We start from the raw sequence: 72,089 nt of genomic DNA, 5'->3' as shown, positions 1-72,089 counted from the left end.
TGTATTATTTTCTAGAGATCGTATGCATAGCATACTAGTTGTTAAAATTGTGAACATATTGAAATAAAATTAATCTTGAACCCAGGTTATTTATTTCTTAATTGGATCGTATGCATAGCATACTCAAATAGAACAGCTATGTGTGATCATATTAAAATTTCACAATATTATTTTTAAAAGTATTCATTGTTAAAATATGCATAGCATTCTCGTTGTTAAAATTGTGTGATCATATTAAAATTAAATATGGAAGGGATTTATATTTTAGTCATTCGGACATTTTTTATTCATTCGTAATATGTAAAATACACTCAAAGGACACTTACAGTGAATACGGAGCAATCTTCAGATACGTTTTTCTCTGCTGAACTCAGGAGACAAACTGAGCGTTTCGTGGGCTTTTGGAACCCGGACGGGCGGAAGTGAAGGTTGGTTCTGTAGTGTAATGACTTTACTGGTACATGTTGAAACATGAGATGATGCCGACGGCCAACAGAAAAGAAGTTTGCCGCTGCGACTGGTGAACACGTGATTATCTTGTGAGTATGTAAATACTTTAAATACGGGTTATAGGGGAAAATAAATATATAGATACATCATGCAGTCCTTTGAGAAACAGGAGACTTGTGATGTTAACACTGTAGCATCATCATATGATGATGAGAAAGAAATATACAAATCATGGTCAGATGGAGAATTCCACATTGACGCAGTAGAATCACCTGTATTATCAAGACGAGCGAGATTTTGGAGTTTACACAGTTGTAGTAATAGTCAAAAACTGGATCGTGAATGTATAAAGAAGCCTATTGAAAAATGAGATTTTAATGGTACATTAATATGCGATGCTTGAAGAGAAGGATGTTATGATTATGCTCATAATTGTATGAATGTACCCTCAAGGTCATTGGAAACGCGTGCCTGGAGTATTGTAGCAAACCCTCTTGTTGAAGAAGATATATTTTACCTGTATGCAAAAACACATATTATCGTAACATTAACAAGAAAAAATTTTGTGTAACATATGTCGAATTACTAAACGATATAGACTCTCTTGGAATTACTGGATGTTTTAATAAGAAAAGACAGACGTAAATCTGACATTGCGGATTGAAAGAAATGTATTCGAATAGTGGTAGAGTTTCATGTGTGTTATGTACTGCTGAGAATATTGATGTGAATTGTGTATTATAAACTATGAAAGTATACTTCTGTAATAATAATCTAATTAAATGCGCGCAATACTAATTAAATATTCTTCATGATTGTGCTCATCTTCATAATACTGGAATAGTTTTAACGAAGTACTTATCTCTTGATAAAACTTTTAGTGAACCCTTTGAAGTGTTTGAACAAGAACATAGAGAAATCTCATTTCTATGCTTTATGTTCAAAACTTGTGATATTTCAAAAATACAGAATTTCTTGAACAAGTTATACCTTTTTTCATTCAGCACACAAATGAAATTTCACCATGCGTAAATCAGTACATTATTGATATTCAACGTTTTAAAATGTGTGATAATGATTTTATTGACAATAGCATACAGCCCTAGTGCGCCAAGAGAAAAATGCACATACAATACTGATTACATCAAAATACTATACATAGAATAATATATAGTAAACTAGTGATACAAATGAAGTACAAGTATTAGAAATTTGGATTAAAAGGATTAATGTTTTTGGTACTTAGGCCGATCTTCGACTATTTAAGATAGAAAACTTCTTCCATAATAGGAGCAGAGGGGAATGATTGAAAAATACAAGTTGCGTTTCCCCGTTGAATTGCTAAACTGAGTCGTTGTATTAAAAATTATTTGCTCCGTGTATCCGCTGTTCTCACAACCAGCTGTGAACCAATTTGTTTCACTAGATTCTTTGCCTCTTTGCTGAAAACACCCATTGTTTCAACAGCAACGGGTTCATTTTTGATTATTCGTGTGTTTTGTCTAATCGCATGCGAAGGTACAGTAAATTTCCATTGGTTGTTGAAATCACCAATAGAATATAATTTATTATCGGTAGATTGCCAAAGACAAATTGATTGGTTAACATTAAATTTACACGGTTTGAAGTGGGATAGCAAAACGATATACTGTATAATTCATACGGAACCTTCTATATCAATTATGTGTAAAGAATTCAACCTTTTATTGTAAAGGTTTAGAGAAATCGCTTTTGATTAAGATATTTGCATTAGATAATGCCATTGACTTAGAAAAACACAATGTCCTTCATTCAATGAATTATGTGGAAACACATTTAATGAATATTGTTCTTTTCACACAAATATTGTAAAGAAATCAGAATGTGCATATCGTAATGCATAAAAGTTCAATTATTGGTGGAAATATGAGAGATCTACAGCATTAAATAATGCATTATCGAGATTGTAATGATTTTCTTAATAATTGTAAATAAAATGAGGAATGTAATTTTTAATAAAGTTGAACATAAAACTTTTTACATATAATAAAAACTGTAAATTTATAAAAGAAAATTCAAGAAAGGATAATGTGTTTTCTTTCTAAACTTTGTTTACATGTTTATAAATAATATCATCATTCTTTTTCATATTTTTCTTGTCAAACATTTTAAAACAATATTGAAATGAATCAGTACGAATAATATGATGCAAAAGGAATAAAACAAATTATCCGCACAACACAGAATCATCGTGCTTATATGGTTGATTGTTTGTATGATATGTTTTTGAATTTTTTGAAAAAAAAAAGTTTTTGTTTCCTAGGGAATGTCCATAAACCGACTATCAAACGTCCATTCTTTTCCTCATCAATGTATTATCTGTCAGGAAACTAAATGTACACCTATTTTTCGAGACTGGCATTCCTGTGCTCCACCCGTGGAGAGTATGAAAATTAAATCAATCAAATGTTTACTGAGGGGCAAAAAGAATCTGAATAAGACATTCCAGAGGGGCACAAGCTGTGAATACGAATAGTGCATAGTGTAAATAAAGGACGACACCGAAAGAGAAAGCCAGAAACAGCTGTTAAACTTATAAAAAATAGTAAAAATTGTCGAAGTGGGAACATAAAACACAAATACAACAAATATGCCGACAACTAAACATTCAGCATCTCATGATCTTAGTGTAGTGGTTAAGGTGCTGGTTTAAAAATGCAAAGGTCGCCAGTTCGAATCCCTGTCAAGGACATTTTTAATTTTTTTTAATAATACATATAGCTCATGAGAGGGCAAAAGAGGTCGTATTTATTTTTTCGTTGCAATTATTATTGGTAATGTTTAGTACTGATAATACTTTTTGTCTTTGCGTATTGCTTTTATTCTTTTCTTCATTTCGAAAGAGAAGAATATCCGAACAAATGCCACCAAAATTTCTCTTATTTTGAATGTAAACGCCATTTGCAATTAGTGAAGAATAAAAATTGAACGTTCCAAAGTAGCTGCAAAAAGTAAAAAGAAAAACATGGAAGTGGATCATACTCATGGTTACTAAAAATACAATTTCTACATGGTTACTAAAAATACAATTTCTACAGAAACAAGTTCTGACTCGCCTTCTGCAAAATCAAAAGGAGTACGATTAGTTTCAGCTAAACAAGAAGCAAATCAAACTAATGCCAAAGGAAACGTGATTCATAAAAACCATAACTCTTCCTGATAATAGCCAAAATTCAGCAATCTATATCTCTCAGCTAAAAATACAAAAGATAACAAAATTAAAGCCAAACTAACCTCATAAGAAATAGTTTGTGCTACTGCTCGGAGACCTCCTAACAAAGAATATGAAGAATTAGAAGATCAACCAGCAATTATTACAGTATACACGCCCATACTCGTACAACATAAAAAGAATAATAAACCCAAAGAAAAAGTCAGTATAATACTTAAATAAGGAATTCTTAATCATACTAACAAGGATAAAAACAAACTAAAAACAGGAGCTAGATAATAAGGATAATAATTAGATATAGTAGGGAAAACTTGCTCCTTAGTAAACAGCTTAATTGCATCTGCAAAAGGTTGAGGTAAACCACAAATACCCACCTTATTAGGTCCCCGACGAATTTGAATATATCCTAAAACCTTTCGTTCTAATAAATTTAGAAATGCTACCCCAATTAAAACACAAATAATCAAAATCAAATAAGAAACCACACCTATAATATAATCATAATACATTATTACCTGGACTCAATTCATCCATTATTAGATCCTAAATCTAATGCACTTATCTGCCAAAGTAATCCTCATTTACTTTTATTCCCGAAAAATAAATATTACTAGTACTTGGTCCTTTCGTACTAAAATACTATTGTCAATAAAGGATAGAAACCGATCTGGCTCACGCCGATCTGAACTCAGATCATGTAAGATTTCAAAGGTCGAACAGACCTATACACTAAGCTTCTGCACCTAGATAAAATCTTAATCCAACATCGAGGTCGCAATCTCTCTTGTCGATATGAACTCTCAAAAAAAATTACGCTGTTATCCCTGAGGTAACTTAGTCTAACAATCATTAATAAAGGATCATAAAAATACTTAAAAGTAATTATATAAAAAAAGAGTTTATTTTATCTTCTCGTCGCCCCAACGCAACAATTAAATAGCAAATTTATTCATTGTCAACTACAAAAATTACTATCTAAATATAAAGATCTACAGGGTCTTATCGTCCTTTTAAATTATTTAAGCCTTTTCACTCAAAAGTAAAATTCAATATTACGAACAAAGACAGTCTTCCACTCGTCCAACCTTTCATACAAGCCCACAATTAAAGGACTAATGATTATGCTACCTTCGCACGGTCAAGATACCGCGGCAGTTTAAAACCTCACTGGGCAGGTCAGACCTTTTATTTTAACAAAAGGACATGTTTTTGATAAACAGGCGGAGGAAATCCTTGCCGAATTACTTTAATCATCCTCTCTAATATACTAATAACACCATTATAAATCGCCTTAACTAATTCAAAGCAAAAGTACAGTAATAAATTAAATGTAACAAAATATGATAAATAACTCAAATAAGTTATAACAAAATTACAAATGATGGCTACTTCTAAGCCCACATCTTTCATTTAATATAAAACCACATTATAAATAATACAAGTAAAGAGCAAATCCCCCTTACTATTACTCACGGCAAAACTACAAAAATTAAGTCTACAACAAGTCTAGCCGCGGCTGAATTAAATTCAATTCCTGCACAACCAGATATAATGGAAACCGAAAGGCATCTCACCACTAAAATAAAATTTACAAATAGTATGCTACCTATAATACCGTAATATTTTAGCTCTTTCCATTTCGGGAAATAATTATATAATAATATTATTTAGTGTTCCCTGATACAAAAGGTACAACATTTCATATCTTCTTCCCCCCAAATAAAATTTCACTTATTTAAACATTCCCTTACGGTACTAATTAACTATAATATCAACAAATTAACTCTATACCCTATACAATAACATCAATTAAAGTTGATTCACTTAATCCCAATATAAAAATTAAATATATAAATAAGTATATCCTTCAATCAAAATAATCTGAATTGCACAGAAACCTCCTCGATGTAAACGAATAGCTCAACTAACAAGCTATATTTTTCTATCAATTCAATCTAGGCACACCTTCCGGTACACCCACTATGTTACGACTTATCTCACCTAAACAAATGAGAGCGACGGGCGATGTGTACATATCCTAGAGCCCTACTCATAATAGCAATATAACTAATATTACATTCAAATCCACTTTCATTTAAATGATTTCATAATAAAATTCGTATAAACATTCTATTGTAATCCATCTCCTCTTACCAATAAGCTGCACCTTGACCTGAAGTCTTCCTCAATAAAGATAATGAAGGTTTATGACCTCTCCTTAATACCTTCAACTACGGCGGTATACAAACTGCCAACAATAGTAAGTAAAATATATCGTGGATTGTCGATTACGGGACAGATTCCTCTGAACAGTCTAAAATACCGTCAAATCCTTTGAGTTTCAAGAATATAACTACTATTACCCAGGTATTACATTTTACATTAAAAATAATAGGGTATCTAATCCTAGTTTAACAAATAATTTCATAGCTTCAAACATAGAATTCATTATTATTAAATAATAATTTCACCTAAAAATAAAAAGACAAAATCCTATAGCTCAAATTTATAACTACACCTTAACCGTCAATACTCTTCCCTTCGGCCCCCTCGTCTCACCGCGGCAGCTGGCACGAATTTCGCCGGGTCTTACTAAACCTTAACTGCTTCAAACACTAATTAATAAACAAAATCAAGTACTGCGACCAATTATACCTCATCATTTACCTTTAAGATAAATAATACTTACTTCTTATTCAAAAGATTACATGTACAACTAGATAGACAAGAGAAGAAAAGCCAGGATAATACTTTATTATTAACTTATAACGCTAAAACAAATAATTATTAGTTATGTATTTAATCCAATTGATAAAAATTAGTATTAATTAAAACCTGTCTCCCCCTTGTCTAGGATACAATTTTGTTTTTTTCCCCCTCAAACAAAATTGTATCCTATACAAGTATATTTATTTTCTCCTCACACATATGCTGTAAAAACTAGCATATTCTGGATACGTTAAGCTTATTAATATACCTTTAGCCGGTATCTCAGGTTAATTAAGAGGATTTAATAGATTTTCAAGTCTTAATTATTATTAATATGTAATATTTCTAAATTTAATTATTATAACACAATACTCATCTATTTAAATTCTCGAATACTTCTATAAATAATTATTAAATAATAAGATGCCTGATTAAAGGATTATCGTGATAGGATAAATCAAGTATTTCAATATACTCTTATTACACCTAAAAGAATTAAACTTTCACCCTCGATATCAAAAATCAACGTGCATCGTACACTAAAGTGTAGAAAGATAAGCTAAGATAAGCTAGTGGGCTCATACCCCGCATATGAAGATTACTCTTCTTTTTCTAATGCTCACTAACCCTAAAACTCTTTTATTCTCTACAACACTTGTGTTAGGAACTCTTATTTCCTTAACTTCTTCATCATGATTTGGTACTTGAATTGGTCTCGAAATTAATCTCCTATCATTCATCCCCCTAATTTCAAAGACCAACAATCAACGTCACACCGAATCTGCTTTAAAATACTTTTTAGTACAAGCCATTGCAAGATCCTTACTTTTAATAGCAATTATCCTACTTTACATAGGACTGCAAACTACATATTATTTAATCACTATTTCCTTGCTTTTTAAAATAGGAGCAGCCCCTCTTCACTTCTGAATGCCCGAAGTAATAGAGGCTATACTCTGAATAGACTGCATTATTTTAATAACATGACAAAAATTAGCGCCCCTCGGCCTATTGTCCTACAGCTTAAATCCTACAAATCTAATCTATCTAACCTTAATCTTATCTCTAGTAGTAGGCTCAATCGGAGGCTTAAATCAAACATCACTACGCAAAATCATAGCATTTTCATCTATTAACCACACTGGCTGAATACTCATGGCCCTTCTGCTAAGTGACATAGCATGATCTCTCTACTTCTTATTTTACGCCTTACTTTTAATAATAGCAGTCACCCTTTTTGCAATAAACAAAATATTTCATATTAATCAAACTTTCTCTAATAAAATCATTGTAACAACAAAATTAGCTACCTTTACTAGCCTTTTATCTTTGGGGGGTCTTCCGCCATTTTTAGGATTCTTACCTAAGTGAATCATCATTATAAAAACTGCCGAACAAATATCATTTATTATTCTCATCCTAATAGTAATAACAGCACTAATTACTCTTTTCTACTATATACGAATTGCTTATGCTGCTTTCATCATTAATCACTATAATCAAACATGAACATCTTTAATGAAAAAAAGCCTAGAAACATCAATTAGATCGATATTCATTATTATTTCATTAAGAGGCATAATTATTTTACCTTTAACTGTCAACATCCTTTAAACAAAGACTTTAAGTTAAAAAAACTAATGGCCTTCAAAGCTATAAATAAAAGGCAACCTTTTAGGTCTTAGTATATATTAACTACTACTCCGGAATTGCAGTCCGACATCATAAATATTGACTATAAAACCTAATAGGAGGTTTATTAACCATAAATAGATTTACAATCTACCGCCTAATACTTCGGCCATCCTATTTAATTTTACTTGCAACGATGATTATTTTCTACAAACCATAAAGATATTGGTACAATATACTTGATCTTTGGGGCTTGAGCAGGAATAGTAGGAACATCATTAAGTCTTCTCATTCGAGCAGAACTTGGCCGACCAGGTAGCTTAATTGGTGATGACCAAATTTATAACGTAATTGTTACTGCTCATGCTTTCATTATGATTTTCTTCATAGTTATGCCAATTATAATTGGGGGCTTTGGTAATTGACTAGTTCCTTTAATACTAGGAGCACCTGATATAGCATTCCCTCGCCTAAACAACATAAGATTCTGATTATTACCACCTTCATTAACCCTACTATTAACAGGAAGAATTGTAGAGAGTGGTGCGGGAACCGGATGAACTGTATATCCCCCTCTTTCCAGTGCCATTGCTCACGCCGGAGCCTCCGTTGACCTTTCTATTTTCTCCCTCCATTTAGCTGGTGTATCCTCAATTCTCGGGGCCGTAAATTTTATTACAACCGTAATTAACATACGAACTCCTGGAATAACTTTAGAACAAATGCCATTATTCGTTTGATCTGTAGTAATCACTGCCGTACTACTTCTTCTATCTCTTCCTGTATTAGCAGGAGCTATTACAATACTCCTAACTGACCGAAATCTTAATACTTCCTTTTTTGATCCTTCAGGAGGGGGAGATCCAATTTTATATCAACACCTATTTTGATTCTTTGGTCATCCTGAAATTTACATTTTAATTCTTCCGGGATTTGGTATAATTTCACATATTGTAACCCAAGAAAGTGGTAAAAAGGAAACATTTGGCGTTTTAGGAATAATTTATGCAATACTGGCAATTGGATTCCTAGGATTTATTGTTTGGGCTCATCATATATTCACTGTTGGTATAGACGTTGATACTCGTGCTTATTTTACTGCTGCCACAATAATCATTGCTGTTCCTACAGGAATTAAGGTATTCAGATGAATTGCCACACTTCATGGAGCACAAATAACTTACTCACCTTCAATCCTATGAACTTTAGGTTTTATTTTCCTATTTACTGTTGGAGGCCTCACGGGAGTTGTATTAGCAAATTCATCCTTAGACATTGTTCTCCATGACACTTATTATGTAGTAGCACATTTTCATTATGTACTATCTATGGGTGCTGTATTTGCTATCATGGCAGGACTTATCCATTGGTTCCCTCTATTCAGAGGAACAACAATAAATCCTACATGACTAAAAATTCAATTCCTAGTAATATTTATAGGAGTAAACATCACATTCTTTCCTCAACATTTCTTAGGTTTAAGTGGGATACCTCGCCGATATTCAGATTATCCAGATGCCTACACTACATGAAATATAGTATCAAGTATTGGCTCATTCCTTTCCTTCGTCGCCGTACTAGTACTTGTAATTATTATGTGAGAAGCCTTTGCGAGAGCTCGACCAGTAGTCTTCTCGGACCAACAAACAACATCTTTAGAATGATTCCAGAACTTGCAGCCAGCAGAGCATAGTTATGCAGAACTTCCCTTATTAACAAACTTCTAAGGTGGCAGATAAGTGCATTGGGCCTAAGCCCCAAACATAAGAATAAACATCTTCTTTAGAAATGGCCATTTGAAATCAACTAGGACTTCAAGATGCAGCGTCCCCTGTAATAGAACAAATAGTATTTTTTCATGATCATACAATACTTATTGTAACTATAATTACAGTCCTCGTAGGCTATTTACTAGCCTCTCTCCTACCAAATACATATATTAACCGTAATTTACTAGAAGGCCAAACCCTAGAAACTATTTGAACAATTTTGCCTGCTATTACACTAATCTTTATCGCCCTCCCATCTTTACGACTCTTATACTTACTAGACGAAATTCACCAGCCAGCAATTACTCTTAAAACAATTGGACACCAATGATACTGAAGTTATGAATATTCCGACTTGTCCTTAACAGAATTTGATTCTTACATAGTACCCATCAATGAAATAAGTCCTAATTCATTTCGTCTTCTAGATGTGGACAATCGCATCGTATTACCTATTAATATTGACATTCGTATTTTAATTACCGCTGCTGATGTTCTTCACTCATGAGCTATGCCTGCCTTTGGTATTAAAGCAGATGCCACTCCAGGACGTTTAAATCAAGTAGCAGCTAATATTACACGCACAGGCTTATTTTTCGGTCAATGTTCAGAAATTTGTGGTGCAAATCATAGTTTCATACCAATTGTTGTTGAGGCCTGCCCTCATTCAGTATTTATTAACTGAATAACAAAAATAATACAAGAACTTTCATTAGGTGGCTGAAAGTAAGCAATGGTCTCTTAAACCAAAAGATAGTAAAGTAACAATTACTCCTAATGGAAAAATTAGTTAAATTATAACGTAAGCATGTCAAGCTTAAATTACTACTTAATAGTATTTTTCTATTCCACAAATATCTCCCCTAAAATGACTCATCTTATTTATTATATTTTCCTTGTGCTACCTCTTATTTGCATCTATTATATATTTTAATTCAAATACACCTCATCCTTCTTTAGATAGCACTAACATTAAAAAAACAACCATAAACTGAAAGTGATAACAAATCTTTTTTCAACATTTGACCCCTCTACTTCAATTATAAACATGTCATTTAATTGACTTAGAACAGTAATAGGACTTCTAATTATTCCAATCCCATTTTGATTCTTACCAGGACGGCCAAACATTTTATGAAACAAAATTACCCTAACCCTTCATAAGGAATTCAAGACTATTCTTGGTCCTACTAGTCATCAAGGAAGAACCTTCCTATTCATTTCTTTATTCTCCTTCATTCTATTTAATAATTTTATAGGCCTATTCCCTTATGTATTTACCAGCTCTAGACATCTAACTTTTACATTAACTCTCGCCCTGCCCCTTTGAATAAGTTTCATAATCTACGGCTGAATTAACCACACTCAACATATATTTGCACATCTCGTTCCTTCTGGAACTCCGGCCCCTCTCATATCCTTCATAGTATGCATTGAAATAATTAGTAACATCATTCGACCCGGAACACTAGCTGTTCGATTAATAGCAAATATAATTGCAGGACATCTCCTCTTAACCTTACTAGGTAATACAGGCCCTTCTTTATCTCTTTCCATACTTTCATTACTAATAATTGGACAAATTACTCTCCTAATACTAGAATCTGCTGTCGCAGTAATTCAATCATATGTATTCGCCGTCCTAGTCACACTATATTCAAGAGAAGTTACTTATGTCAGCACCACAAAATCACCCTTACCACCTTGTTGATCAAAGCCCCTGACCACTTACTGGAGCTCTAGGGGCCTTAATTACAACCACAGGTCTCACTAAGTGATTTCATCAATATGACCCTTCCCTATTCTTTCTAGGGATACTAATTACACTATTAACCATAATTCAATGATGGCGGGATGTGACTCGAGAAGGAACATATCAAGGATTGCACACTATACAAGTCACATTAGGACTTCGGTGAGGCATAATCCTATTTATTATTTCTGAGGTATTCTTTTTCGTTTCATTTTTTTGGGCCTTCTTTCATAGTAGATTAGCACCAACAGTAGAAATTGGATCTTTCTGACCCCCAACAGGCATCGTTCCATTCAACCCAATGCATATTCCCTTACTCAACACTGCAATCCTACTCGCCTCAGGAGTCACTGTAACATGAGCTCATCACAGATTAATAGAAGGTAATCACACTCAAGCCACTCAAGGTCTACTACTTACAATCCTCCTTGGCTTATATTTTACTGCACTACAAGCATACGAGTATTATGAAGCCCCATTCACTATTGCAGACGCTGTTTACGGCTCAACATTCTTTATAGCAACAGGCTTCCACGGTCTTCACGTTATCATTGGTTCTACATTCCTAGCCACTTGTTTATTACGCCATCTCTTATCACATTTTTCTCCTACACACCATTTTGGATTTGAGGCTGCCGCCTGATACTGACATTTTGTAGATGTAGTGTGACTATTCCTTTATATTTCTATTTATTGATGAGGAGGTTAGCCTATTTAATATATATAGTATATTTGACTTCCAATCAAAAAGATCATTTAAATGAAATAGGCAATTAATACAGTTCTAACAACTGGTCTATTAACTATCATTATTTCCCTAATCGTTATAGCCATTTCAACTCTTCTTTCCAAAAAAGTTATTAATGACCGAGAAAAAAATTCTCCCTTTGAATGTGGATTTGACCCTAAATCATCGGCCCGAATTCTTTTCTCATTACGATTCTTCCTTATTGCTGTAATCTTCCTCATCTTTGATGTAGAAATTGCCCTTCTACTCCCAATAACAATTACTATTAACAATACTAATACATTATCCTGATCTCTCGTTAGATTAACATTCCTAGTAATTCTCTTAGTGGGCCTTTATCATGAATGAAATCAAGGATCTCTAACATGAGCCGACTAATAAGATGGGATAATAGTTAAATATAATATTTGGTTTGCATCCAAAAGGTGTTGTGTCAACTTATCTCATAAGTAGGAAGCAAACAATTGCACTCAGTTTCGACCTGAACCTTTGGTCTCTTGACCCCTGCTTGTTAGTTGAAGCCAAAAAGAGGCATTTCACTGTTAATGATACTACTGGGTATTCCATCACCCCAACTAAGGAGATGTGAATAATCAAGAAGAAGCTGCTAACTTTATCTTTAGCGGATTGTACCGTTAACATCTCTTAATATAAAATAATTATAACCCCCTTAGTATAAATATTACATTACCTTTTCAGGGTAAAAAAGAGAGTGCTCTTCTCAGGGAGTATATTTAGGGAACATAATTCTTCTTAGTATCTTCAATACTATGCTTTCAGTATAAGCTACCCAAATACACAAATATAAAGAAGCAAAGGAAAATTGTAAAGATTAAAAAAATTAATAAATGCATTTTAAATAAATTATCTTGTGAATGTTGAATTAATATTGAACCGTCCTTAAAACTACTATACATCCCTTGAGCACCAAGACATTCTCTCCACCCTTGATCAATGTTATTATAATATGCACCCCCTATATATAAAGGTAATTTAATAATAGAATTTGTTGATAAATAAGGTAAAAATCATATGCTTCCTATTATTGTAGAACTAAAATAAAATTTCATACACACTAAAGACTGTCCAATAGAATAGCTTGATAATAAAATACCAACCCACAAACCTACTACACTCACAAGTAGAGCGCCTATTTTTAGATGTAAAGGTAGAACAACACAATTAACACCAGGAAAAATTAGTCAACTTAATGTCGCACCTCCTAAAATTGCCATTACTACCAATCCTAATATTCCCTTACATATAACTCAACCTTCATTATCACTAATAGAATGAATATTAGCACCTCCAAAGCCCTTTCCCGTTAAATAAAATCTTAAACGTACTGAATAACATACAGTTAGGCCTGTAGAAAAAAACAATAAGAAAAAGCTGACTACATTAATTAAAGACAAAGAAGAAATTTCCAAAATTAAGTCCTTAGAATAAAATCCAGCTAAAAATGGCATCCCGCATAAAGCTAAATTAGCTACATTTAAACAAGATAAAGTGAGTGTTATCTGACTTACAAGTGCTCCTATTCTACGAATATCTTGTGTATCACCCACACCATGAATAATTGCTCCCGCACATAAAAAAAGTAATGCCTTAAATAAGGCATGTGTCAATAAGTGAAAAAAAGCTAATACAGGAAATCCCATAGACAAAATTATTATTATAAGACCAAGCTGGCTTAAAGTAGATAAAGCAATAATCTTCTTTAAGTCATATTCGTAATTAGCACCGATGCCGGCTATAAATATTGTCAATCCTGATAATAAAAGCAATACATCTCCTATATAAACACTCAATAAAACATCTCTAAAACGAATTAACAAATAAACTCCAGCAGTTACAAGTGTAGAAGAGTGAACTAATGCTGATACTGGTGTAGGAGCAGCTATTGCTGCTGGTAGTCACGCAGAAAAAGGAATTTGTGCACTTTTCGTTATTGCTGCCAAAATAATCAAACTAGAAATAATTACTATCTCATTTTTATTTAAAACTCTATGCAAATAAAAGACATAATTTCAACTTCCATAATTTAATATTCAAGCAATAGCTAATAAAATTGCTACGTCTCCAATACGATTAGAAAGGGCAGTCAACATACCTGCATTATAAGACCGCACATTTTCATAGTAAATTACTAAACAGTATGATACTAATCCTAGTCCGTCCCAACCAAGTAGGATTCTAATTAAATTAGGGGAAACAATTAATAAAACTATTGAAAGAACAAATATTAATACGAGCATAATAAACAGATTAAGATATCGCTCGGATCCTATATATTGTTCACTGTAATAAATTACTATTCTAGAAATATAAAGTACAAATCTTATAAACATAAATGATATTCAGTCAAATAGAAGAGTTATAATAATTTTATTTCTATTAAAAGAAATAACTTCTCACTCAATAAATACACTATATCTATTGATTAAAAAACTCAAGCCTATTATGAATAAAAGAATACTTATTCTGTTTAAAAAGACAAATCTAGTCATACAAATTGAGAAAGGTCAAACCATGGCCTAAGGGCAACTAAACCTTCTTTAGTCCCACACCTCCTCCCGATCACGTTTCTACGATAGCAAGTAAGAGGCTTGTGTTTAGGTTAGGCTGGTCAATACGTTTTGCAAAGGGGCCCGGTTTAGCTCTGACGCACCACAGGTGCGAGAAGGGAGCAAAACACTTTTCCTCTCTCCCTCTGTGTGTCTATTTATCTATCTATCTGTATATATATAACGCTATTTGTGAATGCCATAACCACCCTAATTTTCAGCGGATTGAGACGAAACTTGTCACAAACATTAATTTCTGAAATATTTTGATGAGTTCGTTAACCAGAATAATCAGATGAAAATGTTCAGAATGGCGGCCCTTCAAACTCTTAAAAAGTTACAAGGGAACCAAATTTCGCCCATAAATAGGTATTCAGAAAGTTTGAATAACTTTTCCTCTTTTACTGAAATTTTTGTGTGAAGGGACTTATTGAAATATTGGACCCGATTAATCGCCTAAAGAAGGTTCACGCCGTTTCGCTACGGTCAGGCATTTTTATTTATTTATTTACTTATTTATTTTGCAGGAGGGTGTTATTTTCCTATCGGAACAAGATGTTTTAGTGATGATATGGAATTACACATTGAAAGTGAAGTAACTTGTGAAACGTGTTATTTGAAAGAATAATATAATAAATGTGCTTTCCCCTAACATAGAGAACTGCAAATCATGTATTTCGAGTTCGGGAGCCTAAATGGCGAGGAGTGTTATTTGATTTGCTTTTTAGTAACGCATTGCATTGCAAATAAAGGTAGGCAACATTAGTGGTAAAACAACAATAATAATAATAATAATAATAATAATAATAATAATAATAATAATAATAATAATTATAATAATAATAATAATAATAACAATAATAATAATAATAATAATAATAATAATAATAATAGGTGTTGTTTGTGGCAAGGCAGTATCTTCCTCAATTCTTCTTCAAACGTAATGATTGTAACGCCATATCTCCCTTACAAACAAAATATTAGCAATTTATATCGAGAGAACAGGAAATTGTAGAGTGATGGGAGCAACGTTGGACAGTATGCACTCATAGTACTCAGAAAAATAAGCGATTTCAATGCAAAATGAACGAAGAGTCACTGTCATGGGTAGTCATGAGGCCACGGCAGAGCCCTCTTTAGGCAAAATGTCGATAACTTAAGGCGCATCGAAAAATTTAGGGGGGCGGGCGCCATCCAGCCTTACTTATTTCCACATAATAATATAAAATTATATTGTCGAAATACACACACGAGTTAGCTACTAATATTTCATATTATTATTATTTTTTTATCGACAGCGTCTTTTCATTACGTGAGCATGTTTGACATGAAACCAAAGAGAAGATCCATCATTCGTAGAAAGAATAAGAATAGTCAGTTACTATAACTGTGAACGACGGCGAAAAATACGAAAAGAGTGATTACCTGTAACCGAAAGAAACAATACTTTCTCTCAAATGGATAAAAAATCAAGCCGAGATATATTCGAACTCGCAAGGACGGCGCGAAAAGCCAGTGTTTTGTCCATTTTTTTAAATTGACTCACCGAACGTGCTTCAGTAACTTACTTATTGCTTCACTCGTTTAACTTGCTTTTTCTAGTAACTTATAACGACAGGGACACGAACACAGAAACATCGAGATCAATTAAAAATCATAGATGCTCTCCTGCCGGGAATGGAACCCGGTACACCATACACCAAACGCGCACGTGCTAGCCACTAGACCAGTGGGGAGGGCACAGCTCACCCTCTTTGTCGTTACGGATTACGATCACTGTATTGCCAGCTATCACTTCGGTGGGTTGTATACTATGATCACATGTTTCATCTTTGCTGCAAGAGTTAACCCTTTGGGGATCCTATGGTACAATTTGTACCGTACGCGTTTTTCATGGTACATTGCGTTATTTCTCTTCTATTTGAGCTTTTTCGTCCGTTTTTTTTTCCCAAGTTCAGAGGCATTGTGGAAGACATTACGTTTGGTTTCAGACCGTCCTGCGTCCAAACGTAGGAGGTGATGACGACATAAGTCAAAAATTTCTTTCTCATTTTCTAAGCCTATGTTCAATATTTTTTGGCGGGCTTATTTTTCTACGTAGAAGATTGGAATTTTGCAAAGACATTCAGTCCACCGAGTCGTATTTACCAGATTTTTTGTTCCGATGTCAGTGCTAGACCAAGGGGCAACCAGAGGGCAAAGGGGTAAAAAAAAAGGGATTTATTACCCCAAAAATCCCGTTTTTCGTCATTTTCCCGTTTTACATACATGATAGGATCACGTGTGTCATACCCTCTGAAAGGCAGTTCCATTCTGAAGAGAACGACGGTCGAATTATTATTCTAGGGTAATTAGGCCCGTCTCAGTGAATTTTTATCCACATATACTTCTGTATAGAGTAAAGGTGGGGCATGGTAGGGAAATTTTTTTTGGCGGGCCTATTTTTTCACGTAGAAGATTGAAATTTTGCACAAACATTCAGTCCACCGATTAGTATTTATCAGAAGTATTTTTCCGATTTCTGCGTAAAAACAGGGGGAGTCCAGAATGGCAAAAGTTGAAGAAAGGGAAATTTTGCCCCCAAAAATCCCTTTTTTCAGGAACTTTCCGCCTTAGATACATGATGGAGACATGTGAATGGTACCGCCTGAAAGACAGTTCTATTCTGAAGAGAATGATTGGCGGATTATAGTCCTAGGGTAATTAGGGATGTCTCAGGAATTTTTTTCCCTGAGATCATAGTGTTTTAGGTAATTTGGGGCATTGTGGGAATTTTTGATAAAAATTCTCCCGCCCTTACTGTTCAAGATAGAAACCTGAAATTTGGCACACACATTGAGTATACCAAGTATTTAATACTATTTACCAGATTTTTGTTCAGATGACTACGATCACACAGCTGTCTCCTAATGACTACGGCTGTCTCCTAATAATAATAATAAAACTCTTGTCTTCTCGCTGTCTCGAATGTAAAATGTTAATTATCGTGTTATTTTATTTGTTTTAGAACCGAGATGAGAAATTACTCTTCTCGTGAGCAACATTAAACCAAACCGAAATATTCTTTCCAAATGTCACGTTTCTGCTTGTAATGGTATGACCTGAGCGATAATTAGCTCCTAGCTTTAATCTTCTACAAGATAATAATTATTAATATTAGTTTCTTATTATTCCTGAAGATTTGATAGTTCAAGTATTGAAACATCCGAGTATTCAAATATCTGAATATAATAAAACGTATATTATCGCTGATCAATAAAACGTATATTATCGCTGAAAAATCCTAAAGCAAAAAAATAATAATAATAATTGCAACGCGCATTCGCACAAGCACCTTGACCACTGAACCGCGATCGTTACGTGGTAAACAATTCGTCTTTAGTCTGGTTGCGTTAGGTTTCTTTGGCTCCGCTTGCAAACTTGTATGTTAAATTTCTTTGATTCAAAATGTCTTTCGTATTTCTTTTATGAAGTCGGCAAAGCTTACATTAATAACTTGAGTTGTTCTTAAACCGCTGGTTCACAAGTTTGTTTTTCTCTCCACATATGAAACTACAAATATGAAAGATTGAATTCTCATACTCTCCTTTTCTTTCAAAGCAGTCGCCATTACCTGGTCAAAGACTTATTTCCGCCACGATTCATATTAACCAAAATAAATTCATTTTTCGGAAGGGGAACTTTCATTTTGCGGATTTCGGAAAATTATGGAATTCAGTTCAACTCCGGAATTCAAAACAATTTCGGAACTCGGAAAGAATCCGGAATTTAGAAAATTCCGGAATTGAGAAAAACTCCGGATATCGAAAAAATCCGGATTTTTACGAATTCCGGAACGTTAACGAAATCAGAAATGTCTAAATTCCGGATTTTTTCGAATTCCGGAATTATTCCAAAATCGGAATTTTCCGAATTCCGGAATTTGTCCAGTTTTAATTTCGGGAGTCCGGAAAGTAATAATTCCGGAATTGGCTATCCCTAGTTTATACACAACCTTTCAGAACACTAAGCTAGTAGCTATCTACAAACAAACAAGTAATGCAAAGCATTTTGTATCCTGCAATACGTCATGTATCAGACTCCGACAACAGTTTCAGTATCTATCCAGAAATTGCATGTATCTAGCTACTGGAAGCTGAGGTATGAAGAATTGTATTGTTTGTTATCTTTTTGTGTCCTATATAACCCTACAAACCACTGAATATCTAAACGGCTTTCGTTAAATCCAAGTTGTAGTACTCACAGTTACATCAATTTCTGTCTATATGAACGTGTTACTAAAACTAACACAGAAACATCGAGATCAGCGTTAGTAAGTCTTCCTCTGCTCTCCCGAAAAGTTGTGATACGATCTACTACAGAATAAAGAACCAATTATCAATTTAACCAAGTTGTTGTATTACTACACATCTGCTTCCGCCTCTGTCAACTCTGGTCGATCTCGTTGGCGCGACATATTTGCTTTTTTATACCCCTTTCTTTGTTTACTGAACTAAGCAGTAACTATTCTGAAATATACTACTGCGCATGCCTCGTAGATAAATATTTCTGATGCCAATAGTTTCAGTTTTGTTCAAGGAATGTTCTTTTTCTTATTCGCAGCATGACCCTTTTATCACATTATATGAAGAGCATGTAGGTCTAAATACCTCATGTATTACATATAATGTAGGATTAACTCTTCCAGCAAAGATGAAACAGGTGATAATAGTATACAACCCACAGAAGTGATAGCTGGCAATACAGTGGTCGTAATCCCTAACGACAGAGAGAGTGAGCTGTGCCCTCCCCGCTGGTCTAGTGGTTAGCAGGTGCGTGTTTGGGGTATGGTGTACCGGGTTCGATTCCCGGCAGGAGAGCATCTATGATTTTTAACTGATCTAGATGTTTCTGTGTTCGTGTCCCTGTCGTTATAAGTTATTAGAAAAAGCAAGTTAAACGAGTGAAGCAAGTAAAATTAGCAATAAGTAAGTTACTGAAACACGTTCGGTGAGTCAGTTAAAAAAAATGGACAAAGCACTGGCTTTTCGCGCCGTCCATGCGTGTTCGAATCTATCTCAGCTAGATTTTTTATCCATTTGAAAAATCTTGTATTGTTGTTTCTGTTTGTTTCTTTTCTTCTTTGTACAGTTTCTTTACGCTACAGGTAATCACTCTTTTCGTATTTTTCGCCGTCGCTCACAGTTAAAGTAACTGACTATTCTTATTCTTTCTACGAATGATGGATCTTTTTTTGGCTTCATGTCAAACATGCACATGTAATGAAAAGACGCTGTCGATAATAATAATAATAATAATAATATGAAGTATTAATAGCTAACTCGTTTGTGTATTTCGAAAAAATAATTTTATAATATTATGTGGAAATAAGTAAGGCTGGATGGCGCCCGCCCCCCTAATTTTTTCGATGCGCCTTATGGGTCCACGGTGACCAACGTAGGTCCCATCCTACTATCACCTCCTGTTCTCTCAATATAAGTTATCGACATTTTGCCTAAAGAGGGCTCTGCCGTGGCCTCATGACTACCCATGACAATGACTCTTCGTTCATTTTGCATTGAAATCGCTTATTTTTCTGAGTACTATGAGTGCGTACTGTCCAACGTTGCTCCCATTACTACAATTACCCGTTCTCTCGATTTAGATTGCTAATATTTTGTGTGTAAGGGAGATAATGGCGTTACAATCATTACGTTTGAAGAAGAATTCAGGAAGATACTGCCTTGAAACAAACAACGCCTATTATTATTATTATTATTATTATTATTATTATTATTATTATTATTATTATTATTATATTTATTATTATTATTATTTTACTTACCACTAATGTTGCCTACCTTTATTTGCAATGCCATGTGTTACTAAAAAACAAATCAAATAACACTCCTCGCCATTCAGGCTCCCGAACTCGAAATACATGATTTACAGTTCTCACATTTATTATATTATTCTTTCAAATAACACGTTTCACAAGTGACTTCACTTTCAATGTGTAATTCTATATCATCACTAAAACATCTTGTTCCGATAGGAAAATAACACCCTCATCCAAAAAAAATGCCTGACCATAGGAGAAAGGTCGTGAACCTTCTTTAGGTGATTAATCGGGTCCAATATTTCAATAAGTCCCTTCACACAAAAATTTCAGTAAAAGAGGAAAAGTTATTCAAACTTTCTGAATACCTATTTATGGGCGAAATTTGATTCCCTTGGAACTTTTTAAGAGTTTGAAGGGCCGCCATTTTGAACATTTTCATCTGGTTATTCTGGTTAACGAACTCATCAAGATATTTCAGAAATTAATGTTTGTGACAAGTTTCGTCTCAATCCGCTGAAAATTAGGGTGGTTATGGCATTCACAAATAGCGTTATATATATACAGATAGATAGATAAATAGACACACAGAGGGAGAGAGGAAAAGTGTTTTGCTCCCTTCTCGCACCTGTGGTGCGTCAGAGCTAAACCGGGCCCCTTTGTAAAACGTATTGACCAGCCTAACCTAAACACAAGCCTCTTACTTGCTAACGTAGAAACGTGATCGGGAAGTGTAATGCATGTAGAAATTGTATTTTTAGTAACCATGAGTATGGTTCACTTCCATGTTTTTCTTTTTACTTTTTGCAGCTACTTCGGAACGTTCAATTTTTATTCTTTACTAATTGCAAATGGCGTTTACATTCAAAATAAGAGAAATTTTGGTGGCATTTGTTCGGATATTTTTCTCTTTCAAAATGAAGAAAAGAATAAAAGCAATACGCAAAGACAAAAAGTATTATCAGTACTAAACATTACCAATAATAATTGCTACGAAAAAATAAATACGACCTCTTTTGCCCTCTCATGAGCTGTATGTATTATTAACAATTTTTTTTAAAATGTCCTTGACAGGGATTCGAACTGGCGACCTTTGCATTTATAAGCCAGCATTTTAACCACTACACCAAGGTCATGCGACGGTGAATGCTTAGTTGTCGGTGTATTTGTTGTATTTTTGTTTTATGTTCCCACTTCGAGAATTTTTACTCTTTTTTTAAGTTTAACAGCTGTTTCTGGCTTTTCTTTCGGTGTCGTCCTTTATTTACACTATTTACTATTCGTATTCACAGCTTGTGCCCCTCTGCAATGTCTTATTCAGATTAAACTTTTCTTTTTGCCCCTCAGTAAACATTTGATTGATTTAATTCTCATACTCTCCACGGATGGAGAGCAGGAATGCCAGACTCGAAAAATAGGTGTACATTTACTTTCCTGACAGATAATACATCAATGTACACCAACCCAATATGATCCACTTGAATCAAATGTATCGAGATTAATCACAAGTGCAACAGGAGGTTCTATCATTACAGGAAGTCTATCAATAGGGTAAATCGCAGTAACACTTGCACCAGTAACTTTATCAGCTAGTAACACTTTTAACAATTCGTCACTATACATTATGAAGATTGTGTCGTAATAGGTATGTAATTATCACTGTTATTCATATGTAAAACAGAGTCATACACTTTTCCATATTCATTAAACAGTAATGCTTCATGAACACTGCACCTATACTGTCCAAAACGATTAATAATATTCGCACACTTGTAAACGTGAAAACTTAAAAAAGTATACCTTGGACAGTCTATTTCTTGTAAATTTGTAACATTTGAAGAATTTCTTGAAGGAAACATTTACTAGATATTCTAGCTAGTCCAGTTAGTCTAGCTTGTAGTATTTGAACAATATGTTAGAGCTATTTCCTTAAGATGTGAATACTTTACATTGCCTTCGTGTCAGGTAATGACATATACATTTTCACTTAGGTGTTTGTATTTAGGATCCGCTCAGATAACTTATTTAAAGGATATCCTGGTTTAAAAATCCAATTTCGGAAAAAGGAAACGTCCGGACTTACGATGGCTAGCTCCTTTGCAATAAATACATCGTCATTATCGTGAAAGCAGTGAAGTGTGTAACAACCCTCATTATACTCAACTGAATAAATTAGAAGGTACTATCAGTATTAATATTTTTATCCTTGTTTACTTGTGCTAGGGAATGAAATTGTGCATACACAATGCATCTAAAAGGTTGAGTTAAAGCTTCTGAAAACGATACTTCTAAATTTACAAGGGAATCACATACTACATCCCAAGTATTATCATCTAAAGCTCTCATTGGAGACAAAATTAAAGCATACAGACCATAACCCTTTGGATATTTATGAAGAGTAACAATTTTGAATAATTTTGATATGTACCAGTATCTGAGATCAAAGTATAGTAACTTAGAAGGTATAAATAATTACTAAAATCAGGGAGGAGCCATTAGGAGAAAATGATTTCGATCCGACTTGTAATTGCGTTTGTTAATATTAAAGTTTCGAAACTCATAAAGAGTAAGATATGATTTCCCTTTGAACGTTGTTTTGGAAATAGAACCAATGACCAGGTCTTTAGGAACATTACCCAAGAAGAGATTTTCAAGGTTGTAAGACTTGACTTGTGCAGGTATGGTATAAGATCTTATCTCTACTCTTGTCTGAGGTAACTTGGCCGTTTCCGAAACCACTTGCGTATTTAATTGCATAGATAAATATCCAGCTACATCAATGCGACGTACATGAAGAATAACTTCCTCAAGTGCAACTATATAACTTGTATTTTCAGGAGACATTAAGCAAAAGTTATCTTTACTACGGTGTAATTTTACACGTAAACTTACTTTATTGAGAAACATAGACTTACAATAACTTACAACATTAGTATGAAGTCGTACGTACATTTCAAGATTTACTCTTGTTCACTTTATTAGCAGATTTTTGAAAACCAGGATCTGTATTATCCAATTTATTAAAATGTTTTGCAGTATCTTTATGCCACATTCACATGCTAAATGCGTTGGAGAACTATCATAAGACTAACTTAATAATGCTTCAATGAATGCACGATAAGCGTACGATCCTGATAAAAGAAAAATTAATTTGTCATTTAACGAAATATGACTTTGACTAAATAATAAATGTAAGAAATTGTTTACTAGTGCAACAGTATCATCTTCAGTTAAATTTGTACCATCAGCTTCTGTAATTTTAGAACATACATAAAGATACAGATACGCAGAACAAATAAATTCCCCTGTTTCTCCAGGAATAACGAATTCAATAGGTCCTTCTAAGGTTAATGTAGAAATATGCCGATATTCAGCATTTGTAGTTGCTTCAATAGATATTTATGTCATTGGTATAAAAAAGAAATAAAATTCATTGGTACAATATTCAGAACTATTTGAATTTAGGAGCGCAATTTTGAAAATATATCGTTTATATGTTTGCGTTTTGTTGGGGGTCCAAACTTTGCAATTGCAGGAACCATCCTTTTGCGTGACCGTCTATTACTGCCACCAGTTAACAACTGTTCGATTTTATTAATAGTTTTTATTTTTAAACTATGACCAGCTTTGTTTACACGGGCATGAACAGATTCTTTAAATGGACGATTTTCCAATACATCACCCGCAAGTTGCATACCCGTTTGTAATGCACTGGCGCCCTACCGTTTCCACACCTTCTTTAAGAAATAGTAAAGCAAAACAAGGTAACCCTTTAAAGAAACAACTTATAGTACCACTTTGATACACAGTTCCTGAAAATATGGTATTCCAGGTTTACGGTGATGAGATATACGTCTTTTTCTCATCTTTGTTATTATTATTATTATTTAGCAGATGCAGGAGAGCGTTTAAGATATACTGTTGCCATCATTGTCCCTGAACGAAAGGGCAAATTTCTCCCTGCGTGGTCTTTTAATAGTATTTCGATTGCTTTAGAACAAAATTGTCAGTCATTTAGAACAAAGAGGCATATAATATCTTCGAAGATAATGGTTTGAACTTTTCTGTATCTAATATCAGAGATTGTTCCTATACGTAATAATGGTGCTTTTATATCACCTAAAAATTGATATGGGTATAAATAAAAATCTAATGTGGATGTCCGATATCTACGTATGGTTGTTTGAATCCACGACGTTCTTTAACAAGATCAAATTTTTCAGAAAAACCTAATTGGAAAGCTAATGTGGGAGATACTGTAATTGATTCTAGAAGTTCATCGCATTCAACATGTAAAATATTTTAAAACTAAATCTTAAAAATATTGATACTTCGTTTAACTCATCTAGTACATGATGAATGGTTGAATAATATCCAATAAAAACTTTACTTTTTATAGGATTTGCTTTTTTAAATTTGTACCATATAACATTTTCACCTCATTACATTATAACATGTTAATGGAAATTGTACTTCACTTAATCCTACTTACCAATCGGATTGTAATAAACGAATATTATTTTTTAATTGATTGATACAATGTGTTGGGCAATTTGTAGGATATACATCTGCACTAGCGTCTGAAACTAAGTAATTTAGAAACTATAATCAATATTTTCCGAAATCCTTTTCATTCAAAGTGATGTGTCAAGTTTGTAGTTCCAAAACGAAATGTTAATTTCAACAGTGTTCATCTTTTAAGTTTACTTCTATTTTATCAATGTATATATTTCCAACTTTAACATAACGCGCAATTTGAATCACAAATGATTTTACATGTCCGTGTTGTACATTATATACACACTAAGTTTTCGAACTATCGGTCCTATATTTTGTTCTTGTTTCACAATATCAACGCATACATTAGTTGTAATGGGAATATTATAATCTAAATTACATGGAAATTTTCCATGCGTTAATATTAAATCAACATTTCTTTTGTGTACAATATTTTTAATATCACGTGGAGTTTCATTAATAAATCCAAAATATATTGTAATCCTGGTGTAATACCAATCATACATTCATATAATTTTAAAGAATGTTTAATAACTATTTGATTTGTATTTTGTAAATAATGTAACATACGAAGATTTTCAGGAATCAAATGCAGAATAGATTCAATAGATTAATAATATCCTGGTGTTATTTGAACATAATGACGTTCAACTTTATCATTGATAAAAGTAGTAATAATAATTTCTTCATTTTCACCAATATTATAAAAACTCCATACAATGTTAATTTGTGTTAATGCAACATGACATTCACCACCATAGGTTGTGCTGATTTAATTCGAAATGATGCTGTGGTATTATTATCAGTTTACTACTTGCATTTGAAGGATGAGTAACGTAAATGTCGTGTGTAGAGTTCGAATTCATTTTGCAGACTCAGTAGAATCTGATCTAATCTTCGAATTCATACTTGACGGATATCCCAACCGTTTTACGTACATCCACCCATTTTTACGTTTCAATACTTTTTCAATTAAATAAGTTATCTTGAAATTCTTAATTACTTTTTGTAATTCTTGTGCATAAGATATTCCTTTATTTTCTTCACCATCTCAATCTTTTAATTTATAATGACAGGATTTAGTTTTATACATTTATCAACAATGAATATTTCTTGTGACCATTTAGGTAAATGTCTTTTTTCTAATATATCTTTATGTTTACTAACACGGAGCACATTTAATTTCAGAATGAACACTCTAATGATTAATTTCATACTCTTTAAAAAAAATTACATGACAATTATAAAATTCACCGCCTAAATCTGTTTATACGTTAAACACGGGCAGTTTGATTTTCTTATTGCTTTTGCCACTTAAGGACCTTTCTTTTTAAGGGAAAACAACATAATATATATTTATAGTTATTATTATACTTTGCAATATTTTTGCATTTGCTAAATCAATTTGTAATGTTTTATTTGGTGCGCTAATGTATACCTTTTACATTCAAAAACTCTATGAGCTGGTGCATGTAATGTATAAGTAACTTGAAAATCTAACCATTTCTTAATTTTCTATTTAGACATAGTTGTTTTATGATGTAATGTTTGTATACTTAATAAAGAATCAGGATTTGAATAATCATAATGTATTTTTCATAATTTTGTCATTGTTTACATACTATATTTTTCCAATGTTAAAATAGCTACTGCAGCAGGACTAAGTGATTTTCCTACTTTACGACCACGTTGTCTACTACTACTACTATTCATTTTTATGCTGGTGTGCTAAGAGGTGTACAAATAAATTCTTTGGGAATAATAAGATGTAATAAATTTTTATATTCATGAATACCTGTAGGATTTCTGGAATATTTTCTTGTACGATCAACATCATTTACTAAATCTATAATATTTGAACCTGGCATTGTCTTTCCTTGAATACCTACATCAGACTTATCCCATTGAATTTTCTCAGACCCTGTCAAATGTTTTAATAAAAGGTTTGTTTTCCTACGTAACATTTATGGTATTGATTTTATAATGGTATATTAGAAGTATTATTATGTTGGAAAAATGATAATAATGAGGAGATTTCTTTTTCTTGAATAACCGGTAATATAATAGGTTTATGTGACGATGAAGAATACTGTAAGTAACGATGCAAAGCTTGTTGATATAATTTCCATTTTTGTTGCACACTAGGATAACGACGTTTTGAAAAGTTGTTCCTTTCTTCATCTAAACGTGATAGATGTAAATCTATGGTTTGGATTGGATTGAATTTCATGTGCAGAATTTTCCGGAACTAAAATCATTTTTCGTAATTCTGACATAATTAACTACTAAAAATATACTTCTACTGTTGCAAGAAGTGGTCCCAAGAGAACGGTGGAAGCGCACCACCTTTTTGTACTAATAACTTCTTCTTAAATTCCGTACGCTGTTGAGATAATGCACCTAGGATCTTTTTATATCTTCGTAAAAGTTGTTTCTGACGTGAATTTAAAGAAATGTTCCCTTTAATTGTGTTTTTGACTACTTTGGAAATTGTTCTTATTAAGTCACATGAAGCATTTTGTAAAATTTGTTTTCGCTTTGTACTCTTGCATTTGCACAGAGCACGGAGCGTGTTGTGTTGTTTCACCTTCAACATCTTGACGCTGAGTAAAGAAAAATTTCTGTATTCGTGTCTTTTACGTTAGGGTACACATACATGATTTCGTTGGGAAAAATATTTGTACGTGATCGCAATGCATCGTTTCTTTTGTGTTGTGAAATAATAAATAAGTGTGAGGTTCACGTGTTACTTCTTCGAACACATTGACGATTTGTTTACTATACCGAGGCGTAATTTGCCTAGCTAAATATTGAATTTGTGATTTATGACGAGGATTTTTAAATATTATAATATAATGCTCATTTAAACTAATAGTGCATGGTTTACTTTTGGAAACATTTTGAATAATAAATATTACAGTTAACTTTTTATGATGTATATACTTTGTAAATAATTTAACTACTTCACCATTGGTTTCTGACATTAAAGCATGAAGCATTTAAATAAATTTACTTTCATTTCAAAATTATCCATGTCGGCTATTCGCTCTACAAAACGTATTTTTGCACCTCCATCTAATTTTATTACTGCACCATAACACCATAAAATATTAAATTTTATACTAAACATTTGATCACGTTCGTTAAGTAAACGATTTGCATAGGAAGTTTCACCAGCCCTTGAAAGACCAGCAACTAAAATACCAGAGGGATGTTAAAACTTTAACATCTTGTACTGAAATGAAATGATACAATAGAGCATTATGTTTATATATATCTATATCTATCTATCTATATATATATATATATATATATATATATATATATATATATATATATATATATATATATATATATATACATTTAACCCCGGCCATTTTATGTAAGAGAGCCAAGAAAAAATTAATACAAAACTGTTAAGAAATCACTGGGTTATAAGAATATTAAAGCTTGAAATGGCTAGAATTAACACTCACTTTCCACGCGAAAGGAGAATATAAGACAGAAAACGATTCAATAAATAAAAAACTATCTTCCCGAGGCATTTTAATATTTTCACAATCTACGACTATTCTGAGTTCGCACATCGAACGAACCGGTTAAAAAATAAATTGGAAATAAGTTAGGAATAAATTATTAATAAATAAATAAATTTCATTCATATTCATAGACTGTTCTTAAGACTTTCCATAGGAAAGAATAAGTTAAAAGATGGGAAGCAATCTGTCAAAAAAACAGACATTGATACAAGTCACATTCACTTGTTCGTGGGTCTATAACCGTAAGGTACACATGCACGTTTTTGTATAGGTTCATCGACAGTTACGTTATATTCCTGAATACGTTTACGTTTCTTTAACCTCACGGTGTGCCTTTTTCTCTCCACAGCTAAAGATGCTGAATCCCAGTCTACCAAGGGCTATTTGGATTTTCGATACTATTTGAATTTTCTATTATTGTGGACTCTAATTTCCAGACTTTAATTTATAGAAACGTTCAAAGTTAATTTTCTGAGAGGTCCTATCGTTTAGTGTATCCCCTAATTTTGAAAATATGTAGAACATCTCATTGGGTATTTATTTATTTATTATTTTTAATTATTTTTTTCCGCCTAAAGCTATAAAGGCAGTAAACTTCCAAACTTCTAGTGTTTCATCTGTCAGATCACCCAAATAGTTCCCTAGCGGTGACAAAGGTTCCTCATCTTTTTACTGTGTGTACATGATGTTGCTTTCACAGTAAATTTCTCTTTCCGGTAATAAAGTCGTATCTAGCTTGTACAGTTAAAGTCTTGCCCACGAAGTAATAAATGCGGCTAGTATCACATTGAAAAACTGTAACGGTACGTTTTCAATTTCAATATCTCTGTAATTGATAACAAGATGGTCATCATTAATTGGGACCACAGTTCGAATTTCATACGAAGCCTTTGTTAAGTACCTCGGAAACTTTATTTCATCACTAACGATTACACTATTTGACATGTACGGCAAAGACCGGAAAGTAATCGACCTCTTCCCACGTATCGGAGAATTGGAAAATACAGGTCTTTTGGAGGCTATATGGTCCATTTCACAACACCGTGAATATTTTACACATCTGGTAAGTCCGGACCCGTATGTATCTTATGTGAATTAACCGGCAAAGGTTTATGTGACTTGACCTAAGGGTAAAGACTTGTAACATCGGCATACGGTATAAGTTCATCACTCGTACAATTGACGAAGGAACGAAACACCTACGCACGGCCGCCATTGTAACAAGTCTTGGAAGTAAGGAAATCAGGAACATTTGTATAACGTTCTTAAATAACCCTTTGTACTTCTTTACCCGTCTTTACCTTGTTATTCCCAAGAACATTCCCATATTTCGTATAAGCTTATACCAATATTTTTCAGGTACCTACGGCACACTTGGTTTGCTCATAGCTCTTTTCCATTGTATTGTACGAGTCATGAGCGTCATGCAGAATCGCGTTACGGTTGAAAGGGGTAACACATTCTTCAAGAGTGATAATAGCACCCATAGAAGTCAAAGGCCGCCGTTGTAACAAGTCTTGGGAATAAGGAAATCAGGAAGATTTGTATAACGTCCTTAAATGAACCTTTGTACTTCTTTATCCGTCTTTACCTTGTTATTCCCAAGAACATTCCCATATTTCATATAAGCTTATACCAATAATTCTCAGGTTCTTACGGCGCACTTGGTTTGCTCATAACTTTTCTCCATTGTATTGTACGAGTCATGAGCATCATGCAGAATAGCGTTACGGTTGAAATGGGTAATACATTCGTCAAGAGTGATAATAGCACCCATAGAAGTCGAAGGCAGCGTTGAGTCCTTCGTGCCATCCATCGACCTTGTACATAGAATACACTTTTCTCTGCCTCTTCTACAATGTTGAATTTCTATTCCCAGTGGTCTTCCATATACATGTAATTGCATAGCTTTAGTACTTTACTTGGTCTTATGATGGAAACCCAACGCGGGAATTACGGGAATACTATTTTCATGTAAGTGCAAGGTACGACATGTCCGCATCGCAAGACTGACAGTGGTAGATGAGGTGATAAAACATTGTAAACCCTGCGTTTTCTATTCGATAATATCGCTAAATTTGATGACCGCTTCTCTTAGAATTCTAACATCATTTTCACAATAACAGAGCATTGCCTTCTGGAGATTGAACTTCTTGGCACTTAACGCAAGTTCTTGACGCCAAGCTTCCAATTGTTTTTTTCTTCAGTTGAACGCGCCTCCGCATCATAAAACTCAAGCGCAAAATACGGGCCGACATAATTTTGACTTTCTTCAGTATGTGAAATCTCCCTTTGAATTTTTACTAAGGCTTCAAGTTTCGTTAATTTTCATAATTTAACTCCGAGGAAAAGAAAAGATTCTCTGAAAAAATACGATTGCCAATGTTAATATTAAAAATTTTCTGACCCTGCAAGAAACTCTCTATTCCATGCAATACATTTAATTTTGTTAGCAGTGTACTCACGTTGGTGATTATTTTGCAAAAAGAACACAGAATTTCGCACTGTGTTTACGGTATCTCTCATCATAAGTTTCCAAACAATACTTCCATGCATCGAGGAAGGTTCTAATGTTGGGAATAGGTTCGAAATGGCCAGCAGTGTTACTTCTTTGATAGTAGATAAAGATCTTATTTTCTGCAGGCCCTCCCGCGTAGCGACCTATATATTCCCGGTTATTCTATACATGCTACTCATAAATTACGATTTGATACTCTCAAATATGATTGGAAAGCATCAACATCCGTCAAGTCACAGTTCTCCTTAGTTTGAACGTTAAGTCCTACCACTTCGCAGAGAACTTCTGCTTTAAGAAGGAATGTATCCTGGTCTCTTCTTCTTAAATTATACAAACTTTGATCACTTCAGGTATTCTTGGTTATCCAATAAACAATCGGAAAGGGAAAGAAAATTGTTATTTTCTATGCGTATTAATAAACATAAATACATTTTCAAACCTATTTTATACCTTATTTTTTGAATGTTGATACTCAAGACGCATCGTAAATGTATTCTTGCGTTTTTAGTGCTTGTTTACCTCAAAGTTAAATGTAAGTACTTCTTACTTTGATATTGTTTGTTTAAGATATGGATTATTGGGATATTTGATACAATACATTGTAATTTTATACATGATTGAAAACTGTTGTTTTTCATGCAAGTGTTAAATACATAGGTATACACTAAGAATCAATTCAAGGTTCATTCACGTACTAATAAGTAAGGGACTTTATAAAAATTGTGGAATGAAAAAAAGAGTGCGAGGAAACCGAAGTACTACGAGAAAACCTACGGAGACAATATTATTGTTTAGCAAAAACTTAAATGTTTGGAAAACGATTTGGGGTTTAACCATGTAGTAATAAGGTGGGGACTTCGAAAAATGTTGGAACGAGAAAGTGGGTGGAAACTGAAATAGCACGAGGAAACCTACGGACAAAGTATTATTCTTTAGCACAAACTTAATTGTTTGGGAATCCATTCAGGGTTTACCTATGTAGTAATAAGTTACGGACTTTGAAAACTGTTGGAATGAGAAAGTGGGAGGAAACGGAAGTACCATTAGAAAACCAACGGTCAGGATTTAAAGTATTATAAAAATACATGGTCGGGAAGTGAGTCAGAGCTCACCTACGTAGTAATAAGTTAGGGACTCTGAAAAATAGCTCAATGAGAAAGTGGAAGGAAACGGAAGTACCACGAGAAAATCCATGAACAGGATTTAAACTATTATGAAAACAAAGGGTCGGGAATTAAGCAGGAGCTCATATACGTAGTAATTAGTTAGGTACTTTGAAAAAATGGTGGAATGAGAAAATAGGAGGAAACAGAAGTAGCACGAACAACATATTGTTTAATGTAGTTATTTGCTTGGGACTGCCCGACTTACAATGAGTTACTGCATCCTGGACATTGTGAACAGTAAATTATTTAGTTCGTGAATCGATCTAATATAGTGACACACAACGGTCACAGTTCTTTGATACTATACTTTATGAAAGATTGAGTGACATGCAAATGCAAAACTTTATACTGCTGTATGTGTCTCGTTTCGTTCCGCTTTTTTTTTTTTTTTGATTTCAAGTTGCTGTTTCGTTTTATATTTTTTATAAGTTTAATGCATTATTCAGAAGAGAAAGGTTGAATCATAAGTATATGTAGTAGTAGAGATGATCACTTTACCAATAATGTTTTTGAGAGAATTGTATTTAAGTTTTTTCGTTTTCTAACAGTATTGCAATATTAAACGTGGAACTATAGTTTTTACCAGACAATTTGAACTCATTACTAGGTAGTTAGCTCGTTTCAAAAATTGTTAAAATATAATAATGAGAAACAAGTGGGGAAGGAAATTCTTGCTGAACAATCTTGAGTTGAACATCCCTCGTTTTAGCAGCAAAGCTATATATACAAGAAACTGTTTGGGGCAGTTTTACCGACAATCCGAGCCTCATAAGCTCCCCGCACGAGACACGAGCCGGTGTTTCCTACGATAAAGGCTTGAACCACACGAGCCTTTCGCTGTGTCAAACTCCGTCTTCCACGCCAAAGGCGTGAATCACATAACCTTCCGCGCCTGGCCGAACCCGAATCAACCACGAAAAAGACGTGAACCACATGACCTCCCTCGCAGGGCCAAATCCGGGTCTTCCAGTAAAAAGGCGTGAACCACATGACTTCCCGAGCGGGGATGAACCCTGGTCCCCGCGTCAAAAGCGTATACGCGAACTGCTTAGTCAGGAAGAAGCTTTAGGATGTAATAAAAATACTTCCCTATTGGGATAGTCCAATGTTATCATTGCTGTAAGAATTATTTTCTCATAAATATTCATTATTCTAAAGAGAAACCTTGTTTTGAAGTATTAAGAATTGAAAAGAGTCTACGCAAACGCATGCTTTTATGCATTGTTATACTACCAATGAAGGTTCATATACTCACTAGATGATTTCCGACCCGGGCTTTTGCACACAGCTGAAGGGGGCATACACCCGCACCAATTGTTTCCTCCTGATAATTAAAATGTTCATTTATCTACGATAAATTCGTTTAATATAGAATAATTGTTTTTAAATGTTCATTTATTTATGAAAAACCAAACATCGTAGTGTTGGGCTTTTACGTGGCACATTGTTACAGTGACAGGTTTAAATCTTTCAGAATTTAGCATACATGTATATATTTTGCTTACCTGACACGTAAAACTGCACATCAAGCGTCCGCACTGATCAAGAGTTATCACTGAACTACTCCTAATTTTAAAAAAATTCACATCAGGTGTCACTACTTGAGGCGATTTTGGCATACATGATAGAATGACTATCATTCATGTGTCGGGATCATTTCCTTTTACGCTGTCATACGTAAAAGATAAAAGAGAATTTCCCTTTGCCTTCTAAGGAGTTTTTTTAAATAAAAATATAGACATAGAATTTAAAGAAAAATAAAGGAGTTAAGATTTCTATTCAAACCTATTATATACAGGGTGTCCGAGAAGTCCTTCCCTGATTACAGAAATTGATAACTCAGGCTAGAAATAAGATAGAAATATGAAACTGGTGTTGAATTGTTTACAAACTATAAACGTTTTTGTCTGTGTTAGGTTTGTTCTGTTTTACCAAGTCTCAATTTTTTTTTGTTTTAGGTTTGTAGTACGTAAGTAAGAAGCCTAAGAAGCCATGCCAACCAACCAGGAGAAGGCACAGTGTGTCCTGCGGTACCATGAGACACGATCACCAACCACGGTGCAGAGACTTCTTTTTATGGGGTTATGTCAAGGATGAGGTCTACCGAACACGTGTACCAGATCTTGAAACCCTGCAGCAACGAATAACCATAGTCGTTGCATCGATCCCTCCAGTGATGTTGGCTAATGTGTGGATGGAAATTGAATATCGCCTAGATGTGCTACGTGCTACCAAGGGTGCTCATGTGGAAGTGTACTGATGTGACCAAAACTTTTATAGTTTGTAAACAATTCAACACCAGTTTCATATTTCTATCTTGTTTCTAGCCTGAGTTATCAATTTCTGTAATCAGGGAAGGACTTCTCGGACACCCTGTATTACAGCGAACTAAGCCTTGCTGAACCGAGAGTAGGAGCCTCACTAACGAAGAAAAAATATTTTTAAGGAGAGGAAGCGGCAGGAATAGCGTCGTGCGCACGTCATCGTTTTTATAAATTTGCTAGAGATTAACCCGAGATTAAAAGATGTGTATTTTATATATTTTATGGTAACTGAATTTTTAAAAGAAAAGAAACAAATCATATATATTCTAATTCTCCTTCGTTTGTCTTTCTATTATTATTGATCAGAGAGACTATTAAAAAAGAATAGTTTACAACTTGATGTGAACTAAATATTAAAGCATTCTTCTTCATAATCTAATTTGATTGGTCACTTTTACGTATCAAAATTTAACTGCAGCTTGAATATAAGTGATTGGTCTCTCTTTCTTACCCAATTTTAACTGCAACTTGAAAATAAGTGATTGATTTCTCTTTCTTACACAATGTTTAACTGCAGCTTGAAAATAAATGATTGGTATCTCTCTCTTTTTTACATCTCATTAAAGTGATATATTAAAGTGAGCTTGATAATTCAAAATAGTTGTTTCGGTTTTATCAGTTTTAGATGCATTTCTTCTGTGCATCTGTGATCTTAGCCTTGTTGATGAATTATACCTCAAGGAGTTTATACGAGGGCTGAAAGACTACCCGAGTCTTCAGCATGTGGAAGGTCATTATAGATATGCAGCGGCTTTGAATCAGGGGTTGGAGAGGTGTGAGGCATTACTACGAGCCCTTCGTGCCGTTGAAGGTATTGACATTAATTCTCCAGAACTTTCTATGCAGTACAGTTATAATGGATTTGTTTCTTCACGGATTTTTGCGTACACAAGAAAGTTATGACCAGGCTCAGTAAGAACTTATAGAGCGTATAGAGCGTGTAGTGAAGTGAAAGAGGTTAAGTGGTAATTAAAGTTTTTTTGTTTTTAAAAAAACTGAAAGTGCTAACATGTGGTATATCTGTGTGGCAAATTAGTAATAAACGTAATGATTAAGCTTGAAGAATCTTAAATCTTGCGTACAGTGAGTGAGTCAAATATTCGAAGTGTGATCAGTTAATGTAAAATCAGCCAGTCCGTGTTGCTCAAAGTTTAGATTTGCTTGAATTTTTTACAGTTAATGTGGCAGTATATTAAAAATTCAAAACGAGGGTTTTAAACATTCTGAACTCTTCAAAGTTTTATTTCTTTCGTTGTTTTTTTCAGGTTACTATTTTTAAGTGATGACACGAGCTGTTTTTGAAGAAATTTATGTTCGACGGAAAACTTCATAACATTATTATTTTTGAAGATATCAAAATGATTGAAAGTCCACTCGATTCAGCAAGCAATGAACGTAATTCAGATAGAAAAGAATTTTAGAAACTGTCAAAGTTATCACTGAGAATTGACTTTCAAAATAGTTGATTTACCGTGGAGGAATAGTAGTTTCAACTTAAATTTCAGTAGGAAAAAGTGATACTCATTTATATATATATATTTAATAGATATTCTGTACGACTGCTGTTTGGGTAAATATGAAATCTTTGCAGCTGCTTCTATTTTATATAGAGTAATAACGAGCAAGAGTACGCATTAAAAAGTATCATACATAAGGTCCATGTCTGTTGTAATTCGAAGACTCCTCGTGCCATCAGTCTTTACACATCCCACGTTAAAGCCAATGAAAATAAAAAAAAAAACTCCACAACCACCACAAAAAATGTTCTCTTCCTGTTTTTTTTTTTTTTTTTTTTTTTTTTTTGTGAAGAATGGCCGGTAAATGTGAAGATAGTTAAGAATGTACTTTGTCCCTTTGGCTTAATATCTTTTGCGTGAGTTTCCCGAACTTCTTCACATGAGGCTTTTGCTTCATTGCTTTTGCACCATCTTGTTTTTAAATGGTAATTCCCAAAGACTTTCTTATGACCGTCAATTCCTGGCACTAAAAGGAATTTTCCTTGATTCAGTCTTACCGATAGAGCACTGTGGGCTTTGTTGTGATACCCTATATTGACATTATTCGGCGCTATCATTAAAAGAAAATAGAGAAGTGGTTCCGTAACTCCTGTCTATCATTCTCACTCACAGCCAGTTTGCGTGATATAGATCCCAATCTTGCGAAATGCAAGATGCTGAATTAATATCAGCTCAAACATACTACACTGTAAAATACACCTCGATCATTTATATATATATATATATATATATATATATATATATATATATATATATATATATATATATATATATATATATATATATCTTCCCCTTCCCTAAGGGGCGGGGCTGATTTTACATTTAAACCAGACCGGAAATGTCACTGTTCATCTGAATGATCCCGAAAACTATGGATTAGACACTAATATAGGTCATTTTCGATCATTATTATATAGAGCTCCCCCTCCTTGCTGCGGCACAGGGGCATCAGAATTTCCACTGTTAATCTCAGCTACTCCTAAAACTATGGATTCGACACTAATATTAGTCATTTTTGATCATTTTTAACCCAACTATCTGGGCTGAACTTGGATTGAAACAGCATCAGAAGTGTCACTGTTTCTGAATTAGACACTAATACCGGTCATTTTTGATCATTTTGAAATTTCTCTCCCCCTTCCCTACGCTGTATCGTCAAACTGAATAGCCTAAAGCAATCCCTGCCCCTAAGCTCATGTATGTTCAAAATTTGATTGAGATCAATCGGGTGGTTCAAGAGTAATGAAGTCACAAAGGCAGTCATTTTTATTTCGATTGTTTTTCGTATATCTCCCCCTCCCCCCCCCCCCCCGCTAAGTTGGCTCGTCAAAGTGAAACGATAGAAAACACCCAAGGCCCGACCCTCATATATGTTGAAAATTTGATTGAGATTGGTTATGTGGTTCAAAAGTTATTATGTTTTATTAGTTTTTATTTATACGTCCCTTTCCCCTCTCCCTCCGCTAGGATCTACCATTAAAGTGAAATTGAAAATATGTTTTCAGATTCGAACCTCATGTATCTTGAAAATTTGATTGAGATCGGTCGTATAGTTCAAGAGTTATTAAGTAAAAAAAATAGTCACTTTCAGTCTTATATAAATTGATTTGTATATATCTCTCTCTCCTTCTCCCCTACGTTTCTCCATCAAATTAAAATCATAAAAACGACCCCAGACCTGAACCTCATCTATGTTGAAAATTTGTTGAAGATCGGTCGAGTGGTTTAGGAGTTATTAAATTTTATTTATTTTTACACCCCCTCCCCCACCACCTTTCTACCATCAAAGTGAATAGTCTAAAACTAGCCCAGCCTCGAACCTCATCCATGTTACAAATTTGATCGACATCGGTCGGGCGGTTCAGGAGATTTAGAGTCACAAACATAATGATTTTCAATTATATATATATATATATCTATATATATATATATATATATATATAGAGAGAGAGAGAGAGAGAGAGAGCTTTATTTATTTATTTATTTATGATGTTCATGCATGAATCAGTGTCTTCTGGTTTGCTGAAAATACTGGTAAGAAGAATATCCACATGGCATATATCGTGCAGTTATGATGTGTTTGTATTTTCTATTCCAGAATTACTAGTCAAACGTTTTCAACAATTACTGACTCCATTGTTCAAGTCTTCCCTACAGAAAACAAGGTTAGTACGTTCACATATGGGTCAGTTTCTTTCAAGTAATCCAAGAACTGGTTGCTTGTTGATTCGTAAAATATCTCAAGCTTACTCTACTCTTCGCCTCATAAATTACGAACTTTGGTCATGTTTTTATATTAAGCGATTTGTCTTTGGCAGCCATATTATTGCGCTCGCCTATTTTCACTGTTGAAAGAATTGTCAAAAACATTAATTGCTAAAAACAAAACATATTGTCCTAGGACAATGTAACCAAAAGCAGTTTGTTGCTAATTTATTATTGTAAAAGATGACTCTGCTGGTATTTTTAACTTCTATTCTCATTTTTATGACAAAATTAAAAATAAACATAGTAAAATGTACTCACAAGGATGACATCCGAGTATTAAAAACTTAAAAATCTAATAGCTAAAGCTGAATCACTCACGTTCTTTTACGGTAGTGATTCACGTTAACTTATGTGATCTTTAGATTTTTAATAAAACAAATAATTAAAAATCATGTGTGTGAGGCCTTATGGCATTGGGACCGTCCCAACGACATCTGTTAACGATTGGTGAAACTACATCTACCTGAGTAACTAGGTGGGGGTCACCCGCTTGCGTCACTGCCCGCCATCAGGCGTATCAGGAGCTTTCTAGACTAAGTTGTTATCAAGTCTGTATCTAGGTGACTCTCCAGTTCGCCGCCTGACGCTGGATGGGACCTAAAAGTTGTATTCTTCAGCCGGGAATTGAACGCAGGGCCACGAGGACATTGGTCGAACACCATAGACGAACCATAGGAGCCCCCTTAGTTTTTAATACTCACGTTTCTCTAATCATATTTACCTTTTCCTTTTACGTTTATGCGTGATGGGCAGATTGTCTTGCAGAGTCGAAAGCTCTCATCTAGTGTTTTTAGCTTCGAGAAATTTGGAATTTGGTATTCCTTGGTGAATACATTTTACAATCTTTTGCTTGCTGCGCAGATATAGTGAACACAGTTAAATATACTATGTGAACTTAAAGTTAAATTAATTTGTTTTGTTTATTTATCTTTTGTTTTGTTTTGTGAGTCACACCTAATTTTAATTTTCTCTCAAATAGCATACCTACTATGTACCATATAGTGCAGTTCAAGGAAAGAAGGTGTTAGCAAGAGGTAAATTATGGGATAAATACAATAATCGAAAGCGACATCTTAGACACAGTGGAGTTCTTCCGATTAAAGGAAAAAAAAGATACTACTCCAAGCAGTCCAATTACTCCCGAAGGTAAAGAGTTTGATATAAATGTAAATTGTTAAATTATGAATCCCACAAATATTGTAAAACGTGTGATAGAACGTTCCAGGTGCTTACAAACAGAGTAATCAACCTTTTATAGATTTCTCCCATCATATCGTCTGTCATTTTTAGAGCCTTGTGAATCAAGAGAAAATCACCTCGCGAGGTCACGGTTGCATCCATCCGTAGATTTGAACAGGTCCGTTAACTTGGAGTTCGTCAGAAACCGATTCAAACAAAACTTATACCAAAAATTTGTGCACATTTTGTGCAGTTTTGTGCACCATATCTCGAGTTTTGTGCACCTTGAGAAAATTAAAATTTTTCATATTTAAATTTTTCAACGGTATGCCAGCCCTGAGTCCGTCCAAGCGGAAAATCAAAAAAACATATATAAATTAATAGACTGAGTTTTGGGCAGTTTTGTGCACCACTTCCTGAGTTTTGTGCACCTTAAATAACAAAGATATAGCCCCTTGAAAATATTGAGTATGCCAGGAACTGGAGTTCGCCTAACACCGATTTCGGCAAAAGTTTCATCAATCGTTAGCATTTATTTTGTGCAATTTTGTGCACCACTTCCCGAGTTTTATGCACCTCATATAACCGAGATATAGCCTCTTAAAAATAGTGCGTATGCCAGGTGTGGAGTTCATCTACCACCGATTCCGGCAAAACTTACATCAATCGTTAGCATTTATTTTGTAAAATTTTATGTATAACTTCCTGAGCTTTGTGCACCTCAAATAACCAAAGATATAGCTTCTTAAAAATAGTGCGTATACCAGGTGTGGAGTTCCGATAACATCGATTCCGGCAAAAGTTACATCAATCGTTAGCATTTATTTGGTGCAATTTTGTGCACCACGTCCCGAGATTTGTGCATCTCACATAACATAGATATAGCCTGTTTAAAATAGTGCGTATGCCAGATGTGGAGTTCGTGTAACACCGATTCCGGCAAAACTTACATCAATCGTTAGCATTTATTTTGTGCAATTTTGTGCACCACTTCCCGAGTTTTGTGCACCTCATATAACCGAGATATAGCCTCTTGAAAACACTGCGTATGCTAGGTGTGGAGTTCGTCTAACACCGATTCCGGCAAAAGTTACATCAATCGTTAGCACTTATTGTGTGCAATTTTGTGCACCACTCCCCCAGATTTGTGCACCTCATATAATAGAGATATAGCTCCTTAAAAATAGTGCGTATGCCAGGCCTGGAGCTCGTCTAACACCGATTCCGGCAAAACATACATCAATCGTTAACATTCATTTTGTGCAATTTTATGCACCACTTCCAGAGTTTTATGCACCTCATATAAACGAGACATAGCCGTTGTACGCACTTCCGATATTGGAATACGCACTATTTTCAAGTGGTAACATTTCGGGTATCTGAGGTGCACAAAACTCGGGACATGGTGCACAAAACTCTACGCAAGACATAGTGACATTTGACTTACTAAGAGGTTTGATTGGCGCTGTACCCACTTGGGCTATTGGTATACGCACTATTTTCAAGTAGTTATATTTCTGTTATCTGTGATGCACAAAACTCGGGAAATGGTGAACAAAATTGCACAAAATAAATGCTAACGATTGATGTAACTTTTGCCGGAATCGCAGTTGTCCGAGCTACACACCTGGCATACGCACTATTTTTAAGGAGCTATATCTCGGTTATTTGAGGTGCACAAAACTCAGGAAGAGGTGCACAAAATTGCACAAAATAAATGCTAACGATTGATGTAAGTTTTGCCGGAATCGGGGTTATCGGAACTTCACACCTGGCATACGCACTATTTTTAAGGAGCTATATCTCCTTTATGTGAGGTGCACAAAACTCGGTAAGAAGTGCACAAAATTGCACAAAATAAATGCTAATGAATGTTGTAACTTTTGTGGGAATCGGTGTTAGACGAACTCCACACATGGCATACGCACTATTTTCAAGAGGCTATATCTGTTATGTGAGGTGCACAAAACTCGGGGAGAGGTGCACAAAATTGCACCAAATAAATGCTAACGATTGATGTAACTCTTGCCGGAATCGGTGTTATCGGAGCTCCACACATGGCATACGCACTATGTTTAAGGAGCTATATCTCCTTTATGTCAGCTGCACAAAACTCAGGGAGTGGTGCACAAAATTGCACAAAATAAATGCTAACGATTGATGTAGGTTTTGCCGGAATCGGTGTTAGACCAGCTCCAGGCCTGGCATACGCACTATTTTAAGGAGATATATCTGTGTTATTTGAGGTGCACAAAACTAGGGAGATGGTGCACAAAATTGCACAAAATGAATGCTAACGATTGATGTAACTCTTGCCGGAATCGGTGTTATCGGAGCTCCACACATGGCATACGCACTATGTTTAAGGAGCTATATCTCGTTTATTTGAGGTGCACAAAACTCCGGGAGTGGTGAACAAAATTGCACAAAATAAATGCTAACGATTGATGTAACTTTTGCCGGAATCGGTGTTGTCCGAGCTACACACCTGGCAAACGCACTATTTTTAAGGAGCTATATTTCGGTTATTTGAGGTGCACAAAACTCGAGAAGTGGTGCACAAAATTGCACATAATAAATGCTAACGATTGATGTAACTCTTGCCGGAATCGGTGTTATTGGAGCTCCACACATGGCATACGCACTATGTTTAACGAGCTATATCTCCTTTATGTCAGCTGCACAAAACTCAGGGAGTGGTGCACAAAATTGCACAAAATAAATGCTAACGATTGATGTACGTTTTGCCGGAATCGGTGTTGTCCGAGCTCCACACCTGGCATACGCACTATTTTTAAGGAGATATATCTGTGTTATTTGAGGTGCACAAAACTCGGGAGATGGTGCACAAAATTGCACAAAACAAATGCTAACGATTGATGTAAGTCTTGCCGAAATTGGTGTTAGAAGAACTCCATACCTGGCATACGCACTATTTTCAAGAGGCTATATCTCTGTTATTTGAGGTGCACGAAACTCGGGAAGTGGTGCACAAATTTGCATAAAATAAATGCTAACGATTGATGTAACTTTTGCCGGAATCAGTGTTAGTCGAACTCTAGGTCTGGCATACGCACTATTTTTAAGGCGCTATATCTCGGTTATTTGAGGTGCACACAACTCCGGGAGTGGTGCACAAAATTGCACAAAATAAATGCTAACGATTGATGTAACTCTTGCCGGAATCGGTGTTATCGGAGCTCCACACATGGCATACGCACTATGTTTAAGGAGCTATATCTCCTTTATGTCAGCTGCACAAAACTCAGGGAGTGGTGCACAAAATTGCACAAAATAAATGCTAACGATTGATGTACGTTTTGCCGGAATCGGTGTTAGACGAGCTCCAGGCCTGGCATACGCACTATTTTTAAGGAGATATATCTGTGTTATTTGAGGTGCACAAAACTCGGGAAGAGGTGCACAAAATTGCACAAAATAAATGCTAACGATTGATGTAAGTTTTGCCGGAATCGGTGTTATCGGAACTTCACACCTGGCATACGCACTATTTTTAAGGAGCTATATCTCCTTTATGTGAGGTGCACAAAACTCGGTGGGAAGTGCACAAAATTGCACAAAATAAATGCTAATGAATGTTGTAACTTTTTTGGGAATCGGTGTTAGACGAACTCTACACATGGCATACGCACTATTTTCAAGAAGCTATATCTGTTATGTGAGGTGCACAAAACTCGGGGAGAGGTGCACAAAATTGCACAAAAAAATGCTAACGATTGATGTAAGTCTTGCCGGAATTGGTGTTAGAAGAACTCCATACCTGGCATACGCACTATTTTCAAGAGGCTATATCTCTGTTATTTGAGGTGCACGAAACTCGGGAAGTGGTGCACAAATTTGCATAAAATAAATGCTAACGATTGATGTAACTTTTGCCGGAATCAGTGTTAGTCGAACTCTAGGTCTGGCATACGCACTATTTTTAAGGCGCTATATCTCGTTTATTTGAGGTGCACACAACTCCGGGAGTGGTGAACAAAATTGCTCAAAATAAATGCTTACAATTGATGTAACTTTTGCCGGAATCGGTGTTGTCCAAGCTCCACACCTGGCATACGCACTATTTTTTAGGAGCTATATCTCGGTTATTTGAGGTGCACAAAACTCGAGAAGTGATGCACAAAATTGCACAAAATAAATGCTAACGATTGATGTATCTCTTGCCGGAATCGGTGTTATCGGAGCTCCACACATGGCATACGCACTATTTTTAAGGAGCTATATCTCCTTTATGTGAGGTGCACAAAACTCGGTAAGAAGTGCACAAAATTGCACAAAATAAATGCTAATGAATGTTGTAACTTTTGTGGGAATCGGTGTTAGACGAACTCCACACATGGCATACGCACTATTTTCAAGAGGCTATATCTGTTATGTGAGGTGCACAAAACTCGGGGAGAGGTGCACAAAATTGCACCAAATAAATGCTAACGATTGATGTAACTCTTGCTGGAATCGGTGTTATCGGAGCTCCACACATGGCATACGCACTATGTTTAAGGAGCTATATCTCGTTTATTTGAGGTGCACACAACTCCGGGAGTGGTGAACAAAATTGCTCAAAATAAATGCTAACAATTGATGTAACTTTTGCCGGAATCGGTGTTGTCCGAGCTCCACACCTGGCATACGCACTATTTTTTAGGAGCTATATCTCGGTTATTTGAGGTGCACAAAACTCGAGAAGTGATGCACAAAATTGCACAAAATAAATGCTAACGATTGATGTATCTCTTGCCGGAATCGGTGTTATCGGAGCTCCACACATGGCATACGCACTATTTTTAAGGAGCTATATCTCCTTTATGTGAGGTGCACAAAACTCGGTAAGAAGTGCACAAAATTGCACCAAATAAATGCTAACGATTGATGTAACTCTTGCCGGAATCGGTGTTATCGGAGCTCCACACATGGCATACGCACTATGTTTAAAGAGCTATATCTCCTTTATGTCAGCTGCACAAAACTCCGGGAGTTGTGAACAAAATTGCACAAAATAAATGCTAACGATTGATGTAACTTTTGCCGGAATCGGTGTTGTCCCAGCTACACACCTGGCGTACGCACTATTTTTAAGGAGCTATATTTCGGTTATTTGAGGTGCACAAAACTCGAGAAGTGGTGCACAAAATTGCACCAAATAAATGCTAACGATTGATGTAACTCTTGCCGGAATCGGTGTTATCGGAGCTCCACACATGGCATACGCACTATGTTTAAGGAGCTATATCTCCTTTATGTCAGCTGCACAAAACTCCGGGAGTGGTGAACAAAATTGCACAAAATAAATGCTAACGATTGATGTAACTTTTGCCGGAATCGGTGTTGTCCGAGCTCCACACCTGGCATACGCACTATTTTTAAGGAGCTATATCTCGGTTATTTGAGGTGCACAAAACTCGAGAAGTGGTGCACAAAATTGCACAAAATAAATGCTAACGATTGATGTAACTCTTGCCGGAATCGGTGTTATCGGAGCTCCACACATGGCATACGCACTATGTTTAAGGAGCTATATCTCCTTTATGTCATCTGCACAAAACTCAGGGAGTGGTGCACAAAATTGCACAAAATAAATGCTAACGATTGATGTAGGTTTTACCGGAATCGGTCTTAGACGAGCTCCAGGCCTGGCATACGCACTATTTTAAGGAGATATATCTGTGTTATTTGAGGTGCACAAAACTCGGGAGATGGTGCACAAAATTGCACAAAATAAATGCTAACGATTGATGTAACTTTTGCCGAAATCGGTGTTAGGCGAACTCAAGTTCCTGGCATACTCAATATTTTCAAGGGGCTATATCTTTGTTATTTGAGGTGCACAGAACTCGGGAAGTGGTGCACGAAAGTGCACAAAACTCGGTCTATTAATTTATATATGTTTTTCTGATTTTCCGGTTGGACGAACTCAGGCCTGGCATACCGCTGAAAAATTTAAATATGAAAAATTTTAGGTTTCTTAAGGTGCACAAAACTCGAGACGTGGTGCACAAAACTGCACAAAATGTGCACAAAATTTTGGTATAAGTTTTGTTTGAATTGGTTTCTGACGAACTCCAAGTTAACGGACCTGATTTGAACTGTGTTAGTATATCTACAGTTATAGGGTTTCAGGAGCCAGTTTTTATTTTCGTGAGTTATTGGGGTATTATGATAAATTTTCGAATTATAATATTTACATTTAAGTGGATACCTAAGAAAATCAAAATTTAAGTGTTAGTTTAAATAAGTTCTCTATTTGAGGCGTATAGTTTCTAAATCCGCCATCTCCTTCATAAACGGTTTCGAGAAAAACAGGAAAAACTGATAACTCAGAGATTATGTGAGATAAAATTTTCTTTTTAGAAATACTTTACTGCTTTCTGGACATTCATTATAACTACCAAATGACAAAAATCTCTCTCATCTTATTTCTCGGTTATTGCAGAAAGCAGTTTGGAGATGGCGGATTTTGAAAACAACTTTTGGAGATGGAGGACTTTGAGTCAAACGTACCTAAGTAATTTTTGGGGTTTATTTGCTTCCAAGTCATTACTATTATAATTTCTGATAACTATTTCAGAACAGAGCAGTAGATGAAGATAAACTGAATCTAAACGACGATATTAACTTGTTGGGTGACATTATAATGTGCACAAACAAGGAAAAAAGAAATGAAGCTATAATCATAGTACGTTAGCTACATTTACAGGTCAAGTTCCGAAGTTCCCAGCCCGTTTAGAAATATCGTCTCCTAACATAACATAAGCTTACTTAACCTCACCTCACTAACCTAATCTAACCCATTGGGACCTAACCTAACCTAACATAGCCTGACATAACAGGATGGGAACTTCGGAATAAATGCCACCTTTACCAACAAGAAAAGATTGAAAGTGATCTTTACACTGTTTTCAGATATAGTTCTCATCAGAATCATGTTCGAAACACTGGCATTCAGCCTAATCCTCATCTACACTTTCTTCTGTTGAAGCAGTCAGTCTCTTTTCAGCATCAACATAAATGGCTAAGTTTGAATTAGCACGCCAATTCTCCCCGAAGTGTTTCGTTAGGAATTGAACAATATCTTGCAACTTTTTTTTCATTAACGTCGGTCTTCAATTCATAGCATAGAATAGAATAGAATCGAGATGATGGGGTTTACAAACACACTGCTGAGTGTACATGGCGGCTTTTGAAGAAACCCTGAACTTTAAAGCAGTAATTGAGGGTGGAGGTGGCGACATTTCAAACAACTCTTTTCACCATCATGTAGGGCATGGAAAGGAATACCAGTAAATGTACTTACCTCATTTTTTTTGAAAATTGGAGATGGCGGATTTAGAAACTATACGCCTCATTTAGGAGTATCACTTCAGTATTAAAGCACAGTTACGTGTTAAATGGCAAGTGGTAGAAACAAGATATCTGAATAGTTAGAAGCACGTAGGGTATTACAGAGTACCGGTGTTTTATGGACCTGACATCGTTGGTGTCTGCGTAACGAAAAAACATTCACAAGAGCGGATTCACTTATGTAGATCGAAAACCAGTCTTCTATTTTGCAAGTTTTTGCAATGTATGAAGTGATCGATAAATATTAGAGAATCTTTAAACGTACAATTAGTTACTTAACACGGTTATTCATTATTATTAAGTCTTTAGACTATATTGAGTGTTGAATTCCAATGGACAGCAGATTCCTCGAAGCTTAAACTACAAATCAAGAGCTTTCGATTGTACAACACAATCTTCTTCGGTTTAAAGTTAAAAGGAAACTTAAAAAGTATACATGGTAAACGATGACCGACGTCCAAATTCTAAAAAATCACGTTAGTAAATCAAGCAGTGCGTCAGTGCTTTAGTTTTACTTAATGTGATATTTAGATTTTGAACTATCAGTCGTCTTTTACCGTTCTTACCTTTTAGTCTCCTTTTATTGTTACGACCGAAGAAGACAGTGTTGTTTAATCAAAAATCCGTGACTTCTAACTTACACTTTGAGCAATCTGCTGTCCGTTGGAATTTGGTCTCCAATTGGTGATTTCCTTCACTGAGCAGATATTATGTATAATGGATATTATTGATCCATGTACATAGTTCACACTACTTATATTCGAAATCCTGATAATTTTAGAGAATGACGAGGAAGACCTTGAGGAATGCATTCTTTGGTTAAAAAATTCCATGGCACCTTGGGAGAAGGTCTGTGAATATTGGAAGAAAACTTCATCCAAACGAGTAGCTGATCTGCGTAACAGCAGTAAACCAGTTGCGGAGTATTTTTCGGAATTTCCAGTTTTAAAACAACCGTTGGGATATACATTGGTAAGTGATAGATATGTAATTAAATCTATGATTAAACTGTATAAAGTTGCATATTTTTTGTATTTCAAAATCATGTATACCGAGTGTGCTGAAGTGGGGTCAGCCCTCAAGAAACTTCTCTCCGGATGCACCCACTTTTAATTGCAAAATAAAACTACTTAGATATACTATGAAGATGATTCACAGCTGGTTAAACTGAAAGCACCGGAAGAAACCGCTTTTACGATTACATCAAGCTTAATATTCCCATTTAAAACATATCTGGTTTTATGTCTTTCACTGATGTTTCCCACAAGTCTTAGAACACGGATTATAGTTTAAAATATGGTCAAAATAGGTTTTAAAAGCTAAATAGCTTCTTACAACTTTCGAATAAATGTGATCTTGTTACTTATTGTTCTTGTTTTATATCGAAAGTGATTTTACCAAAAAGTTTCCTGATAAGGAAGTGTCTTTATATGCAAAATGGAACACAGAGAGTGAAAAGTTGAAGAAAATTTCTTGAAAACCAAGCAAAGTGCACCACACGCAGCGATCTATGCAAGACTTCTTGAACACAATGAGTAAGATGTAGGTAGAAAGCACATTCACTCAGCGCATGTTTAACTGTTGTGAACTTTAACAGGAAAGCTCAATTATTATCAGTATTGTAGGTAGTGTTGTTAATAGAAAAAAAAAAACGTTCGTATTTTTCAGAAATGTACGTTTTTTTTACAAAACAAAACAATGCCTCTCGTTTTTTTTCTGAATTTCGTTTTTTTTTTTTTTCAAATAGCCATTCGTAATGTATCTAACTCTATTTTCCCTGTAGCACCCTTCGTTGTACAGAGATATCCTTAAGATTTGTCAGGTAGATACTTTGGATGAATTCCTAAGTGTTGACATAAATTGGACGGGCCTACGCGAAGTGTTACCAACTATGGATATTAAAGTTTCCCTAAATTTGGAAAAAACTTAAGAGAATTTTGTTTATAAATCCGTACTTATATGTCCGAGCGCAAGTCAACTTACGGCAGTCGAACATTGGTCCTTACTGAACAAAAGCGGGTACAGACCGTTCCAGTGGAGAAATTAGGAGGCGCACGAACAATTCGTATTTAGGTTCTAACCCTTGATTTTTTTTAGATTTTGGGGCCGCGGTGGCTCAGTGGTAGAGCGTTCACCTCTGGTGCTTGGGGTTCCGGGTTCGATCCCAGCCCCCGCCAAGTGAACTTTGTGGTGGACAAACACCGTGTGCGTGGGTTTTCTCGTGGTTCTCCCGTTTCCTCCCACTTTCTTCATTCCACCATTTCATTCATTACTCATCATCACCGTCTCCTTTAGCCTAATCGGCATAAGCGTGGGACGTAAAACTCAAAGATTTCATTTCATTTTTTCTTTTTTTAGATTTTCCCTACTTTTCTGTTGACCGTAATCTATTTTTTGTAATTAGAAGCTTTGTTTCCTAAATATCGCCATGATACTTGTACGACATATTAGAGGTGTACCAATGTTCATTTTAAGATAGTTTGCGTCTGTGTGGTAGCAGTGTTGCCAGCTATAGAAAAATTTAATTCCCGATTTTAGAGGAAAATTTTGAAAACAAAATCCGTTTTGTCTCCATTATTTTCTTCCTGTTGGCTACATCGGGACAAACGTACCAGTGTATCAAAGAATCGTTTTTGTTCTATACAACAACAGTATAGGAAGTTTCAATAGGATAATTGGGGGAAGTATAGTTGAGGTTTACAGTAGACCTTGTTCTCTAAGTGGAAAGATAACTCATATTTTTATAGGTAGAATGAGATATTTTTAAATGGCATGCTTACTTTATTAGATACCGTCACGATACTTGTAGGATATATTAGAGGGATACCAAAGTTTATTTTAAGATAGTTTTTGTGTGTCTGGTAGCAGTGGTGAATTCTGCTACCAGAATTCTGCAGTGGAGAATTCTGCTGAAATTCTCTACAGAGAATTTTAATTTCTGATTTTAGGGAAAATTTTGGAAAATCTTCCTTTTGTCTCTATTATTTTCCTCTTGCTGGCTACATTGGAAGAAACGTACCACTATCTGAAAGCCTTTTCTTTGACCTAGAGGATGCACCATAAAAAGTTTCAATAGGTTAATTTATTAGGGAAGCTGTAGCTCCGATATATCTTGATTTTTGCTCCTGAGGCGTAAAAACTGTCAAAATTTCATGTGTATGATGACAGAGATTTTTTTCTTTCTCTCCTTGCATTTAAGCCAGAGACTTCAGGTTTTCACTGTACCTTATCAACAGACCAAAGAATATTTTAGGTGATTTGGACCGATGTGGCAACAGTGGTGCTGGATACAAAGAATCTTGAAAATCGGTTAGGGAAGTTTTTGTAAATTTTCACCCTACATTTCCCTCAATATATCCCTCCCATTGGCGACAGTGCAACGTAACCTACATGAAAAAATAGCAACATCCCTTTTCTAACAAACTAGGCCTTAACCATATCAATCGGGTTAATGGTTTTTGAGCAATAACTCACTAACTGAAAATGTAGGAAAACGCCAAAAATGACCTGGGTCCGAAAGGGATAATCACACAATTTTGTTCGTATAGGTACAGAAAAATGAACGATATGTAAGTTACGAGGGCTTCGACTCAAGTTCTGCTGATTATAAATCAATACATAATAGTTCTAAAAAAAAAACACACATTTAAAAAAAAAACATGAAAAAGAACGGGTTTTTAATTCAAAAAAACTTCACAGTAAAAAACGTTTTTTTACAACACTAATTGTAGGACTCAAGTCCCACAGAGCACATCACAGCCAGTGGACGTACATATTAGATCCAGAACGTCCAGTTTTAGTACATTGACTTATGCGTAACATCCATTGGTGGTCCATATTACGTTCGGCAATGGATATCCACATTCTGAACTTGAGTGGATGGTCCATTGGATGTCCATATTACGTTCAGAAGTGAATATCCATTTTCTGGACTTCAGTGGATGGTCCATTGGATGTCAATATTTAATCCACGAATGAAACGTCCACGGAGCTACATGATCTGGATAAAAAAGGGACGTACGGAAAACAACATTCAACTGTTAGTGACGGCACATGCGCAGATCCTTGCACAGTGCACTCTTAGCAGGTTTGAATTCAGTGGTTGAGAAGCGTAGAAATTTCAGTGATATTAATACTTTTAGTTCTATGTTGGATAGAAGAAGGAAGAGAGAATAGGAACTGCGAAAAAGGTAAGATATGATAAGTGATTTGTTTATATAGATTTATTCCGGTGCACCATTTATTATACAACTGAAAGTTTTTGTGTATGTGGACAAAAGTAACTCATTATCAATTATAGGCTGGGGTAACGTAGATGGGCACATGGGAATTGGTAATATATATATATATCTCAGTGAATTCAGATGGTGAAGGGTGTAATAACACCCTCACATAAGATACTAGTGAGGTTCGTTCCTTCTGTACCAAAGCTCAGGACTCAATTCGACATTACTCGAGAAGACGGTTCAACCAAATTTTGACAGATTTCTTACATTCCCAGGTTAGATTAGAGTTTTATATTTCTTTTAGCCGAGCATGCACAAAATGAGGAGCTCCATTACTACTTGCAGATTGACTTCAGGAGGGCTCAGTATCGGTTAACTACTGTATCGCCGGACCAATTTTAGAAAATTTACCAGATAGATTGGAGAGTTTCTTTTGGTTCGTGAGTAAAAGTAAGTTGAGAGTGATAGTTACCAAAATACTTGTCGTTAGTTATTTTTGATATTGTAAGCTACACTATATATATGGGGGGCGGAAGAGGAAGGTTCTAGATTACTGGTCCCCCATGCAGATTAGTAGCTGGGTATGTTTCTTTCTGTACTAAAGAGTATACATTGACAACCCAGCCACTCAGTGCAAGCTGTAATGCAAGCTGCACAATATTGTTAATTCCAATGTCAGCAATCTATTATAAATAAATGTTAATAAAAATATCTTCATTAAAAATCTAGCAATGTAAAAAAAATATAAACAATGCGTCTATTCTCGCATTAGCCAAATTCTATGCATTATACTAAAAAAATCTATAAAATTTCACAAATTTCACAAAATCACAAATATGCAAAAATTACTTAAAATCAAAAAATCAAAGTGTGTCGAGAGTTGCAATTTTTAAATCTTAACACATAAAAAAAATTATTTTTCCATGTGAAAAGGGGTCGCACGTGCCGCCAAACAGCCAACAAACAAACAAGCAGACGACGGAAATTAAACCAAGCTCAACAAAACCAGAGGATGAAAAAAGTTCTAAATCAGTCCTTAAAAATCAGTCCTTGGTGTTTTAAAAATCAATCTTTAAATACCAATTTAATCAATATTTACAAATCAATTCTTAATAATCAAGTTCTTAAAAAACTAAATTTAAATCGCCAAACAGCCAAATAACAACAAAAAAAATCATCATAAACTACATTATTTTAACAACGTAAAACGTCACATCCAAATAAACTATTAAAAAAATTTCATACCTCAATGCTCATCCTCACAATTCAACAATCAAAAATATCATCATAAAAAAGCTAAATTCAACACCAGGTCATCGTTAAAACAACACCAAATCTTCCAAATATATGTTACACCTACTCAGGGCTCAAAAGCTCAACACTCAACCATTACTATACTCATCTGGCAAATCGTTCCTAATATCCATTATTAAAAACATCACAAAATCTTACAATAAAATCTTAATTATAAAAAATATAATAATATCAATTTAATAAAATTGAAAATATATAAAATAATTAATTTGAAAAATGAGTGTTGCCACAACATTTAACTTATACAGTATTGCCGAGCGAGCGTTAGCGAGTGAAGGCGGGTTAGAGCCCCGCAGGGCACGTTGTTTTCTGTCTTTATTACTGCTCAATGGGAAGGGGGAGCAGTAATCTAGAACCTTGCCGGGCGAAAGGGACTATTTGGCGGTATATTTGTTATGATTTTTGGGAAAGGCAGTGCGTATATGACAAGGTTGTTTCATATCGTGATTGAGTTTTATGAAGTTATACAAAAATGAGTGTCAGTTGTCGAAATTAATTGAAAGGCATGGTCTACTAAACAGGCAAAAAGTTTATTGTGACTAGTGTAAACAAATTGAAGCTACAGAAAAGAAGAGGATCATTTAACCAAACCTAATCGAGTATAATCTAATTTAGTACATTTTGGTACTTTTTTGGATTGCATGTAGTACCTCCCCCAAAGCTGTGCAACACATAAGGCGTGCATTTTATGAAATTAACTGTTAGATGAAATTGTTTTTCCACCATCCTCGTTTATGCGTATACTCATCGCCGCTGACGCGCCTGCTCCCTACGGACGCTGTTTCTGCTCTCCTGTTTTGACTCGGTTAGATGGCATTTTCGTGCTTTTTACTGGCCACGTAGCACAAATTAGTCAGTGTTTTATGGACTAGCTTTTATGCCATACGTTCACATCGTATTTCGAACATTAATCATTATCAAGTGAGCCAGGGCCAATATCTAGTATTTTGGGTGAGAAACTAAATAATATTCTTTTTCTTATTTTCGTATTCTGGCAATACAGCAGTAATACCATAAGTATAAGTACATTGCGGATGTGTGCTCCTCCGTGGCTAAGCAGTTGGCCTGCGAGACCCGAGTTCGATTACCGGCAAGAGCTCAGGTGGTTCGGATTCCACGTTAATCAGTAAGTTTACGTCTTATATACCCTTTTCCGTACAGATTTTTTTATCGTGTATTTAAGTATCAGCGCTTTGCCAAGAAACAGAAATGTCAGTTAGTAAATGAACGTAAAAGGTCTATAGCATCATTTTTTTTTGATCATAATAGTAAAGTTTATTATTTACAGTATCCTTTATATTTATTAAGTTGAAATAATTACTAGCAAATGCTAGCAGCAGGCCCGTATCCAGGGGGGTCTAGGGGGACCGGGCCCCCCCTAAATTTTTGCTGGCCCCTTTAAAAATTTTACGATGCGCTTAGATATGAACTATAATATGGTTGGATCAGGCCCCCCCTAACTTCAGCCCCCCTAAATTTTTGGGCTGGCTACCGGCCTGGCTAGCATAGATATTTTTTTCTTCGTCACATCTGCCACAGGTGGATAGAAGAAATGTCATTGGTTAAAGATTTTAGCTCTCAGATTTCTAGAAGCTGGGAGTAGGAGATGTAGAAGCGTCTTTTCTTCGAATATCGGGGTTGGATTAACACGTACAATGTAACTATAGAAATTTTCAGTTTTAAAGTTTCGGCGTAAAAGGTATATCGACCAGATAAGGTTGAGTGGAAATTAGTCGCAATTCGGCGTGTAAGTGAAGACGGATAGTGTAATGACATCTATGCGTATTGATATCTTGCGAAACTTCATAAATACGTCCATATATTATTTAGTAACGTTATTATATTATATATTTCCAATAACGAGGAAGATTTAGTAAGGAAAAAGTAACACAGGTTAACACACCCCATTGTTTTTTTTTTCATTATTTCGGTATTTTCCAGTTTTTTTTTTTTTTGTACTTTATTTTCATTCGAATTAAGTACTTTCTTCCTACTTTGTTTTCGTGTGAGAGGAAATTTTTATCTCTTTGTATACTTCATGGCGTTTGTCATGGTTCCTTCGGGGCAGAGCGGTGTGATGTGGAGGGACATGTGTGTGAGCTCACAGTAAGAAAGTTTAACGTTATTTTCCATCACCAATGGACTTGTACTAATAACTATCCGATTTAATTTTAAGCTTTCCTCCGGACATGTAATTTATTCCTATTTACTTAGTTCACCTTTTGATTAGAGTAATTTCTATTATTTAAATTTTCTTAACTGGATTTTTTTTTAATTTCCCTTTTTATTATCTTTGCTTATTAACCAACTTTTGGTGGTAACGAAGTTTGTTTGTTATATAGAATTTGTTTGTAAATTCCAATTCTGAAGGTCGTCTAGCGGAGACGAAATAACTAAGACGCAGTTAATAAGGGGGAACTTTCTAACAGTGGTCCTCCTTCGTATCTCTGCTTGGCCACAGACTTATAGCTGGTTTGAGGATAGTATAATCGGTCTGTATTGAGAGGACCATGCGTTTTTGGGGTCTATGGCTAATTGTTTCGGTTTAAGTCAACAAATGGTTGTAAGTTTTGTAAGTCCATAGCACACCATCTCCAGAATTAAATGGCATTTGCGGTACTGTCCTAGTAGAAATGCAGTGTTAGGTTCATACGTGTAGCATGTTACCAGAGACACGAGTCTGAAATATAAAAAATTGTCAAAAAAATTGCATCATCAATTTGGTTTTAGTCTTAATATTTAAAGATTTGGTTTTAGTCTTAATATTTAAAGGCTAAATTGTAAGCTATAATGGACGTAGTTAAAATTGTAATTGATTTCATAATTTCTTCTAAGACAGTTAATGATTTTTTTATCCAGGATAACACGGAAATAAAATTTACTTGAAAGAAAAGGGTCGGGTTGAAAATGGGCTGTAGTGTAATAATTTGACGTGCAATGACTCAAATATGTTTATCTCCTTTTTTAAAAAAGAAAAAAAATATAGTACAATTTTTATGTTGCACCTTTAATGTGCGATAAATATATTTTCGTAGTAAATCGGCTCAATGTTAGATAGATAAGATTTTTGAAGTCGATTACAAATATCTACCTTATAACATTTTTCCTTTCAGTTACACATAATATATCATGTCTTGCTCGACGGTGAGTAATTGAACTGTATTGTATGGTAGGCTACATTCCTAATACTTTAGATTTTAGTATATCGTATACACCTGTGTAATATCCTCATCTTTATCAGCAACTTACGCTAGAGCTCAAAAGAAGAGTCTTTTTTTTTTCCTGTGGGCCCTACTTTCCTTGGTAAGGCCGCTCAAAGAGCTCAATTTTGAATTTTATTTTTGGTTTATAGGCAACTTTCGAAAAACAAAGGACCAGGAAAGGGTCTGGGGTATTGGAAAGAAGTAGGATAAAGCTTATTCATAAATTAACATCTCGTTACTTTATCATTCAGGACTCAGATAAATGTTTGTAGTTAGCATGTCTATTTTGACCTAATGGTCCAGTTTTACTGCAAGCCTGTATCTGCGCACTTCATAACAGAAAAGCAGAATGTTACCTTATGAACAGTTCGTATTCGACTTCTTTCCAATATCCTATTTCCTTTCCTGGCAAATTGTTCATCGAAAGTTGCCTAAAAGCCAATGTAAAATTCAAATTTGGACCCTTAGAAGGACTCTTCCAATGAAAGGAGGTCCCACAGGAAAAAACGCAAGATAATTTATTTTGTCTCCTTTTGACTTCTAGAAGTTCCTGTAGAGCTTGTCCACGATTTTTATAATACCACATATATATATATATATACAGTATATATAGGGTGGGTGGCTGTTGTTAAAGTAGTTTCTGTAATTTCACATCGTCATCCTAGGTTGTTACCAGTTTAAAAAGGATGCATAGGTATTTCCTTCACAAATGGTTGAAAAGCAGTAAATAAATAAATAAATAAAATACTGGTTAATTTGTATTTTTTACTGTAGTGACGTGATATGTATTAATGCTCTTCTTGCTTTATATTTATATTACCGTTTTTTAACCATTCGTGAATCCAGTGCTTTTGTATTCACTCTATTAGTTTCAACGAGGATACCAATGTAAAATCGCCAAAAGTACTTTCGTTTATTTTCTTCATTGCATGTGTGTTGAGCTATTATTTTTTTGGTTTATATATCATCACAGCCCACTCTGACTTAGATTACAAACACTTTCTTCTACGTCTTTGGAAGGCTCCCCTATTGATGAAATTTAATTCTAACACTGGGAAGACACTCGCTTGAAGTAGTAGACACGATGCAGGCAAGCCTTCGTTGCCCGTGGTTCTGGCTTAAGGTTTGTCGGTTGTCCAAGTTGTTCGAATAAAACTTTACCAAAAATTACCTTAGAAGTTCGTATATTCTTTTAGGATGATTATCACGGTTCAGCTTCGAACAATAAGAGTCACAAATATCATTCTAAACCCTAAGTGTGCAAAGAACTTGAAATCAAAGATTTTATGCATAAATGTCGTACTATAAATTATCCCTTTATTTCTCTACCCGTGCTCACATATGTAGCTTTTTCTAACTGGACAATTGCCCAACACTGTGACCTCATTCACATCTGCAGCTCAATTTTTGAAGTTGCTTCATTTTTTCCTTCCATAGTATTACATTCGAGCATCGAAACCTTTAACGAGTCAATTTTTTTTTTAAATTGAGTAGATATGTTTTGGGGAGAAGGAGAGAAATTTTGATCTACGGAATGTATCAAAAAGTCGTTCCTACGCTTGGAAGGTGATTCTAGATCAAAATGGGACGAAAATTTAGCATTTTTGCACTGGGTCCTCTTTTGACTCCGGGAAAACTTATTTTTATTTGTGACTTTTACACTAATTTGTCTCAGCACTGAAGGGAAAGAGTATGAGATATTGGAAAGAAGTTGGATAGGACCTATGCGTTAGGTAACATCACTGTTTGTCTTGCCAGGTTAGAATTACGAAAACGCATGTAAATAGAGCTAGACACGATGTCTTTGAGGTTTTTGTTCTCCTGTTGATCTCTAGAATTTCGCCTCAAGCGTTGTAAACAACCTTCTGATTCAACCTGTGTAAATAAAACTTACATTTTCGAAAAATAAAATAAGCTTGGACGTATAAGTATTAAAAATATTCTACTACAGCTTTTTAATTAAAAGTAGTGTTACAGAATAACGATATCTGTACATATAAGTGTATTGTATATAAAAATCGAAAGTTACATAAATTTCCATACTTTTAATTCTATTTTAAATTTCCTTATTTAATACAGACAGCTAAGACAAGGCTCGTAGCAAGCTGAGAAAGGTGAGTACACCTCAGATCTGAACACAGACGATGAAGGACGTTTACGTAAATGAAATTTTTTGAGTTTTACGTCCCACGGTTATGCCGGTTAGACTAAAGGAGACGGTGATGATGAGTGATGAATGAAATGGTGGAATGAAGAAAGTGGGAGGAAACGGGAGAACCCCGAAGAAACCCACGCACACGGTGTTTGTCCACCACAAAGTTCACTTGGCGAGAGCAGGGTTTGAACCCGAGACCCCTAGCACCAGAGGTGAACGCTCTACCACTGAGCCACCGCGGCCCGTTTACGTAAACGAAAGGAATAAAGGCCTTTAACACCAAAAGTTAACAGTGAAACTTCGGACGACGAAGTGAATTCTATGATCGAAATGCTACCTACACCACCTAAAGTAACTAAATCTATTAGGAAGCAAGATGTTGGCGTTAGTTCCGTGTGCCTTGCTTCTGCTGAAGATAAGGAACAAAGTAAGTGTCTCATTTAAATGAGCTATATTAGACAAGCTTCGCTAACACTTCCATGTGATAAGTCGCGTTGCACGCACATAGCACCTATTTAGGCATATGCATTGGTCGGGAAATGCAAAACTAGCTGAACTGAATTTGATGGATTTAATTCGGCACTTTATTTTGTTAGAAACTATTAGAAGTTCCAAAGTTCGAATAGATTTTGATCCCGTTTTACTTTTCAACTTAGTTAAATCTATTATTAAAACATATGAAGCTCAAGGAATAACGAATAAGTTCTGTGCATAATTTTGTGCTTCGTGAGGATCCATGCGAAAGAGAATATTAAAGTTTTATATAATTTGTATTACTTTCAAAATTGTATAGGGTTACAGGAGTACAAGTAGTTATACTTTAGACTGAAAGTTTATTAGGTGTTAGACATATTTTGACAGTTCAATGTAGCAACCTCGTAGATCAACAGTACAGGATTTGGTAAAAATATCTATTCAGTATTAGCTGCTAACTCTGTTGAAACTGCCCCTTTTCTGCGTCGATTTGTAGCTCTGAAGGCGAATTCAGATCTTTTTTTTTTTCATTACAGAAAAGGAATGAAATGCTATGGTTCATATCTTGCTAAAACCTTATAGTTATATGCTTTTGCTCACAAATGATAAAGCTAAAAAGGCAAAATATCTTGATTTCGCCAAAAGTCGACATATCTGCTTATGCCTTTCTGGAGAAAAGTGCAATAATGTATTTATAATTACAACTATGTGTTTGAGATACTGAGTTTGGGCAATTACTTGGTTTGAAGCAGAAATCGTCTGCTATCTTTATGCATTCAAATCAGACTTTTCATAAAAATTTGAAACTTGTAGAAAGTATAAAAATTTCGACATGTAGTATAGGTGTTAGAGTTCTCTTTAGTTTTCCAATGAATGAAGGGATAATGATTCTGCAAAGGCTCAGGAATTTCTTAGGGCTCAATATTTTCGTAATTTCATTTGTTTTCAAAGTTTTCTTATTAGTTGAAAGCTCTTTCAGGTTAACCGAACAAGCAGCAGTAGAGAAAAAGAGAACAACAAACTCCCGATTATTCGCGGAATTAGCTGGCAGAAGCACCGCGAATAGCTGAAAATGACAGACAATACTTGTTCGTAAAATAAAAATTGTCCTAGCTTAAAAAACTTATTGTATTGTACGTAAAACGTAAGAAAAAGCGTGCAAATATGTATACAGAACACTAAAAATATTTGTACCGGTATTGTTCAGTACAACGTAAAACAATCAACGAAAAAGTGTATATTTACAGTGAAGCCAAGGTACGATACTGTAAGTTAATTTATACTCTATATTTAAAAGTCTCGTTCTGTATGACTCGTGCAGTAGCTTTATTGAGTTCACTTTTTTCCGGGAGACGCCAGCGTATAATCTGGAGTATGCTGTAGTTTATTGAAGAATGCTATAATCTGCTGTTGCTGTTAGCTCACCATTCACTTTCTCAGTTTGTTTGCATGTAGTAAAACCCAATTGGAATTGGCTGAGGTATGATTTTAGTTTTAATGAAAAATGTGTTCAGGTAGGGAGTTTCTTTGTGTAATCAATTATTATTATTATTATTTCCTTTTCCTTCAGAATTTCTTAAATACTTTTGAAATTAAAATTAATTTTAACACTAAATAACAACCGTAACCGTTTATAGTAAATTTGTTTCCCACATTGCAATGACAAGACTCTCTCCAAGCACTATGTTCCTTTGTGATTTGTGGTGGATGGAGTTAATAAAAAAAGGAAGTCGAAATATGTCTTTCTCAGTGTCATTCTAAGAATGTGAAATGATGATGTCGCGCCATACAATATTTCAAATACAGATTTTTTTCAATAAAAAGTTTTAAATTCCATATAGTTTTAGAAAAATAAAGTAATAAATAGACTATGTTTTATGGTATACATTAGGGATTATATACAAACATTATAATTAGGAAGATTTCATGTGCTTTGGAGGTTGATTCCTGCAAGGACACTGAACATGTTAGATTAGTGGAAAGCATGCAGTGTTGCACCCAATTGTGATAAGCATCAGAGGGTACTTTTCTGCTTTGCTGGCGGCTCAATTCTCATTTGGCAGTAGAAAACTTTGAATCTCTTCTTGGTTTTATATACATTTTTCAGCTTTCTTCCAACTGCAATATCTAATTCTGTAATAGTTTGTCATAACAGAAAAAAATGTAAGGGCATGCATTTCTTAAAGTGCTTTTCTTCCTTTTTTTTCCGTAATATGATTTCGTAAATTTCCATAATTATTCATCTCAACACATTCTTTCTATTGTCCAGAAGACATGGCTTCCTTTGAAACACGCTATTTTAAGTGCTTAATCTTTCATAATGCTTACGTAAATACATTTTAATAACAATACATTTTGTAATTTGTGGGTCAATTTGGAATTTGTAATTTTAACTTTGTACCTTTGAGTCTCGTTTGTATAGTTTAAAGTTAGAAGTTCTCAGGTTCGATCCCCGACCCCGGTCACGTAATTTTTACTCTTTAAAATTAAACATAAAAACTTATTTAACTACAAGCTCATAATTTGATTTTTTTAAAATAATTTTGATCGTTCTGATGTTGATAGTATCTAGAATTAATTTTCCCATTTTCTTGATTTCAGAAAAAAGAAATGTGGAGAACAGCAATAAGAAAGGATTTCTGTCAATCACTCATTGTGTACAGGACCAGATTTCAGTGTTTTGTGCCCATGGGCCCTAGCGAAATAGCTAGATAGTTTTATAGCGAAATATCTTACTCTTTTTAAATAGCTAGATAGTTTTATGTATTTTCTTTGTATACAAATGTAAAAAATTACAATCTTCTTGAAAATAAATCAAGGAAACTGTTAAGAACTTTAAGACGTAATGACAGGTCACTCAATAAAGTGTATTGTTATCTTATTTCTTTCTTTTTGTTACGACTTCCTTATTTTTATAATGTATACAATTTCAAAGTTAAGTATTTGAAACGTTCTCGGGCATTAAGGGACGTCATGTTTAAGTTATTATTTCTTATGAGTACGATAATATATTAAAAAAAGAGGTTTTGGGGACAATGTTAAAAAGCTAGAAGATTAGCTGTCCAGCCTGTTGTCCATACAAAGGAAAAGAGAGAAGTGATATTTCAGAAACGAATTATGAAACTTCAGGAAATGAAATGAAATCTTTAAGTTTTACGTCCCACGGTTATGCCGGTTAGGCTAAAGGAGACGGTGATGATGAGAGATGAGTGAAATGGTGGAATGAAGAAAGTGGGAGGAAACGGGAGAACCCCGAGAAAACCTACGAGCATGGTGTTTGTACACCACAAAGTCCACACGGCGCGAGCTGGAATCGAACCAGGGACCCCAAGCACCGGAGGTGAACGCTATGAAACTTCAGGCTGAATCGATGGAGGTTTTTACATCAATCACAGAAATGGGGAAGGTGGCGGTAATGAAACGAAAGTGTTACTATAGAGTTTTCAGTTTTCGATATTTCTCTACGCAAATGCAAACAGTGGAAGAGGATGCAGGTTTGAAGATGATAAATTAAGATACAAATTCTATTAACTGAAGCGTATGGGCAGAATACTTTACTTTGTTAATTTCATTTTGAGTGCTTATTGTCGGGAAATAAGGAAGCATTATTGTAGCTTTTAATCTAGCTGTAAAGGGCACATGCTATTTCATACTTATTTAGATTTTTATTAATAACTACATGATGTAGAATATTTTAATTTTATTGGCACGGTGTAAAACCCACCGACCTTTATTAAAGGAGGAGGATCAGTAATGCATGAATAAATATATGGTATAACCTCAAATAGGGAAAAAAAAAGATTCATGTAAAATTGAAATTATATTTGCTATTCATACATAATTTTCGAATAGTTTGACCTTTTAGTAGATAAAAGTCGAAACTTTTTTTTTTTTTGTGGTACACAACCAGAATTTTGATTAAACTAAACGTATTCTTAAAAAACGTGACCATAGTAATGTCTCATTGTTTCTTTGTTTGCACATAGAACTTTATAGTGTAAATATTGACCAGTGTACTTATTGACTGATGGTAAAAATTGATGGAATGAGGTTTATTTAGATGCCACTTTGATGTGGTAAAAGTGTAACGTCTGTTAGAAATAGATTGGTTCTAGATAGCATGGCTTCCGTAGCGGGCTTCGAGTGAAATAGTTCTTCTGTGGCAGTCCTTTAGAACATTCAGTGGAAGTCCATAATTGGTCCGTGTAGGGACCAAAAATAGTCACAATTAGTACGTTCAAGTTCCAATGATATCCACATATGGACATCCTCTACATCAGTTTGAAATCCATAATAGGTCCATTTTAGTTCCGAATGGACGTCCAGGAGATGCATGGCAACTGTCCCAAAGTAACATCTTGTGTATATCGAGTGGACGTCGTATGGACCAAAAGAACACGTCCTCTGAACGTCCATTGGGCGTCTGTACGTCCATAATTAGGTCGTTTTGGTACCAGAAATGGACATAATATGTACGTTCTGGACGTCCAGTAGATACACGGCAACTGTGCCACCTGTACTCTCCCGTGTACATCCACTAGACGTAGTATGGACCAAAACCACACGTCCACTGGACATCCCGTAAATCCATTTTAGCTCCGAATGGACGTCCAGGAGATGCATGGCAACTGTTCCAAAGTAACATCTTGTGTATATCCAGTGGACGTCGTATGGACCAAAAGAACACGTTCTCTGAACGTCCATTGGGCGTCTGTACGTCCATAATTAGTTCGTTTTGGTACCAGAAATGGACATAATATGTACGTTCTGGACGTCCAGTAGATGCACGGCAACTGTGCCACCTGTACTCTCCCGTGTACATCCACTAGACGTAGTATGGACCAAAACCACACGTCCACTGGACATCCCGTAAATCCATTTTAGCTCCGAATGGACGTCCAGGAGATGCATGGCAACTGTTCCAAAGTAACATCTTGTGTATATCCAGTGGACGTCGTATGGACCAAAAGAACACGTTCTCTGAACGTCCATTGGGCGTCTGTACGTCCATAATTAGTTCGTTTTGGTACCAGAAATGGACATAATATGTACGTTCTGGACGTCCAGTAGATACACGGCAACTGTGCCACCTGTACTCTCCCGTGTACATCCACTAGACGTAGTATGGACCAAAACCACACGTCCACTGGACATCCCGTAAATCCATTTTAGCTCCGAATGGACGTCCAGGAGATGCATGGCAACTGTTCCAAAGTAACATCTTGTGTATATCCAGTGGACGTCGTATGGACCAAAAGAACACGTTCTCTGAACGTCCATTGGGCGTCTGTACGTCCATAATTAGTTCGTTTTGGTACCAGAAATGGACATAATATGTACGTTCTGGACGTCCAGTAGATGCACGGCAACTGTGCCACCTGTACTCTCCCGTGTACATCCACTAGACGTTGTATGGACCAAAACCACACGTCCACTGGACATCCCGTAAATCCTTGCCCGGACGTTAAATGGATGTACATTGGACGTCGGTGTGCTGTGTGGGGTAGTATGTTAAATATAATTAAGTATTTGAGTGTGTGAGTAGAGCAAATAAGTTTCATTTGGTAATACAGGAATGGTTTTCCAGTACTTTATGTGAAGCAAGCAAGTGTTGCGAATTTTTTTTTTTTTTTTTTAATGATATCCTGGGATCGCTCGTCAGTCAACTTGGCAATATCACACGCCTGCTTTAATATGCTCGCCGAACATATGTACATGATTAAATGTACATTTATATGAAAATCATAATCTACACTAAACAGTTTTAGGTTTAGCTTGACATTTCACTGAACTTCAAAACGAGCTAAATCTCTTTATTGATACGCTTTCTCAGTTCTGAAAAAACGTTATCTTACAAAATATACAAGAACTCTTCTGAACAACATCAGATCAATTTAAAACTTGATATACGTATTAACAATAAACTTCTTTAAAAGCTGTCATAGTTTGGTTTCGAACAAATGAGTGTAATTCAAGTTATGAATTGTTGAAGTCAGCCCTCCGTTCCAACTTGTCGAAAACCAGCACTTTGTTTTAATATACGGTAGACATTTAACGAAACCTTAAAACTTGTTCTTTACTTAATTTAACTCAGATTTTCTTAGCTTAGCTTAGATTAGCTTTATGTTCTTTCAGGAGTAAACATTTTATTTACATCTAAACTCGTGTGTCTATAGTCTCCTCATGACAGCAAATATGTTATAATTTTCGACGCGACCACATTTTAATACCAGCAATAAGTTTTGTAAAAATTAATTATTAAATTGTGGCTATTTTCTGTGAATTAAACAATTAATATGATCGTGCTTGAATTGTACATCGTACTTGAATGGATTTAAATGTCAGTCTACTTCTCTTTTCACTCTATAGAAACTGAAAGTGCACCGAATGTCAACCTCAATTTTTAGTCACATTTGTATAGTGTAAAATCGTACCAAAAATGGAAACTACTCATTGGATCTGTATCAAAACTAATCCAACATATGCGTCGTTAGAAACCAATGCAATTAGGATATGGTATTTGGTATTCAATACATTGTATCTATTAGGTTTCGTAATGTGATATTATTCGTGTTATATAGGCATATTCTTTTAGACGTTACAGTTTAAACCAATTGTACTAATTACATTTATATATTTTATACTTACAGGAGCCAGAAATGTAATTCTGCTGCTACTTTTAGGTAGACATTTTCCTCCTGTCACTTCGTCGGTAAAGAGGAAAGATAGCGGAGGATACTGGAAGCCAACAAAGTTAGAAGCGCAGGAGGGATTCCTTTTTCATGTTAAGGCATGTTGCTTTTTATGTTAAATACCGTATAGTAGAAATAAAGAAGTATATGGATCAAATAAAATCTGAGGAAGAAATAAAATGAAAAGCGCAAAGGAAGAGTGGATATTTGCGTCAGATCAATCCAAAGATTGTTTATCCGAGATACATTGTTAAATGATTCAAAAAGGTTGTCTAAATCGAGTAACTGTTTCTTCAAGTTTCATAATAAATTTTCGAAATCCCATAAATATTCAGTTATATATATATATATATTAATTGCTGTAAGTTATATTTCAAAATTTCTGAAAGAAGAAATGCGAAAGTTTAGAGAGAAAGAAATTACTAACACTCATTCTCTCTGTCAGAAGAGAGGAAATATATATATGACACTTTAGTATTGAGTCTGACGTCACATTCTTTTTCAACTCTTCGCATTTCTTGTTTCAGATAGTTTAAAATGTAACCTAGCAGCAACCAGCACAATTTAAATGTATATGAAATTAATTTTTATGATTACGTTTCATCGAAAGTTTGAGGGGACACATTACATTTGTTGGCACTATTTAATTATTCACATGTACTTTTGCACAGCCGATCGTGTTTCGTTATCGACGCTGCAGAAAGGGGAAAATTGATTCTCAAGTTTTAAGATCATTTCCATATTGCAGCTAAAGCGAACGTAGCAGAAAAATCAGTGTAATGTCAAAACTCACAAGTTCGATATAAAGTTGGACGGTGCTTTCTTGTATAAAACTTATACAGCTGGATACCGCGTCTCAAACTGATTCAGTGTAGGGAGTCTAATTTTTCGCAATCTCTTAGTCATAGTGAGACCTTAAGGTAGAAAATGATGTTACTTATGTCCAAACGTATTATAGCTACCAAATATCAATTTAGTTTAAAATGTGTCGTTGTGGCCAAATTGAAAGCGTTCCGTCCTCACTTTCAAGTCGGCTACAAATACACTTCACGTGGGACCAATACTAGGTAGCTCTTGTGCGTTTCTTACATCACTTACAACCTCCAAATTTCGCCCTTGATAAGGGGCTGCGAAAAATAAAACTCCCCTACACTGAATCAGTTGGCCATGTCCTCCGTCACCATAAGTTTTATACAACTTGGCGCTTACTTCGTACCGTATTCTTGTCACTCATTGCCCAACATAATTTTATATGAATTTACACATAAAGCCCCAAAAGCAGGGGAAGAAAATCGTGTTTTGTGTGTGTGTAATTTTTCTCAACGAACAGTTTTTTTTTCTAATTCTTAAATTAGAATTGCGATTTTATATTTTTGTTTAGTGGCACAGTTCCATTGAATGGTGATTATGGTGAATATATTGTTCTGAACGAAAATCATTGTATTGGTACTATTTAGCCATTTACTTTACTAAATTGTTATATAGTTGTACTCAATCTAAAACCCGTCTATAATGCAACTAAATCACGCAATATGCCTTTTTATTTTCGAATTATAAGTAATGTTTAAGGACTATAATTTTACTAGGAGAAATGTACCCTCATTATCTTTCATGGCTTTGAAAATTTACAGAAAATATATGAATTTAAGGAACATCGTTTCTTTCTTACTCTTTCCAATTTCCCTTTAAGTTCCTCCCAGGGGCGGATCCAGGACCGACTTCTGGGGGGGACGGTGGATTGTCAACTGTTACTTTGAGGGCTCCAAACTTTGGGATGGGTTTTATTTATATATATAAAATAAGAAAGTTTCCTCTTCTGGGGGGCAATCGCCCCCCCCCCTGGATCCGCTCTTGGTTCATCCTAGATAAAGGAAGGCACAGTTTTCATCTTAATACCGTGTTTATATTGTCTCAGAAAGTAAACAACTGCGTCAAGTGCTATATCACCTTAAACGCACTCCGTGTTGCGGTACAATACCAAAAGTAAAGAAAAAATAAGAGTTCATTTTGATACGTTGAACTTCAATTCACCTTTTCCAAACATAAATTCAACTATATGAGCTTATGAGGAAGATTTTTTCACGCGACAAATTGTCAGACTTTTCTTGGTGTAGTAGGAAGCGAATTTTAGATGAGACCTAAAAAAAGACCGAAGGGATCAAATACTCCTAGTAGCTAGTTAACTTTTTCCTCCGCAATAGTGAATAATTACATAAATGTAATTCCGAAATCGAACCCATTGGAATTATCGATTGGAACCCGATCGGAACCCGATCGATTGGAAGCTAGAAAAAGCGCTATGGAAAGCGTGTCGTATGCACTATCAATGCTATGTAGACGTTCAAACCATCGTACGAACAGCCACATAGCATGGTAATAGGTACAATAATACACAGGTACAGTAAGGGACACTTCAGGATGGTACACCTATATGAAAATTTACGGCAAAAGTGTACCATCCAGAGGTGTCCCTTACTGTACAATATAGACTCTACAAAGATTGTACGAACAACTATACAATCTAGTAGGGGGTACAATATTGGCTTTCACGACATGGTTCGACCAACTATATATTATAGTATCTGGTACAATATGGACTCTCAACAGATCGTACGAACAACCATCAAACATAGTTGGCAGTACACTCCAACATCGTTCCAGCAGCAATATAGTATAGTGCACGATACAATATGGATACCACGGATATTGTATTGCCAACAATGTAGTATTGTTACAGTTGCTATGCTGTATGGTTGCAGACACGATATAAACAGCGAAGATATTGTCAGGTGTACCACACTCTATGGTCAAGACAACAACAATATATTGTAGTAGCAACAATACAGTGTGGTGGAAGCTACAATCGTCGCTCCAATGATATCGTATCTATAGCAATGCAGTACTGTTCGTCTTACAATATTTTATCGTCCTCACAGCAATCCAGCATTGCATTTTCAACTATATAGTATTGTTCCGTGTATTGTCTACTTTTGAGATGTGGTTTTTGCAACTATACTGTATTGTACTTCCAGCTAAAACCGTTGTTCGTTGAACAATAATATAGTTCCTTTACCCCAACTTTATTGTAAATCGAGCTATATCATTTCAACAATATTTTATGGTATCAGTAGCCTAGAAGCATGGTCGTCACTTTTTTTAACCATGCAGTATTGTAACTCTCACCCATTTTCTGGCTTTTCTAACTATACTTGTTTTTTGCGTGCAGCAGCTGTGGAACACGCCTTTACCCTCGTGACTCCGGAGTATCTCCGCAAAATATCTGCGAGAACTTGGCTCAGAATTCAGCTGTGTTACGACATGGATGGTGATTATACCGATTTTTATGTCTCTTCAGACTTCAAGGTAACAGTGTACATTCTACCATAACTAATACTATAATTTTGAAACTAAAGGGGGAGTACGCTCACTTCAGGACCACCCTGTAGAAACAGTTGACATACGTTTTATTTCGAAATTCCAACCTGGGTGGAGAATGGCGAAACGTACCTGCGGCAAGGTGTGAACCAACAAGAATCAACCTCATACTGAGAAAAAGTACAGAAAACAGATTCCGTCTTATCAACATTTGATCAATTGGGAAGCATAATTAAATAAAACACAACTGTTCCTATTGAAAAATTGACACTTAACAACTTCTTGCTAAATGCAATAGTACCATCTATCAAGAGTCATCAGAAAGTTGTTTAAAACAAAAAATTACTACTGTCTATCGCAAATTTATTCTGAATAGAAATGTGGTAGCTTCCAACTTAAAAAAAAAAAAAAAACTTGATAAACATCACTTTTCAGTTAGTACAACGCTATTTGCCACGAGTCCACAAACATTTTTGGAACAAAAGTCATTTATATTTTCTCCGTACAATCAAAACAACAATAATAGCGTCAGGATTACTTAAGTTTATGAAGCCACCCTTCTCATTTTAAGTGGCAGTAGGGGTAAATTTTCACGTCACGTCAATTTTGCGGGGTCACGTCAATTTTCCTTCCCAAAATATTAAAATCTTATTCAGTTCCGTATCCAGAGGGGGTTACCGGAAATATAATAATATTCTCAGAGAGAAATATTAATACTCGTAAATATGTGTAAATTCTGACAAGAATTCCATAATTTGTCTGAGCTCATACACATTTGAGCGCACTTTGATACTTATATATGAGGTAGATATGTACTCTGTCTTTAAAATAAGTCATTTAGTTCTGAATTCGGAGGAGATCACCGGAGATATAGAATTAGATTGACGTAGAAATGTTAATAAATATTTGTAAATGATGACTAGGATTATATGACCTTTTCGATCTGATTCACTTTTGACCACACTTTGATACTCATATATGTGACAGATAAGTGTTCTGTCTTTAAAATAAGTCATCTAGTTTAGAATTCGGAAGGGGTCACCGGAGATATAGAATTAGATTCGCAAAGAAATGTTAATAAATATCAGGAAATTCTGACTAGAATTCATGACTTGTCTAACCTGATGCACTTTTGAGCTCGCATCTTTACTTGTATATATGGTAGATATGTGCTCTGTCTTTGAAATAAGTCATGTAGTTCTGAATTCAGAGGGCGGGGGTCACCGAAAACATTGAAGTAGATTCACGAAGAAATGTTAATAAATATTTGTAAATTATGATTAGGATTCTATGATCTTTTCCGCCTGATTCACTTTTGAGCGCACTTTGATACTTATATATGTGGTAGATATGTGCTCTGTATTTGAAATAAGTCATGTAGTACTCAATTCAGAGGGGGGTAACCGAAAACATTGAAGTTGATTCATGAAGAAATGTTAATAAATATTTGTAAATGCTGACTAGAATTCAATAACTTGTCTCACCTGATGCACTTTCAAGCGCACATTTATACCTAAACTTGCGACAGACAAGTGCTCTGTCTTTGAAGTAAGTCTTTTGGTACCTAATTCGGAGAGGGTGCAACGGAGATATAGAAATAGATTGACATAGGGATATTATTAGATATCCATTTTTCTAGAATGTATGATCTATTCTAAGTTTTGTGTCTTTTAACCCTTGTACGCATATGCAGGGCCTCTCAGGCCCTGTGGGGTTTTGTTTTCAAAGTTATTGCAAATCTATTCAATCAATAAGCCTTGCTCATTGTGTATTCTTTTAACATTCTTTTATGCATTCATGAGTAGCCTTAGAATTTTTTTTGCATTATCTGGAAAACAGTAATATTTGATTTAATTTAGTAACCCCTTAAATGCATATGCAGGGCCTGGGAGGCCCTAATGAAATAATAATGGTATGCGAATTATTTGACATAAGTTTGTAAATAAAATAGGTCCTAAACGAATATGTTATTTAGTTTTATTACTTCTTTTTATTATTATTGTACTTATTTGCAATTAGTTCTATTTATAATTGCTTATTTTATGCCCAGTAGATAGCGCTGCAATACATATGCAGGCAAGTTTGTGTATAAGATTGTTTATATAATCTATCAGCCATTTATTAGAGCTTTTTGCTAACTTGTTTCCTTTGTTCAAACAATTACAACAACAGACTTGATACAATAAAGTTCTCATATATATATATATATATATATATATATATATATATATATATATATATATATATATATATATATCTTTCACTGTTGCTTTTATATTGCGACTAGGTGCAATTTGCAATGCCCAGTTACATTGATGTGCAATTTGTGTTAGTTTCAGCGCAAAATGACATACGGCTAGTGGAAGATGAACTACGAAGAGAGTGTGTGAGGATGATTTTGTCCATTTTGTAAATGAGTGTCTTGATGATAGTGTACTGTCGAACAGTAATAGTGAGGAATCTGAGGATGAAGAATCCAATAATACAATTCATCAAGGAAGTGTAAGTGTAAGTGATGAACATTTCGATACGTCATCTCTGAAAGCACCAGTGGGAATGAAGCTATTAGTGATTCCGATACACATTTTAGTCCAAATGACACAATTTGGAAAAAGAAAACACCTCCATCACAGACTCCAGCACATAATATAATGATTTCCCCAGGTGTTTCAAAGGGAGTTAAAAGAATACGTCCAAAAGATGCGTTTGACTGTTTCATTTCAAAGGAAATCTTGAATGGAATTTTATACTATAGAAAACTTGAGGGAAGAAGGGTTGCAATATTATAACGAGAAGAGTGAAGACATAAAGAAAGCCTTAAGATTGACAATAAACGTACAAGGCAAATCTATCTTGAAAATGATATACTGGCACCTATTTCTTTTGTGTAGGAAATATTTCTGTGAAACTGTACAAAAGTGATTGTTCCGTGTGAAGAACTTACTGTAGATCAACAGCTAGTGCCACTTCAAGGTAGGTGTGGGTTCATTGACACTATTGACACGCCTCGAAAACTTGAAGGTACGTAATAAAAATATTTTGGCTATGCGGCGCTCAATCATCATATGCCGTTGATGGTTTTTGTATACACAGAAAGAAAACCAAAAGAAACCAGTTGAAGAGAAATCTGGGAACAATGTGATAGAACACCTCTGCAAAACCGTTTCTGGAACTTCACGAAATATTACTATGGATAATGTCTTTCATAGTGTTGATCTAACAGAGTATATGCTACAACAATGACATACGGTTATGGGAACACTAAGGCGAAACAAACGCGACATTCCAGTTGAAATGAGAGCCCTATCTCTTTGAGGAGTAGGTTCACCAATGTTTGCATTCAAGCAAAATGTCACTATGGTCAGCTAAGTGCCAAAGAAAAAGAAGACAGTGATTTTGATAACCAACGTGCATCATGATAAGGCAGTTGATGAAAATAGCACCAAAAGAAAGCCAGTGATTATAAACTATTACAACAAAACTAAATGTGGAGAAGATGTTATGGGTTAAGACGTTAGAGACTATACATGCAAAAGACAAGCTAGAAGGTGACCCTTTGCTCTCTGGTCAAATATGATGGATGCGGCAGATAAATAGTCACATTG

General features: G+C 35.0%; 2 long non-coding RNA genes across 2 annotated transcripts; both read left to right on the top strand.

Moving 5' to 3' along the window:
* Positions 1–38,340: 38,340 nt before the first annotated feature.
* On the top strand, positions 38,341–65,386 carry LOC145665749 (uncharacterized). The gene is made up of 4 exons (XR_014127634.1): positions 38,341–38,404; positions 39,487–39,653; positions 47,827–48,017; positions 65,068–65,386. It is a non-coding gene; the product is annotated as an uncharacterized LOC145665749 (long non-coding RNA).
* Positions 58,217–61,277, top strand: LOC145665748 (uncharacterized). Its single transcript, XR_014127633.1, has 2 exons — positions 58,217–58,370; positions 61,019–61,277. It is a non-coding gene; the product is annotated as an uncharacterized LOC145665748 (long non-coding RNA).
* Positions 65,387–72,089: the final 6,703 nt, after the last annotated feature.

The sequence above is a fragment of the Thermobia domestica genome, chromosome 12 (genome assembly GCF_964235325.1).
Source record: "Thermobia domestica chromosome 12, izTheDome1.hap1.1, whole genome shotgun sequence".
Lineage (NCBI taxonomy): Eukaryota > Metazoa > Arthropoda > Insecta > Zygentoma > Lepismatidae > Thermobia > Thermobia domestica.
Note: the sequence above shows the minus strand (reverse complement) of the source record. Positions and strands in the feature narration are given on the sequence as shown.